Genomic DNA, 72,089 nt, shown 5'->3' with positions numbered 1-72,089 from the left:
CTGTTTTTATGGTTTGTTTGTTGTGCGTTACAACTTCTTTTATTGTTTGTTTTGTTGTTTGGAATTGCGCAAACGCTTATTTGGGATGTATTTAGTTGGTTCGGTTTTGTGCAGTGAGAACCTTGTTATGCTCATATACCTATGCCCATAGAACTGCTCTTTTTAGGCTAACAAAATATCCGGGCTGTTGTCATGAAGAGATATTATGTTGTACAAATATGAAGACACTTTTTGTACACATTTTCAATTTAATTAATATTGTAGTTAAATAACTACATTATTTTGTATTAAAATTTACATAATTTTTCTTTGTTTAATTGTTTTTAAATATAATTAATATAGGTAGTCGCACAAGTTTTTAAGATCTTATCGTATTGGAATAAGCCGTCGGATTAAGTTCATGCTTTGCACATTCTAATACTTCTGTCAAACTTAGATCCAAATCGTTATTGGGCACTATAGACAAGGCTTCAAATGGAAAAAATTAAGAACATAATGTTGTGTGTTTCAATTATATCGAACTTGAAATATAAAAATATTTTTATCAAATCTAGGTCAGGTGAAAATGCAAAGCTGCCAAAAAAAAAACTAAATTTGTCCTAAGCATCGTAAGGGTAATCCCAAACATCGAACAGATTTTCAAAAAAAAACCAAAGTCTAATAAAAATGTCGATATGTGCGACGATATTTATATTAGACTTTGGTTTGGGAAGAACAGAACTGACCCACTCCTTCTGGCCCTCTACAACCACAAATTAAATCTTCAAAAAAAAACACTTTTTATTAATACGAAATTTTTTTAACAATTTCTCATATTTTGTTTATTACAATATTATTTGGCTTGAAAATGGGCAATTCCGTAAAAATGTTCCAAGTTTACTAAAAAATTAACATAAATCTCATATAAATAGATTGTTGTTTTGTAAATTCAAGGAAAAAAATAAATAATAGTAATAATAGTAATAGTTAAATAAGTAATAGTGTAAAATATTGTCTGATTTTCTTAAAGCTTGGCACATCCCATTATTTCACAATGTTACTAAGAGATTGTTGTAGTCTCAATTGAAACCACCGATATTTATAATAGACTTCAAAAGCGAACATAGAAATATTGATACGCAAACGCTAAAATTTTTCCAAAACATAGTATATATCATATAAATTTAACGATGTATTCGAACTTTACTAAAGTTAAGTCCGAGCTCGTATCTCAACAAGTCCATTGTTATGTGTGCTGTGTGGCGTTTCATACCGTCTTGTTGAAATCACATCTAAAACTCTTGCGCTTCTCAAAAAAGTGGATACAATGCCACGGTAGTAGAAATACGGTACAATGAAGCAACCAGGTCATTACCAGAACTTTTTCTGAATCGAAAATTTTGGGTCTTCTGCTAGTTTTCAAAGTTCTGCTTCAATTCTTCCACTAGCATTTTGATCCTTCCGATTGCTGCGAACGGCTTCGAAAGGATAATTGATGGTCATCATTAACACTGGCCGATACAACTGCTATATTTTCATCAGTTCGCATCCTACGCCTGTTGGAGATTTAATGTCCACCAATAGAAATGTGGTGGGAAATTTAGTTGAAATAGCTCGACTTGCCGTTTCAGTGGGTCAATGAAATTGACCATATTAAGAAGAAGCGCGGGATGATCTTTCTTAAAAGAGCATGTATTTTAATAATAAAATTCAAATATTGACAAGCTTTGTTCGTTCATAAAATTCACGGTTAAATTATAAACCAAATGAAGATTTTTGATAGGGAAACAAAACACGAAACACAAGGTGCTGTTTAAATCAGTATTGCAAAAAGCTAATAGCTAAAAAATCAACCCTTATCTTTATACGGATAAGACCTATAAAAAAAAGATGTTTAAAGTTTCGAAGCTTGGCTGTATAATGTAATATTAAGAGACAAGTAAAAATCGCATAAAATGTTGTCAAAAAAAGTTCGAGTTGTACAAAAACCCTTAAATTTTGAAGATGTTCTAGCATTTTTCATGCTACCAGTTTGGATATATTCCAAACAAATTAAAAAAGATGTTTATAATTGGGGCTCAAATTTAATTTCTTAAAACTATGCCCAATACACACGTTCCGAATTATTACTTACAATTCTGAATAACAATTCGATTGTGTAACATCTTTAAACTCTTAAAAATACGCACGTGGTACTTTTTGAGATAATTTTACATCTTATATATAATAATTAATACATGGTCCGAACCGTCATCTGAAATTATTTTATTGTAAACTATAAAACTTTGGCACATGGTTACAGCATTTCTTTGTAACATAGAGAAAAAACTAGATTTTTTGACCCAAGAAAGAATAATTTTAAAAGTGGCAATAATCGGTCAAAATTTAGATAAAGCAACCATATATATCATTATCCGATTTTAGGTTTATTATCACCAAATGTTTAATATCAGTCCATTTTAGATATATTTTGGCCACAGAATTCAGCACATAAGCTACAATGTCGAATTTGGTGAAAATCGGCTCAGAAACTGGTATATCTCCCTTTATACGTTTCATCCAATTTGTTGTTTGAATTTCCAAATGCAAAATTTGTCGAAACTTATATAAAAATTCAGAAAATTTTGGTGCCACTCTATGTGAGATGAATGGAAAAAGATTATTTTTCCCAAATTGCGGGATAAAAAAATATTTAGTTCTATATTTTACCTCAAATTTTATACTGATCAATACCCTCCACCTTGGGGTAAAGGATATATTTTTATATAAAAGTATCTGAATTCAAGCGTGCTTCACTTTAAACTTCATATACCAGTAAGATCGTTTGCATAATACAGTTAAATTTGTCAAAAAAACCATAAAGTGAGTGAGGCCGTTATATGTGGCCATACCAAAACGGGAAACTCTATAAGCAATTTTATACTTCTAGGATTGTCATCTATCAAATCTTCCAAAATACCAAATTTGATACAATTATGTGGGTAAATGTGATTAGGACTATAAAAATATCGAATATCGGCGGGTTTGCTTATATGTGCGAAAACGTGAAAATAAATATTCAATGTTCTGCCACCAGGCTATGAACTGCAAATACCAATTTTTTTCAAAATACCGAATATCGGGAGGTACCGTTGTATGGGGTGTATGCCAAAACGCGGACCTATACCGTAAATATTTCGCCACACGAGCTAGAACCCATTATACTCAACAAATACCAATTTTTAGACAAATCCGTGAGAAAATATGGCAAAAATCACGGAATATCTGGAGGTGCCGTTATATGGGAGCCATACCAAAATGTGCACCTTTACATACAATTTTCCGCCTGTGAAACTAGAACCCATTATTACCTACATTTACCAATTTTTACTCAAATCCGTGGAAAAATGTGGCGAAAATCATTAAAATACTGAATATCGTGAGGTACCGTTATATAGCGGCTATACCAAAACGACTCATATATCTCATTTTCGATACCAACCATCCTAGACACAATACAAATTGTTCTGCCAAATTTTGAAGGTCTACGTGGACTGTATCGTGATTTCAACAAACAGACAGACGGTTATCGTTAAATAGACTAAGAATTTTATGCTGATTATGAATATATATATATACTTTATGGTGTCTATGATGAATGTTTAGGGATGTTACAAATGGAATGACTAAGTTAATATACCCTCCTTTCCAAGGTGCAGGGTATAATAATGTGGATACAGAATAGTGAAAAGCGTCATTGAATGTGGATTATGCGAAACTTCTGGTAATTTTTCGTAAGATTTTTTTCCACCCATCTGAGAAAGACATAAATTTGTAGGTAATTTGGACAGAAGTTTGTTTTGGACCGGCTGTATTTGGACAGTACCGGTATAGGGTAACCAATATTCCAATCTTCGAATTTGACATTCTTACTATCAAATGTTCAAGATTTAGTAGGGATAACGAGAAGAAAGCTGATATAGTTTTCAAAAATCCTTATTACTATAGCTTCGTTAAATTGTTACACATAAAATTTTCCTACCTCATTTTAAAATTAGCAATAGGAACGCTTATATATCAATTCCCAACTCATTGTTATTTGCCAACTAAACTCTCCCAAAAGCAAGCAACATAAAATCGAAAATTTACGATGGCACAGTGTTGAATATAATCTATAGTAAACATTGTCATTTCTATTCACAGCTGAACGGTGGCTCAATAATAATTTCAATTAAATAACACTTCATTTGATGTTATTTCTAATTAAATAAACCAAGCGATGAATGTGTGTACGTTTTCGGTTAAAATAACAATTTCGAAGAGAGTGAAATGAATGTTTCTGTGGGACATAACAAACAATCAGAATGAGTACATTTCGTGTTCTATGCCTGTGTTCCTACCATTCATCGGGGTAGACATAGATAGGCAAGATTTTTCTCTGGGAGATTTAATTTGAACTAAAGAGAATTTTCCTGTACTCAATTTTGAGGGTATGCCTTCAAATTTTTTTCACATACATTTAGCACACCAAACGAGAGCAAAAGATTCGAATGGAAGAGAGTTACAAATGTATACATATCTCTCAGAGTCCTTGCAACACACACCTCTTTTGTGCCGTTGGGCCACATTTCGCCTGAATGGCAGAATGCGACATAAAATGTAAAATGCGCCGTAAAAACGTAGATTTAAGTAAGTGGAAACGAGATCGTTAACTGTGCGCATAAAAATAAAAATCATCATTTAACCAGCAGTGATTGAAAAAACCGGAGCGGCGCACGAACAACGCAACTAGAAATCTCATGATGTTTTTCATGGACGACGTCTCTGCCGCCACAGTTGCAGTAGTCGTAATCGTCATTGAGGTATATTTTCTTTACAAAACAAACCCCTCTGGGTGGGTTCTGGTCGGTATTGTGTTGGACCGCTTGCCGAAATGATGGCCCTTTGAAAGTTGTAGATATTTGAATTTCTACGACAAAACAAACTTGGCCACAGAACTGAGTATTTCTATGTTCAGCTGATGTGTTGTTGCTTGAGGTCTGATGACAATGGTTTGAGTTGGATATTCATTTTGCTTGTGTGGAGGAACGTAATGTCTATTCATCCTCCTACAAACATTTATTGTAATGCGGAGTAAGTTGTTGCTACTTCAACGTTTTAAATGTTGAATTTCGACTCAATTGCCATTGTTTGTTTTGACTCAATCTGAACACAGCGCTCTTTCTGCTCTTGCTCGGTGGTGTCTCCAGTATCTTCTTTAGTATTCTTTTCATTTTCTTTTTATCGTTTTTATGCGGGTTTTTATGGTTTTTATAGCTTTTAGTGCGTGCCAAAAACTTTTTTAATTGAATCGTATGTTGTTCTTATTGCTTTCATTTTCTTACTATTTTAGAGGGGATTTTCTTTTCGGCTTTGAACGTCGAGGGTAAAGACACCGAATGCAGAGAATAATAATAATACCCTCAGTTCAATTGTATTGGATTTTTTTGTCCATACATGTATGTAGTTCGTATGTGGATAGTTGATATTGTTATTGTTATATGGTCGATTTAGTTTTAAAAATGGGATTTGTACGGCTGCTTGGTGTCGTGCTTGCTTTTGGCTTCATTGCCACCCACCGTCGGTAAATATTTTTCAGATTGAAATTCTTATTGCTTCATTTGTTTTTGTTTTCTTTATTGAAAAACAAAAACTTGTTTTTATTCTAATTGAATATTGGACACTATGGAAAAGTTATTTAGTATTAAATCAAATCGTTTGACACAATAGATAAACTAATGAGATAAGTACTCTGTTCGAAGAAATGGTTGAAGGTTTAGCATTTTTATAATCTTAAACATGTTTTTACTAACTAAGAATATAATTCATTCTAAATCGTATTTTATGGGTTTTTAATGTATGAAGTGTTATATTTACTAAGTTTTCAAATAGTAAAGCGATCAAAAAGGTGTGAATTAGTATTAGGTAGGTGGATACAATCTTTTTTGCACATAATTTTATATCTGCGAAAAATATACAGACTTAAGATAAAAATTAATATATTTGTTTTAAATAGAATATATAGGCTGGAATTTTTTCTATTTGTAGTTTATCCATATTGAATAAAGTACCACAATTTATTCTTTGGAACAATTATAATTATTTCATTGACTTTTGAATTATAAAAAAAGTATTTACAATTGCATGCGTAGCTTATATTGTAACTTAATTTTTGTTTTCCTAAAGCACATTCCTATAGGAAGGTCATTCTACGAAATAGAAATTTGATCTGACGGCACTTGAACAAAAAAAAAAATATATATATTTTTAAATAGAATTTCATAAAAATTTTTTACACTTAAAAATGTTCTATGAAATTATTAAAATTATTTCTTATTCTATTTAAAAAATATTCCAAGATTAGACACGTTTCTTTTTTAATTCGACCAGGCAATCAAAGATTTTGGCTTAAAAGCACCATGTATTGTAGATTCCTTGTATAGACAAATAGACAAAGATTTGTGGTGGATTTTATTTTACAGATGTTTGTCTTGATACAAACCACGATAATAACTAGGCAATATTCGGTGGTTGGAGTATTTAAGCCAAATTTTGTAACAGTTTTGTCGGATTTCTGTATTTGTAGCTCGTAATGGGCCATAGCTTTGGTTGCAGAACATTGTCCACATTTTCCTATAGCCCTTATTTTGATGGTCTTAATCACATTTTTCCACGAAATGGTATACAATTTGGGGTTTTCATGATCGCAATACGTGTTACTTGTTATTCCAATTTCGCTTTTAATTGCGCTAGATATTCGAACAATTTTGGACATTTCGAGAATAAAATAGAAAAAAAAAATAGATTAGATCTTTGCCATTGCTCAGGAAAATGTTTAAATTTATTGCATATGTTGGAATAGATGTGTTATTCCTGCTAAGATATTAAAATATGAACTTTGAGCCACTTTGTCTTGAAAATGTCCCTAATATATATCAGCATTGTATAGGGTTAACAAAACATGGACCCATATCGTAGACAAGCAAATCATATAGATGAGTCTAAATTTAGAGATACAGAGAGACGGTCGTAAAATATTAAAATGACCCACAAACAGAAAAAAAATCCTCATCACACAATTGAAGCCATTGGACATGCCTGAGAAAGGAGTTTAGGACAGGGATGAGTTGTAACATTTTGGATGACCATTGGATTATATTTAGCTGTAAAATGGACCACAACGACGAAGTGCGTAAATATTGGGCAAATGTCACTGGTCAAGATGCTAAGGGTAATATCTGTGCAGTGCTCCGTGGCATAATTTTAAAAGGGAAATCTTCCAAAATTGATTTGGACATAAGGGAGCTTCTAACATATTGTAGTGTTGTAGGGTATCACATAGTCGGCTCCGCTTACTTGTTTTAAATAAACTTCAACTTGAAATTTATCACAAACCAACCAACAAATGTAAATTGATTTATCAATAGCAAAATATTGACAGAATTTTTTTTTACAAATTTCTATGGCGGAAGTAGATTGTAAAATATTACGTTTAATATCAACAATATATTGTTCTTGCAAATTTATATCCCCTATTGCGGGAAAAAAGAGAAAAAAGGACAGATTGTACAATTTGCTGACTAAAATAAAATCGCAATGGCACCATTGAGTCTATGAACATGTCAGACCCATTATGTGACTCAATGTTGTTTATGATATTTACAAACATTTGATACAAGTTTTGTTTTTTTCGTGGAGAGACGACATTTTTTCGTATACAAAACAATTTATATTGCGTGGGTGTATTAAACAAGAAAAAAAGCTGAAGTCTGAAAATTATGTTGAGTTGAATGTTTTGTATATTACTTACATACACTATGTACAGTGTTTAGTTGTAACAAAATTTTGGTAAAAGGGAAGAGAAAAAAGCATGTATACAAAAATACAACAAACCCAATTTTTTATTTCTGTCTTTAATAAACTAAAATGAAAGAAAACAACAAAAAGATTTTAAGATTATTTTTAGAAATATAATCACCGAAAATATATTTTTTGATAGATGACGTATTTGTTTAGTGTATTTTAAGCACACCATTGGTTCAAATGAGCCATGAGAGAACGAATCAAGGCGAAATAACAGCTACCACCACAAAGAAATGCACGAAGCAAAAGGTTAAGAAATGTTATAAGTAAATTTATGACCACACCTTAAATCATCTTCACCACACACACAAAAATGTCAACTGAAATGAACACTCACAATCAGGAGAAACACAGGGGAAACACAATGATTATTCATAGGAATATACAGTATATACGTAAGTATGTATAAATATTCATGCCTTATCTCAGACATACTGACATACGTATATGCATGTATGTGATTTTGTTGGTATGTTCTTCGCATTATAAAGTAATTCCTATACCGGTCTTAAAATTCCATTTGAGTTTCTTTGTGTGTCAAGATTTAAATTTCAGATGATTTAAGATTTTACTTAAAACACACAACACAACGCAACGTTATCCGGCTTCCAACGGTTTGTCAGCTTTGTTTTGTGTTATTTTATTTTTTCTTCTACTACGGCTTGTGACGCTGACACAGCTTTTGATGGAAGATACTTTCATTTTATATAAAAAATAAGATGGGATACCGCCAACGAAAAATAGAGAATAATTCGGTGTTTTGTCACAATAAAGGCGTTTCAATAAATTACAATGGAGAGTTTTATTGATTTATATTCATTTGTGTTTTGGAACAAAAGCAAAATACAAATAAGCAAAACTCGAAATTTGTAAAGTGTGTTTATGTTATAATGTGTAAGACTTAAAGGTGTTGACATTTGAAGTAAATTTATCAATGAAAAACATAGATAAAAATCTTTAAGGTTTTACAGATATTATTATGGCAGCTTTTATCTTAAATATTACTATTGTATAGTATTATTGTATAACGACACATCTAAGTTTTAAATAATTTTATTTAATAATTTAATCCAAGGAAATTTTCAACCAACTCTGTACAAACACATCTCGAGATCTGCCTCTTTAAATATATTTTTATAGTTTATAACACTCCCAGTCGGCACTTCCCGATTTCATAATTTTAATACGCCAAATTATCCAGTTGTTCGCAGGAATTGAAGGTCAGCGATTTTTGTTTAATAACATAACCGTATTTTATTTGGGAACCCTATCAGACTACCCCCATTATTTTTGATAATGCCGTACACCTAATTATCAGTATTTTTAATACTTCAGCCGAAATTTAAAACAGTATATAATTTGAGGTCCTGTATAGGTGCTTTTTAATGAATAGATCTAGAAAAGGAAAATGTCTGCTTGTATAAAAGAGGAAAAAGTTTGTAGGTTTGATTGTTTGTTTGTAGTTTATGGACTGCTAAACAGATTTTCATGTACATTTCCAAATATACTACAGCTTTGCCTGAAAGTAAAATAGACTTAATAAAATTTTGAAATTCTACTTAGAACTGGAAGTATAGCATCAGAATCGAAGGTACCTCCAAAAAATTAAGATTCTGTATGCCAATATCTATTGATCGGTTACAGATAAAGTATTCCAATTTTTTAAATTATATTGAAATTCGTAAAGATTTGAATATAGCTTCCATATATATTTACGTTCGATGTTCTGTATTTGATGTACCAAACACAAACAAACAAATTATAATTTTGTCAAATTCTATTGAAATCGGTTCAGAGTTAGATATAGCTCCTATATACATTTTCGATTCGGATTTCGTACATTTACTTGCAACATCAAGAACAATGATTCAATGGGTACAGTACTTCTTTTATTCAAAGTATTAATTTTGGCTAAAATACAATTGCCCACAAAAAATCTTTGGAAGCTCTAGATTGCAAGATTTGAAAACAACTCAGTCCTCTTTCGAGAGGGATTAGTTTTATTAGTTGCAGATTTTGGACTAAAGCTGCATGTTATTCCTGGATGAATACCAGCAGATAAATTAAATGCATGTCTAAAATCATATTTTCTTTGGAGCAATGTCCGTACAATAAAACTAACGATTATCACTCGTGTACAACTTCAATGTAATTAAGTATGCAAATATTTTTCTAAACAACTCATGGATCTAGGAAATGGAAAAATACCAGCTGAAGAAAAAATATTGTATATATTTAAGCATTATGACAAATGCGTTTTTAAGTTCTTGATTTTTTATTTTTATTTTAAAAACGACAAAATATACATATAAAATCAGCTTCAGCTAGTTGGTCCATAAAAATGTCATACAAAGGGTTTGGATAAACTGTTGAACTAAAGATTGTTTAAGTGGTCAGATAATGGATTTATAAGTAGTAAAGAAAGAAGAAAAGCCGAGCGGGGCCGCTAAATGATACCCTACACCACTCTGCATGTTAAAGAGCTACTTGTAACAAACCCTACCCCCAAAGCAAAATTTCGTGAGAATCGGAAGATAATTAAGACATGTATATAATAACCTCAAAAAATAGTGTTGCAAAACTTTAGAAAATTTGCATATCAAAATTGAAAAAAAAAAACAAAAGTATTCACTTTTTTTAAGGCAGATCTTTACGCGATTTTCTTAGGTTTTACCCTTTTCTGGCAAGAGGCCATTGCAAATTGGTGAAAATTGTCAAAATCCGTCCAGCGGTTCTTGACTTATAAGCGGAATAACTAACATCAATTTCATTTGCATATATTTCGCTACGTATCCGATATCTTGGCTATCAGCATCACTGTAATGGTCAGAAGAGACCTTTTAAGGTATTTGTGATTTCATCGGGATTAAAAATATAAGCGGTTTAGCGGAAATGTTCGTATTTTTTTAATAAAAGCTATGGTCTATTTTATCCGCTAAATATTGTCCGATTGGTCTATAATTGTGCCCTGTAGAGCAACAGCAAAATCAAGATTTTTTTCTGTTTTTGTTTTTTTTTCTTCTATTCTGACATTAACCCCACCTGCAATTTTAAATTCGTGATGATCGGGCCATAATTACAACCTGTAACTTGATTAAAAATTAACATGGACAGACGAACGGACGGACGTACATAGCTAGATCGGCTCAGCTCGACGAGATAGGAGGATCCATTTATACTTTCCGGTATGGGAAATCAATATTTCGAGGTATTACATAATTTTTGGCCCAATCAAACTTATAATACCCCTAATGTAGGGTATAAATATACATTGAAGTTACAGAAAGCTATATTAAAATCTGAACCTATCTTAACAGAATTTGTCATATTATTTCTGGGGTATTTGATATCTTGTACCAAATATTATTGCAATGAAGGGCTTTGGGGAACTTAAATATCAAATCGGATGAAACTTATATGTGGGAGCTACAGCTATATGTAACCGTTTTTCACCAAATTTATCAAACTTCCTTCTAGGCTGAATTCGTTCGCATGTGCCAAACTCCATCTATTTGCGTTAATATAATAATGAGTGCTTTTTTATATGAAGACGCCTTGCCAAAACATTTACTTCCATGATTTTTTGGTGTTGAATATTTTTGCATCACTAAAATCAGACATTCCCTTAAAAATATTGGAAGGTTTCACTAATTAACTAATTAACCCTAATAATCATACCGTTAAAATTCGAATTAATGTTTGGAACCCTTCATGTTTATGGCCACTACGCAACAAAATTAAATCTCATTTGTACTAGAGACCCAAAAAATAATACGTGATTAGTACAATAATCATTGTTAGCAGACCGCATACTAAGTATGGAAGAGAAGTCAAAAGCAATCCTTTCACCACTATAATCCTTTCATAATTTCATTTCACATCAGTGTGAATGCCATAAAACACAATAATGTCATTTTGAGCGGAGTGACACAACTTGAATAGCGATGTGCAACTAAACTACAGAGTCTATTAAACGATCATTTCGAGAGTTACTTAACAAATACCAAAAAGCAAATGAATATGAAAGGATACGCCAAAAATTGCGGGTATTTAGTTCCTGAAAAAACATGCTGCAGTTCATGCTGACCGTGGAAAATGGTGGGCTAAAATAACTGAAAGCTGATTTTCTAGATATGTTTTTTTGTTGTAACGACGTACACTAATGGAACAACTGCACTGCAAAAATGAAAGGATTCAGTCATTGGCAACGCAGCATGCTCTACTAGGAGGTTCGTTTTTTTGCCTTTCGCTATTCTTTATTGTGAAGGAATGTTGAATCCTCTGTTGCAGCATAGCGTAGCAATTACGTGTCATACCATAAATTGTATCCTTTTAGGTACAACAGTGCCCAATGCCATACCAAGGGAGCGGATAAAAGGAGTAAATGTCAACGGGATACATAATACCAATGGTCATTGTGCACTAACTAACTAAACAAGCAAACGACTGACCAACCGAAAGACCAGGATGCCAACTGACCATATGCTGGATTGTCTACTTGAAGCCTTTAACGTTTCGCCTTTTTTAGTTGTATTTGTTAGTGGATTTTTGTTGTTAGAACACCATGTGTTGTCGTTTGAGAGAAAAAAAAAACTAACAGCGAAATGTTTTTTAGGGATACAAAAAACCAAAACTTTTTTGTGTGTCTGTTGTGTTCATGCCTTGTGTTCCTGCAAGTGGTGGTCAAGCTGCCAGAGAGTTGTTTGAAATGCCTCATCTATGTGTGTATATCCGTTCATAAACATTAATGTTGAGAAACAGCAGGATAGGTACACTTACCTAGAATAGAACAACTACAACAACATAACTACTTTAAAAAGTTGTTTGTTTTTTATTTATGACTTTTTTGCGTTGTCTGAAAAAATGAAAAAAAAAAAAAAACTGAAACTAACGAAAATGCACACCGAGTGACCTGTGTTTGTCGTTGTAGTTGTTGTCGAGTAAACCTTTGGCCAGGTCAGTTGTTCAACAAAACTGAAGCCACCTTTCTGTTGGGTTTTTTCACATCTAAACGGGATTTGTTAGCATGATACGCGAAAACAGTCGGTCAGTAGGTATTTAAGTAGGTTTCATAAACGAAATGCGAAACAGGCCTTTTTTATAGTTGCTCTTTATTTTGGTTTATACCATATATAGAGCAGTGGGTTTTGGAATTTGTGATTATACACTCCACCGCATGATGGAGGTATATTGACCTTGTCATTCCGTTTCGTAAGAGATCTCTTAAATTTTATTTTTATACCCTCCACCTTGCAAAGGAGGGTATATTAAATTTGTCATTCCGTTTGTAACACTTCTAAATATTCGTATCGAACCTATAATATATATATATATATATATATATATATATATATATATATATATATATATATATATATATATATATATATATATTCATGATCAATATAAGATTCTAAGTCGTACTATGTGCTTCAACGATCATCATATATCAAGGAGCTGAGTCGATCTATGTAATGCGCCATGTTATTTTGTTATCAAACTACATTTACGCAGTCAAGGTTATGAACGGTATAGAAGCCCATAACTTTTGGAGAAAATCGCGAAAAAAAATTTGGAGATGGAATGATCTGATTTTTCTTCGTTCTACAGTTCACAATCACAAACCAATTTACACAGAATTTTACATTGGTTTAGAGTTGAGAAGGGGGCAGAAGCATGCCGTTTTGCAGGGTCATCGAATAATATTTAGAACAAAAAAGTCCATTAAACCGCGACTATTTTGAATGCTGAAAATCGAAATCACGAATACCTGAAAAGACCACTTATGAACATTACATTTATGCTAATATCATTTATGCATATAGTCAAGAAATAGGAGGTATAGCAAAAGTGTGACTGGTTCTGTCTATTCGATCAAAAAACCACGATATCCTTCTGAATAAGTATATCATATTATTTTAAAAACGAAATATACCAAAAATATATATTTGCTAGAAAAATTGTTCTAGCGAAAGCAATTTTCGGCAAAATATTTGTTTCGGGTCTATGTGGATTGTGCGAACTGAGAAACGTAATAATGACAACAACCGACTTTTTAATAAGAAATTAAAACATAAAACCCTAACATCACCAAATTAGGGAACGACCTGTTTTTATTTAGAATTATTTTTTAAACAAATTTCTTCATTTTATTGTGAAGGGCTTTAGATGTACAAAAAAATTTGCCATACATTATCATGGTGGCTATAGCCTTGGCTTACTTGTTTTAAGTAGTTTGTCAGTATTTAATAGAGTAGAACCAAAATGTTTTAATTATTGTAGTTTTTTATCTTTAAAATGTCATTAAAAACAATTATTCAAAACTGGACTATTCAGAGAATATCCTAAAAATATTGTTGGGGTTATCCTTAAAATTAGTACAGACTCAAAACTATTTCTTTGAATTTCGATATAATGTTAGACCAACAAAATTTTTTTCCATTGTATAAATTTTGTTATTGTAAAATTTTTAGTATACGCAATTCAGACGCAATCTTTTAAAAATATATACATTGACTTAGATTAGAAAATAACCTTTCAGGAAAATCTTTAAAAACTGACATCAATCTGCGAACTGCTCATATTGGGAGATATTATTTTATTTAAGAGCTAATCCAGAGCCGAAGTTATTATTAACGTTTTGCGTTCAGATATGCCAATTCTGCCTCAAATGGAGAAAAATTACTTTTGCACTACTTCAATTCCTCTGCTGATATATGTGTTTTACTTATTACCTAATATTCTTGTGTATGCTACACAAGAATTCAACTTTCCTACAATGGTAAAATGTTTGAACGCCCGTATTACCCAAATACGCCAGGCCCACATTTTATAATCTACCAAATTGTAAAATTTCATACTTTTATACCCTCCACCATTCTACGGAGGGTATATTAACTTTGCCTTTCCTTTTGTAACTCCACGAAATATTGATAATAGACCCTACAAAGTATATATATTTTGGATCAGCGTAAAATTCTAAGACTAGCGATGTCCGCCTGTCTGTCTGTCTGTTGTTATCACGGTATCTTTCGAAGGAATTGGAATAGAAAGCTAAACTTTGCATACCTGCGTAGTTTACCAGTAGGCAGGTTAAGGTCGAAAATGAGCCATGTCGTTCCAAGATTTCGTATAGCCCCCTTATAACGGTACCTCCCGATAATCGGTGTTTTCATGATTTTGGGACATTATTTACCGAAATTATTTCAAATTTCGTATTTGAAGTTCGTAATGGGTATTACAGACTATGACAAAAAATGTCGTATCCAATTCCATGTCTTCGTATAGTCCCTACATAACGGTTTTCTTTTAAGTGGTAGTTTTCGTTTTTTTTTTTTTAATTTTGTTTCCATTTCCTTAAAAGTTCGGCCGGGCTGCTTTTTTACTTGATTAAATTTACTCGTTTATAATACTTTCTATTTTTTAGCATTTATTTTTATTATCAACACACAAAAAAGAAAATTATAAATTATGAAAATATCACAGTGTGACGTTAAATTCGACATACTCCGTCGACAGATTATCCTGGAATCTTCCAAATATAATATACCGCCTGAAAGTAAAATAGGCTTGGATCTGGAAATACAGTATTATAATGGTATATCCAAAAATTTTAATTTATATAATGGGACGAATTCATGTAGTTGATGCACCAAACACGATATGTATGCTCGATTTCTCTGAAATTTGAAATCAGTGTCGAAATGAAGTTTAAAAATATAATTGCCAAATCATATTGAAATCGGTTTAGATTTGGATATAGCTCCTATATAATTATTCCGTCGATTTCTTATATTTATTTGCAACTTTAAGATAAGAAATAAAATTCGTCAATGGATGAAGTACTCTAATTATTCATTATCATATGCACTATGATCGCGAAGAAATTGCAACGATTTCAAAGCTTCCATTTTGCGACCCTTGCCAGCCAAATAATAGGGACTTTCGGGCATAAAGGAGAATCACACTTCGAAGACACTGGGTACGGCGATGCAGCACCATTACAGAGCTCGATATGAGACCAAGGGGCCAATGGCATAGACATAGAGGATGCCAGCTAAAAAACTTTGGGAGCTCATACGATTTTTTTTGGAAGCTCTAGATCGTACTTTGCAAGATTTGAGAAGCAACTCAGCACTCTTTGGAGGAGCATGGATTTTTCCACAAACGTTGCCTGTTATTTTGGTCAACACCAGCAAATTAAATACATGCCTAAAATCATATTATATATGGAGCCATGTATTACAATTGATAATTAATATGCGTTTACAATTTCAATGTAACAAATCATCCAAACATTTTTTTAAACAACTGATAGATGTAGCAAATGGAAGATTACCAAGTGATGAAAGAACAAACAAAATATTGTATATTCTAAAGAATACTTTTTTTCAAATTCTTGTTTTTTTTTAGTTTTATTTAAAAACCAAAAAAATAATCGTATATAAAATTTTGAATGCATATTAAATCTACTATCTAGAAAATTGAGAGGAAAACTGTGAAAACTTAAAAAATGTTACCTTCAATAAAGCTACATGATGAGGTAACATTTATTATTATCCATTATCCACCCACAGAAAATCCAGATAAAAAATGACAGCCGGTTTGTTTCGAAAAGGTTGCTAGTTCAAATCGCTTATAGAAATTTGATAAAAGTATTATTGAAATACTTGGATCTGTGTGTTGAGTCAAAAGTAATCTGCATTCAATACCTAAATTAGGGTTGCTGGTTAGAGTAAAACATCCTTATAAATGTGCTTTCAAATATTACTGTTAAAAAAATTCTATTCTGATAAAGAATTTGAAGTATGAGATCGATAGGCATTAAGCCCAGAAATTAATATGCTTTTTAAAAGGTAAAATTGTGATAAACGAAAATTGTACATCACAACGTACTGCACTTACGCTCAAAGTTCAAGTTATGATTGAAGATTTTAACAAGAGGGAGAACGTTATATGTTGCTTGAAACTACTGTTTGGTATTACGCACTGTATGCTTGTTTTGCTTGTATTCGCATGAATACATAGGTTTGACTTCCATTAGAACATTTCTCATGTCTTAAACAACATTGTTTATGCAGCACAAATTTATAGCATAAGGCCAACCGCATAAACAGAAGCTGAGTGCAATCAAGTTTACAAAAATAATAAAAAAGAAATGTGAACATCGCACTGTCCAACGTTTGAATTTCAAATTAACTCTTTTTTCTTGTTTTCGTTGCTACTGCTGCTTCTAAAAAGCATTATTTCGCACGTATATCGCTTCGAAATAAAACATTTTACTTTATAAACTGTCTGTCAATATGGTTGCTTAAACTAACGACTACGTGCCTAATTAAATATCGTATATTGGCATAAATATGTCCATTTGCAATCATAAATAAGAATGTGTAAATTCTTGCGTTCAACGAAATTTATAGCGATATTGATTATAGTTGGCAACAAATTTTAAACGTTGCACTTTGCGTAATATGTGGCATATGTATGTTCGAGTGGACTATGGTTTCTAAGTTACATCGATAATTATTCTCCTAACATTAAACTTACAAAGACTTCAAAATGTATACATATTTTGCAATAAGTATTTTGTACAAAATAGTAATTGGAAAATAGACCACTATATTCAAAAACAAGTAAGCAAAGGCTATAGTCGTGCGGGGCCGACCATGTGATACCCTACAATTCTACAATATATTAGAAGCCTCCTTATGTCCAAATCCATTTTGGAAGATTTCGCTTTTGAAATTATATCACGGAGCACTGCCCAGATATTACCCCTAGCATTTTTACCAGGGACATTTGCCCAATATTTACGCACTCCGTCGTGCTGTTAGTTGTTGTGGTTTATATAAAATATAGAATATAATCCAATGGTCATCCAAAATGCAAGAATTCTTCGCTTCAATTTTGTGATCAGGAATTTTTTTCTGTTTTTGGTTCATTTGAACCCCTAAATATTTTGCGATCATCTCCAAAAGCAAGAAGCCGCTATGCATCTACAAATTTAGACCCATATATATGATTTTCTTGACTTCGATATTTGGCTATATTCATCAACGAAAACAGCATAAAAAAGCCAGTAGTTCGCCTTTTGTGTATTTGGGATATCGCTTGTAAGTAATGTTGGTATTTTTTGAACACACAAGTAGTGGTCCATTCTAACCGCTGTCCTTAACCCTAACTAAATGCCAGATTTAGAGTCCTTTGGTTTCTATTTGCGATCTTATAACGGCTGCAAAATCAGGAACATTTTTAGTGGTTGGTCCATTTCAACCCCTAAATATATTGCGGTCATCCTTGAAAACTATGGCTCTTCTGAGCCTAACCCTACCCTTGTGAAAAATTTCGTGAAGATCGGACGATAATTGCAATCTGTATATAATAACCCTAACCCGTGTTGTAAAGTGAAAAAAATTTACAAAATGTGCAATTAAATATTATAAGTCAAATTGAAAAAACCGCATGCGATAAAAAATATGAAAAAATAAAAAAAAATGTCACAAAATACTACAAAATCTATAATAACACCATTATTGGCACATTTCTATGCGATTTTTTTTTAGATTTTATCCTCTTATGTTAAGAGGGCATTCTGAAGTGACAAAATTTGTCAAAATCGGTTCAGCCATTCTTGAAATATATGCATTCTTGCTAACATCCCCTTCCATTGTATATTTACATTGTACATATTCCCGATATATATCAGATATATTTACTATCGGCATCAACGTAACGGTCAGAATTTGCCTCTTCATCTATTGTGATTTCGCCGGGATTAAAAATATTCGCGGTTTAATGAAAAATTTGACTTTTATTTAACACAAATGCTATGGTCTGTTTCACCCACTAAATATTACCCGATGACCATCACAATTCGAAGACCTCTGGCCAGCCCTAAGCTCTAGCCCCATGCTAACTTCCGCGTCGATTGGTCTATAAGTGCGACCTGTAGAGCAACTGCAAATCAGGAAAATTTTCACTATTTGGTCCATTTCAACCCCTAAATATTATGCGATCATCTCCAAAAGCAATAGGGTTCTATTCTGGCCCAGACCCCACCTCCATTCTAAATTTCGTGAAGATCGGGCCATAATTGCGACCTGTAGGTTGATTACAAATTGACATGGACAGACGGACTGACGGACGGACGGACATACATAGATAGATCGACCAGCTCGGCGAGCTAGGAAGATCAATATATACTTTCCTATGTGGGAAACCAATATTTCGAGGTGTTACATAATTGTTGGTCCAATCAAACTTATAATACCCCCAACACATAGTGTTGTTGGGTATAATGACAAAAAATATATATGACAAGATGTAATAAAGCAATTCACATTCACATTCAACAAACTAATCCGAATTAGTGCGAATTGTCACAATCAGTTCTGGCGTTATTTAGTTATAAACGTAGAAAATAACATCACTTTTTTAGATATGTAGATTCTCATTATTCATTTCATACATGATTTCATATATTGTGAAGTATAAATGGAATAATGGTTCATGACACTGTCGTAAGAAAAGAAGAGATTCTATTCAACATATGCATACTATGATGGTGGTGGGCGGTCTCTTAAACGTACCAAAAAAAGATGCTCAATAATATTCGAATTCAAAAATAATATTAATGTGGTCAAAAACCTTAGCCTCATATATCATATGCGCTTCTCTAGAATTGGCTGGTGGCAATTCAAAAGAATAACATTCCTCTGGGTTTATAAATAACCTACAATTTCGTTAATAATACCAATAAAAGTTTTCTATACATGTATATTTTTAAATATTTACATGCCTTACAAGGAATAATATTACTAAGGCATCTACCCTGCGCTTGTTTTGAAATGTGCCAAAAAACAATGCCAAAGTCAATTAAAAATGTAAAACATTTTTTATTGCTTTGTTTATTGCCCTTAAATTACTAATTTGATGATTGTGCGCTACGCCGTTTAATGACTTTAATATCACATCACATTGACATTAATTTAAAATTGTTATGAATTATGGGCTTTAAATAAATTAACAAATTTGTTTGTTAAGCTCGTTAATTATTTTTTAATATTTTGCCATTAAATTTATGTGGGGCGAAATGAAAGAGAATGAAATGAGACAAAAGAAAAACGCAAACCTCCAAACATTTTCACCGTCATAGATGTCCATGTGTTGTTTTCTAACATTGGCTATCTATGCAGCTGGACTTATTCAAGTGGTGGACTATAAGGTTCAGTGTGTCAAGTCTACCAAGTGGACACGAAAACTGGACCAACCATAGCGAACGCATGGCCATTAAATAACTTTCCCTTATATTCTGGAGGGTTTGCAGAATATGCAAATGAGCTTCCACTGTGTGCCTTCATACGGTATTTCTTTACATATTTTTTTTTTCATTTCGGATAACAAACGGCCAGTGGTAGTCAGTTTCAGTTTTTGTTCTCTTTCCTTCTTATCCTAAACTTTCTACACATCCACACGTCGGGGGGAGTATATCCAAAGGACGCCATATATTCACCTATATTTGAAAACTGGATTTACCAGCTGGGCACAAATTAAAAATGCAAAACGAATCAAAATCCAAAACAGGAATAAAGGGCAATGGCACAAATTATACCCTTATGTTCTGGCCTCACTTGCATATATGTATATATGTGAGTGCGTATATATGTAAATTTGAAATTTGCATAAATTCTTCTAAACCTACATTCAAATATGAATGTACATGTACAGATATTTATTGTTTTGACCAACTGGCCTTTGTACTAATGTTCTTTGTATAGATACAAGGTTAGCTAAATGGCAAAATGTAATAAGTTTATTATAATTGGATTTGTGTGCAAATTAATCTGCGATTCGTGGCAATGAGAGATTTAGATGCAATTGTCGAAATTTAAAAGTTTATATGTTTTGGAACTATGTTTTCATTGCATTAATGTTAGTCTTAAAAGAAATGAATGTTTTTCTTTTGGGATCTGCACGATGATAGCTAAATAAATCTTATCCCGTGGTACTTATATCTATATACATAAAATAAAGTTATGTTAGTTACTACGTCTATAACTCGAGAACAGCTTTCTTTTGCCATTTCACACCAATTCAGAAGGGCCTTTGGCGGAAAAGGATAAAATGTGAAAAAACGCATAAAAACATATTAATAAACCAGTAAGGAAAGGACAAAATTCGGGCAGGGCTGACTCTATGATACCCTACAACGCTATGCATATTTAGTAGAGCATGTGAGGGACTTTAGCACCAAATGGGACGAAACATATATATATGGGAGTTATAGATATATCTGAACCGATTTTCACCAAATTTAAAGTACAAGTCTTTAGGTTGTATTCCGTCGGAAGTGCCAAAATTCACTTCATTTTGGGCAGATATTAGCCATTTGGTGCACAAAAATCCTGAGATCGGATATGGGAACTATATCCAAATCTGAACCGATCTTGACAAAATTTGAAACATTTATTCCTGAGGTATATTTGATATCTGGTACCAAAGATTATTGTTGTGGAGTGCATATTACGCATGTGAGGGACCTAAAACCCCAAATCGGATGAAACACATGTATAGGAGCTATATCAGAACTGATTTTCACCAAATTTGAAGTAATTGCTTCTAGACTGAATTCGGTCGGAAGTGTCGGAATGTCACTTCATTTGAACTCATATTAACCATCTAGTGCACAATAAATCTTAAATCCTGTTTTGATCCGATCTCGATAAAATTTGACAGAGGTATTTGTGAGCTCCATTAATTATCAGGTACATAATACAATTCTTGTGGATGCATATTACTCATGTACGGGACCTAAAACCACAAATCTGATGAAACTTAAATATATGGGAGCTTTATCTGAATTTCTCCAAATTTACTGTATATACTTTTAGACTGAATTCAGTCGGATGTGCCAATATTCAAGTTAATTTGAGTGATACTGGGCATTTGGTGCACAATTAACCTGAAATCGGATGAAGATATATATGGGAGATATACCTAAACATGAACCGATTTTCACCAATTTCAGTAGGGTTCGTCCTTGGGCTAAACAAATATTGTTTGGAATATTTCATGTCAATTGGATAATAAATGCGACCTGGATTTTGTTCACAAAAATACATGGTAACTATCTATCTCGTCTATCTCGCTTCCTTCTTCATGTTGCAAATGTTCAGATATAGTTATAGCTCCCATATGTATGTTTCATCCGATTTTTGGTTTTAAGTCCTTCACGTACTTTATATGCACTGCAGAAGAATGATATTTGGTTTGCCAAATTTTATCGAAATCGTTTCAGATTAATGTATAGCTCCCATATATATATTTATCTGATATTAGGTTCATTGTGTATAAAATGGCTAATATCAGCCCAAATGGACTGAATTTAAATTTGGTGTAAATCGAATCAGATGTAGCTAAAGCTATATGTTGTTTTATACGATTTGGGGTGTAAAGCCCCTCACAAGCGTAATATGCATTCCACAACAATAATTTTTGGTACCTGATATCATATATAGCTCTGAAAAAAGTGTATTAAAATTTGTCAGGATCGGTTTAGATTGGGGTCTCGCTCCCACATATCCTCAACCGATTTCGGGTTAATTGTGCTCCAAATTGCTTTTGTCATCCCAAATGGACCGAATTTCGACATATTCTGCCGAATTCAGTCTAGAAGCAAGTACAGGGTGAGCTGAAAAAGCTGCAACCAACTTCAGACTGCTGTCATTTCTAAGCCACTCGTCCAACAGATGTTAAAATTAATCCAGTGACAGCTCATTATATTGTTTACAAGCGTACAAAAGCTTTTTGGTAAGAATTTTCCAGAGAAAAAGTTATTCGTGATGGAATTCAAGCGTGATAATGTGATTTCTATATATTTGGCTGGAAAACCACAAGTGGCCATCGTTAGATCACTCCAGCACTTAAATGTGAATAAATCTTTTGTGTCTCGTACCATCGCTCGTTACCGTGATACTGGTAGCGTAGCAGAAATGGTTCGAGAAGTAAAGAAGCGACTTGATCGAAACCCGTGTCGTCCATTGGACTATTGTGTCTGGAGTATTTTGGAAAGCAAGGTTGGCACTAAAAAATACCAAAGTGTCGATCACCTCAAGCAAGCGCTTCGCCGGGAATGCACCAAAATACCGCAGATCAACATTTGGGCAGCGTGTGACGGTTTCATTGGCCGTTTAAAGGCCATAATTCGTGTCAAAGGGGAACAAGTCGAACAAATTTAAACTTATTCTAAAATTTGATGCTATTTCCGACATTTTTTGCTTTCATTCAATAAAATTAACAAAAAAAAAAATCAAAAAATATGGCGTTTGACTTTGTTGCAGTTTTTTATCTCACCCTGTATATTGATATTCTTCTATATATAGTTATTTCTACTAATTCGGTGGGTACCAAATATACCGAAAATATGTAATAAAAAGGACACCTTAAAGAACGCAGGGTGGAACCTGTGTCTTTATTCATGATCTAGATATCCTTTTATAAATATAGCTCAAAATGTAGATAACACATCACTTGTTAGTCATTAACAAAGCTTATAAAAACCTTGGCTTTATAAAAATATTTAGATTCTTATGTCACTGAACTAATATAAATTTTCTTTGTATTGGAGGATTCCAATTTAGAATATGGTTCAATAATATTCATACAAATTTAATAGAATCAGTACAAAAAACTATTTCCATTATTTTATTTAAAATATCGCACAGTTATTGTCATCATATGAATTCAAAAAGTCATCTAAACATGTCGGTTTTCCGAGAGATATATACCCTCTGTATTTGACCACACATAAATATATTTCCTTTTCGGTGGCCATATCATAAAGATGGGACTGTTAAATTCCATCCTTATAAATGATATAATGTTTGTAGATATATTACAATTTGAGAACTTTAAAAAGGACTTGGGAGTAAACTCGCGTACTTTGTTGAGAAAGTACAAGAAAGAGTGGACCAACATATATTTGTGACTAAACTATTGTTCTTATGGAGAAGAGATTCTAAAACAGTGGCCAATATTCTAAATGTTCGCTCAAAGTCTGAGTAGGTCCAGAGTTCAAATACCAAATATAACAAGTTAAAAAGCAGTAAGTTCGGCCGGGCCGAACATTTAATACCCTCCACCATTTGCAAATGAATTTGAAAATTTTCCAAAAATAAAATCCTTAAAAAAATCTTTTAAAATTTTAAAAATACCGAATATAGCCGTTATATTGGGGTCTATACGACGTGGATATACATAGACATTGTTTGTCATAAGCCATTACCATATTCAAATTTGAAACTTGGAATAAACGGTGAATAATGTAGCTAAAATCATCAAAATATCGTATATAAGGAGGTGCCGTTAAATTGGAGCTGTGCGGAGACCTGGACAAGCATAGACAATTTTCTGTCACAGGCTGTAGCATCCATTACGAACTTCAAATACGATATATCAAACAATTTCGGTGAGTATTGTACCTAAAATCGTCAAATACCGAATATAAAGAGGTACCGTTATATAGGGGCTCTACGAAGACGTGGACCTGCACAGACAATTTTCTGTCTTAGGGTATAGTATCTATTTGGAACTTCAAGTACCAAATTTGAAACAATTCCGGTGAATAATGTCACTAAAATCATCAAAATACCGAATATCGGGAGGTACCGTTATATGGGGGCTATACGAAGACATGGACATGCACAGACAATTTTCTATCTTAGACTGTAGTATTCATTACGAACTTCAAATACCAATTTTGAAACAATTTCGGTTAATAATGTCGCTAAAATCATCAAAATACCGAATATAGGAAGGTACCGTTATATGGGGGCTACACGAAGACGTGGACCTGCACAGACAATTTTCTGTCTTAGGGTGTAGTATCCATTTTGAACTTTAAGTACCAAATTTTAAATTACTTCCGGGAAAAAGGTCGCTAAAATAATCAAAATGCCGAATATCGGGAGGTACCGTTATATGGGGGCTATACGAAGACATGGACTTGCACAGACACATTTTCTATCTTAGGATGTAGTATCCATTTGGAACTTCAAATACCAAATTTGAAACAATTCCGGTGAATAATGTCACTAAAATCATCAAAATACCGAATATCGGGAGGTACCGTTATGTGGAGGCTATATGAAAACGTGGCCCTACATGGCCCATTTACGAACTTAACCTGCCTACTGGAAAAATAAACATGTGTGCAAAATTTTAGCTATCTATCTCAATTCATTCGAAAGTTAGCGTGATTACAACAGACAGACGGACAGACAGACAGAGAGACAGACAGACAGACAGACGGACATCGCTAAATCGACTTAGAATTTTACGCTGATCAAGAATATATATACCTTGTTGGGTCTGACATGAGTATTTCGAGGAGTTACAAACGGAATGACAAAGTTAATATACCCTCCATAGTATCTTGGAGGGTATGCAAATTAGGGGGCACAGTTTTATACTGGTGGGACCATTTAGATAATTTTCTGCCAGAGGGGATGGCGTTACAAGACTTCCACACGACAGTTTGGACCTATGCGGAAAGTTCTTTGCAAAGATTTTAATGTTTTCTGTCCGCTGGTTGAAAAATATGACTACATAATAGTCGTGGACCTATGTATGATACAGGGTGAGATAAAAAAACTGCAACAAAGTAAGACGCCATATTTTTTTAACTTTATTGAATTTTTTTAACTCTATTGAATGAAAGCAAAAAATGTGTGAAATAGCATCAATTTTAATAACAGCAAATTTTTGAATAAGTTTATATTTGTTCGAATTGGTCACTCTTGGCACGAATTATGGCCTTCATAATTCGGCCAATGAAACCGTCACACGCGGCCCGAATATTGCTCTGCGGTATTTTGGACCATTTCCGGCGAAGCGCTTGCTTGAGGTGATCGACACTTTGGTATTTTTTAGTGCCAACCTTGCTTTCCAAAACACTCCATACACGATAGTCCAACGGATTGGTATCCGGAGATTTTGGTGGCCATTGTGAGCTGGAAATGAAGCGAGGAACCCCATTTTGTAACCATTCTTGGGCGGCGCGTGCTTAGTGCGATGGTGCTGAGTCCTGTTGGAATGTCCAGGTCTGCGGTCAAAATGTTTGCCTTTTATACACCCTCCAGAATAATTTCGCTATAATATTTGGCATTTATTCATTATCACGCTTGAATTCCATCACGAAAAACTTTTTTCTGGAAAATTCTCACCAAAATGCTTTTGTACGCTTGTAAACAATGTAATGAGCTGTCATTGGAATAATTTTAACAGCTGTCGGACGAGTGGCTTAGAAATGACAGCAGTCTGAAAAGTTGGTTGCTATTTTTTTCATCTCGCCCTGTATATTCAATACCAAAATGTAATACCATGAGTACGTTTCATTCAATTTTACACACCTACATCATTAAAAAGGTGTTTGAGTGAGTTACTGAGTTACTGGTATGAATTTTATTGGGCCACTTCTTTTCCAGATAATACATTTCTAAGACCAATTTATTACCTTCACTAAGACGTGGTTGAGTATTTTCTAACTCCGAAAAAAAAACTTTCCAAAGACTTATGTTTGTTCTTCTATTTTCATTAAATTATGTTCATTCAATCGTTTGAAATTTAAAAATATCCATCAACTTTATGTTTGAGCTTTTCAGCATAAACTCTTATCGCGCCTTATTGCATTAGCTATGGTTCATTTATATTCGTCATACATCACAACTGCAACATCAGGATGAACAACAAATATTATTTATGATGCCCGGAAATACATACATTTAGCATACAACTATGTGATTGTGTGAGTGCATGTGTGTGTGGCCATACATAACAAGTGTATGCACATGAAACATATCAACTGCATACAAATATGTACATGCATCCGTATATCAGGCGGATATTCCGTATGATATAGTGTACCATGTCCCGTATATAAACAACATACTCAGTACTGGTCATATTTTCATATGTTGTCAGGGTTCATGCGAAGGCGACATAAATATATTTGTTTCCCAACACATGCTATTGTTGTAATATGAAAACTGAAGTGTCCACCTACAAGTAATCAGAAATTATTTATTGAACTTTTGATATAAATTTTCCGTCGAGATAGTTAAGGGAATATATAGATAGGGGGATGTATATTTTACTCATATTGCGAGGAGAAAATTCTTCTTGATCGATTTTCGAGGAAGCACAAGAAGGAGTCGACCGACATATTCCATATTTACACAAGACATACTATTGAGTTTTGCCCAGTTCTATTAAATTGAGAACTAATTTCGAATTTTAATGAATTATTATTTATAATTCATGTGGGGAAGATATGAGAAGGTCTCTATCGAGATACCAATAAATACGAAAAAATACCTTCAGTTCATTTAAGTCATCAAAATGGAAAAAAACTTTGAATTTTTATGAGATCTATCTTGCGATAGATATTTTATTGACAGAAATATTAATATGTGGGGGTTTAAAGAAAGTCGAAGATTTCGCATTTTGTAGAGTTATTTTTATTAACAATTTTTACCGTTTCTGATACAAAAGTTTGTCCACTTGGTTGGGAGGTGGATCTTCGCGATTAATATAGTGTTGAAAATAACAATATATTTTGATCGCTTGTGCCGACAGATGTATACCTTCAACCAATTTGCGTTTATTTACAAATATTTTGACTTGCGTTATGATAGCACAAACTGTCGACCCTTTATTTTCCTATGTGACCCATGTACGATATAAATATCAAAACGTGCCTGTTTTTGAATATATTTACAACTTCCTTCACCTTATATGAGATTTGTGATAAATATTGGAAAATGTTGAAATGTGCGTAAGGATCCAGATATGGTGGACCGAAGTAATCAACTAATACTAATAGAAATATTAAAAACATTTCATAACAAATAAGTAAAGGCTATAGTCGTGCGGGGCCGACCATGTGATACCCTACAACACTACAATTTGTTCGAAGTCCGCTTATGTCCAGATCGATTTTGAAAGATTTCGTTTTTGAAATAATGTCAAAAATAATGCCTTCTGATGCGATTAGTTTTCAATTGCTATTTATAGAGCGACTACAAAATTAGAAAAATTTACATTTTTTAGTCCATTTGAACCCCTAAATGTAAATCTTAGGAACAATTACCCCCATGCAAAATTTCGTGAGGATCGGACAAAAATTGCGACATGCGTATAATACCCTCAAAAAGTAGTGAAAAGATTGAAAAACATTACAATTCAAAAATACGAAAAGAAAAAAAAAAAAAAAAAAAAAAAAAAAAAAATATATATATATATATATATATATATATATATATATATATATATATATATATATATATATATATATATATATATATATATATATATATATATATATATATTGTACCTATTTTGCTATATATCCGATTTCTTGACTATCAGCATCACTTTAATGGTCAGAAATCACCTTTTAATGTATTTGTGATTTGGCTGGGATTAAAAATATTCGAGGTTTAGTGGAAATTTTCATATTTCTTACATAAAAGTTAGGGTCTATTTTACCCGCTTAATAGTGTTGGTAGGCTTCTGCCAAGCCCTAAACTCTAACTTTACGTAAATTTCCGCGTCGTTTGGTGCACAACTGTGGCTTATAGAGCAACTACAAAATCACCCTAAATACTGTGCAATCATCTCCAAAAACAATATTGTTATATTCTGATCCTTACCCCACCTTCATTTTCGTGAGAATCGGGCCATAATTGCTACCTGTAGCTTGAATACAAATTAACATGGACAGACGGACGGATATACATACCTAGATCGACTCAGCTCGGATCCATATATACTTTCATATGTGGGAAACCATTATTTCGAGGCGTTTCATAATTTTTGGCCAAATCAGACTTATAATACCCCCAACACATAGTGTTGTAGGGTATTAAAAGTCAAATATTTATTTCAAATTTTGTGCGAATAATTTTTAATACAATATTAACCTTTGGGTGTGAGGTACAAGAGAAGTGGGCCGATAAATTCGATATTCACATCAGATCACTGCTTTGCAGAGGAGTTGCCAAGAGGAGAAAGACTTTAGAAGGTGTTGAATTATATATCCTCTTTTCAGACTCCACCTAAGTTCTGTAAAAATATAACACTGTATACAGGCGGGCATGGCAAGATCGAGTAAGCATTTTTGAATGCACCATCTGGTCTAGGCATAAGTCTGAGGCTGTAGACATTTATTTTTTACATATGGGTCCATTATTTGAAATTAACTTTATTCCTGGACTTTTCAGACATTTCCCAGCTCTTTTGCAATTATGTATTGCACAGAACAAACATGTTATATATAAGTCATGCATAGGACTGCTATGTTTTATTAGTGTCCTGATAACTGTTTCATGACTTTATTTTCACAACAAAAAATTTATATGCATTTTATTGTTAAATCACAGCACAGAGAAACGGAGGGCAGTGGCCAAAATACATTTGCGTGTGTCTGTGTGTAGGAACCAGACAAAAAAGTATAGAGAAAACGCTCTGTTTTAAATGTTTTATGGTCAACAACACTGAAGTGTTGTAAAATTGTGTTCACTAGATGTATGAATAAAGTGTTTCGCATATCCACATTTATATCCGCATATTTGTATGTACACAGACATTAGTGGTGCTATCATGTACTCTCAACATACTTGACACATTTTATAATTTATGTATGTGCAGCTATATACGGTTACATATTGAAGTTCTGCATACAATTTAGCTTACAAATGATAATGTTGGAAGTTAAACTGGCTGAGGGTTACGTTGGTGTGAAATGTGGCATAAATAATTAATTTAAAATTATTTCAAGAATCACGACTTTAATGCAACGCTTAGCTTTAAAATGTCGTACAAATTATTAAAATTTTGCGTGAATTATTGCAATTTTTTATTCGGTTGAGGTACAATTTTTCTACAATTTGTTGCTTGGTCCAAGGATTGACCCTATTCGTACTGGCAATAATTGGATAAATGTGTACCGACGAAGATGAATTGTACGACAAAATGTTGTGTTCAGCGTAAAAGGGTCAATGTAGTAATATCTGTAACAATATAATACATTTTTGTGACATAATACTGAGTTCAGCCAGATAAAGCTATACTGTATATCGATTTAGGTGATTAGAAATATCAATAACAAAAAACAAAATATGATATGTGTACGTTTTTTATACCCTCCACTATACTATGGAGAGTATATTAATTTTGTCATTCCGTTTGTAACTCCTCGAAATATTCATGTCAGACCCGACAAAGTATATATATTCTTGATCAGCGTAAAATTCTAAGACGATTTAGCCATGTCCGTCTGTCTGTTTGTGTGTCTGTCTGTCTGTCTCTCTGTCCGTCTGTCTGTCTGTCTGTTGTAATCACGCTATCTTTCGAACAAATTGAGAGAGAAGGCTAAAATTTTGCACACATGTATTTTTTCCCAGTAGGCAGGTTAAGTTCGTAAATGGGCCATGTAGGTCCAAGTTATCATATAGCCCCCATATAACGGTACCCCCGATATTCGGTATTTTGATGATTTTAGCGACATTATTCACCGGAATTATTTCAAATTTGGTATTTGAAGTTCGTAATGGATACTACATCCTAAATCAAAAAATGAGCCATGTAGGTCCACGTCTTCATATAGCCCCCATATAACGGTACCCCCCGATATTCGGTTTTTTGATGATTTTAGCGACATTGTTTACCGGAATCGTTTCAAATTTGGTATTTGAAGTTCGTAATGGATACTACATCCTAAATCAAAAAATGAGCCATGTAGGTCCACGTCTTCATATAGCCCCCATATAACGGTGCCCCCCGATATTCGGTTTTTTGATGATTTTAGCGACATTGTTTACCGGAATCGTTTCAAATTTGGTATTTGAAGTTCGTAATGGATACTACATCCTAAATCAAAAAATGAGCCATGTAGGTCCACGTCTTCATATAGCCCCCATATAACGGTACCCCCCGATATTCGGTTTTTTGATGATTTTAGCGACATTGTTTACCGGAATCGTTTCAAATTTGGTATTTGAAGTTCGTAATGGATACTACATCCTAAATCAAAAAATGAGCCATGTAGGTCCACGTCTTCATATAGCCCCCATATAACGGTACCCCCCGATATTCGGTATTTTGATGATTTTAGCGACATTGTTTACCGGAATCGTTTCAAATTTGGTATTTGAAGTTCGTAATAGATGCTTCATCAAAAGTCAAAGAATGAGCCATGTAGGTCCACGTCTTCATATAGCCCCCATATAACAGTACCCCCATATTCGGTATTTTGACTATTTTAGCTACATTATAAACAGATTTTTCTTCAAGTTTCGCATTTAAATACTGTAATAATTTATGACAAATTTGCCTATGCAGGCCCACGTCGTCGTATAAGCATTTGGTATTTTTAAGATTTTAACAGAATTTTTAACGGGTTTTATTTTTTGGAAATTGCCAAATTTGTACCAAATGGTGGAGGGTATTAAAAGTTCGGCCCGGCCGAACTTACAGCTTTTTTACTTGTTATTTTGAAGTTTTATTACTTTAAGAAAGGAAAATCTGATTTTTTACATTGATATTAGATGGACGTATAGTGAAACAGCATCCATGTTTCAGCAGGAACAAAAATCTTAATTATAAATGACCCTTTGAAAGAGTATATATTTCGATATGTCGAAATAGGTTTTCTATAATTAGTTATCTTTATTTGATTCTTTACTTATCCACATATTTTTATAACCATCGTCAGGAAAGTTATACTAATTTGGAAACGTTCAAAGTTTTCAGAGGATAAAAAATATCTCCAAGAAATTGAAGGACATTTCTTTATATTTGTAACAGATAATATTCAAGTGAAAAATTGTTCAATATTGGATCACTTCTGCTCAATATTCTTAATGATCTCGATTCTGATAAATTGCGAAATTATTTTTTCGATTTTCCCTCAACTTCGCACATAAAAACAGACTAATATCAGTCGGCTAATATCAGTCCAAATGACCTATATGCCACCGAATTCAGTCTAGTGGCAAGTAAATCAAATTTGGTGAGATCGGTTCAGATATAGCTGCCATATATATGTTTCATCCGATTTGGTGGTAAAGTGCCTCACATTCGTTATATGCGTTCGACAACAATGATATTTGTTACCAGATATCTCTAGAGCTCGTAAATACATTTGCCAAATTTTATCGAGATCGGCTAATATTGGCATATTGCTCCCATATATATCCATTATCCGATTTCAGGTTTATTGTGCAACAAATGGCTAATATCAACCCAAAAGGACTGAATTTTGGGAATTACGACTGAATTCAGTACTTCAAATTTGGTGTAAATCGGTTCAGATATAGCTATAACTCCCATATATACGTTTTATCCGGTTTGGGGTTTAAAGTACCTCACACGCGTAGTATGCATTCCACAACAATGATCTTCGGTACAAGATATCAGATACAGCTCTGAAATAAGTGTATCAAATTTTGTCAAGATCGGTTCAGATTTGGATATATCTTCAATCAATTTCGGGTTAATTGTGCACCAAATGGCACATATCAGTCGAAATGACCTGAATTACTGAGCATCCGACCGAATTCAGTCTAGAAGCATAAAATTTGGTGGAAATTAGTTCAGATATAGCTATAGCTGCCATATACATGTGTTTCATCCGATTTGGTGGTAAAGTCCCTCACATTCGTAATATGCGTTCGACAACGATGATATTTGGTACCAGATATCTCAAGAGCTCGGAAATACATTTGCCAAATTTTATCGAGATCGGCTAAGATTAACATATGGCTTCCATATATATCCCTAATCCGATTCCAGGTTTATTATGCTATTAATAGTTATAACATGACACTGCAGATTCTCTGTTATACAGTGTATACTAAAAATGGAGTATTTTTGATTGGACTTTATATATTTCTTCTTCTACAGTTTTTTGTTTGCTGCTTTATTTGTAATTTATGGCCTCGAAAACTGTTGAACAGATTTTCTTCAAAATTTCCAAGTATACTACAACATCGCCTGAAAGTAACATAGGCTACATAAATTTTTATACCCTCCACCATATTATGGAGGGTATATTAACCTTGTCATTCCGTTTGAAACTCCTCGAAATACTCATGTCAGACCCAAGAAAGTATATATATTCCTGATCAGCGTAAAATTCTAAGTCGATATAGCGATGCCCGTCTGTCTGTCTGTCTGTTGTAATCACGCTATCCTTCGAATGAATTGAGAGAGATGGCTAACATTTTGCACTCATGTTTATTTTTCCAGTAGGCAGGTTAACTTTGTAAATGGGCCATGTACGTCCACGTTTTCATATAGTCCCCATATAACGGTACCTCCCGATATTCGGTATTTTTAAGATTTTAGTGACATTATTCACCGAAATTGTTTCAAATTTGGTATTTGAAGTTCCAAATGGATACTACACCCTAAGATAGAAAATTGATTGTGCAAGTCCATGTCTTCGTATAGCCCCCATATAACGGTACCTCCCGATATTCGGTATTTTGATGATTTTAGCGAACTTTTTCCCGGAAGTAATTTAAAATTTGGTATTTGAAGTTCAAAATGGATATTGCACCCTAAGACAGAAAATTGTCTGTGCAGGTCCACGTCTTCGTATAGGCCCCATATAACGGTACCTCCCTATATTCGGTATTTTGATGATTTTAGCGACATTATTCACCGGAATTGTTCCAAAATTAGTATTTGAAATTGGTAATGAATACTACAGTCTAAGATAGAAAATTGTCTGTGCAAGTCCATGTCTTCGTATAGCCCCCATATAACGGTACCTCCCGATATTCGGTATTTTGACGATTTTAGCGACATTATTCACGGGAATTGTTTTAAAATTGGTATTTAAAGTTCGAAATGGATACTATATCCTAGGACAGAAAATTGTCTGTGCAGGTCCATGTCTTCGTATAGCCCCCATATAACGGTACCTCCCTATATTCGGTATGTTGACGATTTTAGCGACATTATTCACGGGAATTGTTTCAAAATTGGTATTTGAAGTTCGTAATGAATACTACAGTCTAAGATAGAAAATTGTCTGTGCAGGTCCACGTCTTCGTATAGACCCCATATATCAGTACCTCCCTATATTCGGTATTTTGACGATTTTAGGTGCAATGCCCACCGAAATTGTTTGAGATGTAGTATTTGAAGTTCGTAATGGATGCTACAGCCTGTGACAGAAAATTGTCTATGCTGATCCAGGTCTTCGCACAGCTCCAATTTAACGGCACCTCCATATATACGATATTTTGATGATTTTAGCTAAATTATTCTCCGTTTATTTCAAGTTTTGAATTTGAATATGGTAATGGCTTATGACAAACGATGTCTATTTATGTCCACGTCGTATATACCCCAATATAACGGCTATAATCGGTATTTTTAATATTTTAACAGAATTTTTTCAGGATTTTATTTTTTGAAAATTTCCAAATTCGTTGCAAATGGTGGAGGGTATTAAAAGTTCGACCCGGCCGAACTTACTGCTTTTTAACTTGTTGAAATTCTACTTGGAACTGGAGATAGAGCATCAGAATCGAAGGTACCTTAAAAAATTTAGAATTGATATGCACATGTCTATTGATCGATTACAGATACAGTCTCCAAATTTGGAATGGAAACGGGATTGGGAACAAAAATAAATATGCTAAATTATATTTATCGACTATTTTTTATTATACTGGATATAGCTTCCAGATTTCGTGTATTTGATGCACCGAACACGCTTTGTAAGCTAAATTTCAATGAAATTGTGTGGAATTGTGGAATTTGTCTAAAAAATTTATTTGCCAAATTATATTGAAATCGGTTTATATTTGAATATAGATCCCATATGCATTTTCGGCCAATTTCATGTATTTGATGCAAAAAACACGATATGTATTTCTAATTTTAATGAAATTGGGAATCTGTAACGGAATTTGAAACAAACATACATTTGCAAATTTTATTGAATTCTGTTCAGATTTGGATATAGCTCCCACATATATTTAAATGTAGTTTCTTGTACATTTGGTATTTCATATGACTATTAATAAATCCCAAGGACTACTCTTCGTGTACAGGGATAAAATTTAGCAAATTAAATTTTATTTTACATTTTTTTAAATTACGCGTACAATAAATAGGGTTTTTTTTAATTCTTTGTAATACATTCTATATAAATTTGTATATAAAATTTTGAATTTTAAAAAGACAAAGAGAAAGCGAAGTGCGGCGGGTTCAGCTAGTATATATGATGCTGCCAATCGATTTGAGAAATTTGCGGTTGTATAAGTTTTATAGTAATAAAAGAAAGAACATTCTCCCTTAAAAGCGGCAAAATTTAAAAAATAAAGACCTCTATTCTTTTTCAGGGTTGTCAAGATTTTTTTAAAATTTTCACCCTTTATTTTTTTTATTCCTTTATTCTAGAAACGCTTCATATAACCCGAAAGAGCATCCCTTGAAAAAGGTGAAACGAAATTTATAGCTTAATCAAAAAACCAAAAATTATGTGACAAAAATAAAATAAATGAGGGTAGAGGAACCCTTTCTAACGAAAACGTTGAATGGAGTTTACTTTGTGTATATCATATATATACCAAATTTCATGAAATATTGTATTACAAACATCAGCTTTTTCTTTTTATTAATATTTTTCATAAGAAATGCTACCTTTTTTGATAAAAAATTCGAAATGAAACAAAATATTTTGCATATAAATATATTCTATTTGGGGGAGAAAGGGTGTCAAAAGCATCCTTTATTCTTTAGAGCAATTGCTGAGTACAATAATCTCAACAGTTATTTCGTCTAACAATAAAAAATATGTTGTTTGTGATTCGACAAAATAATCAAAAAATCTTTTATAATTCTAAAGTATTGCTGGTATTATTTATAGCATGGCTTTATTTATTTACATATTGGGTATGAGTTTTTTGGAGGTTGCCATTGTCTTTTTGTACTTTTTATCCTATGCATTTTAAATGGGTATCATTCCGTAGTGGTGGTGGTAGTGCCTTAACAAATTTACATCAATGGATGTGGTATATTAATGCTATAATTCAAGAGATTTACTGCTGTCAACATAATCATTCCATAGAGTAAAATTAGTTTTCTCTCATGCCAAGGGATGTGCTATGTGAATCCAATACTGTGGCACAGTGTTTTGATAAAATTTTATAAATGATTTTAAATGATAAAATTTTATGAATCTTAATAATTAACAGTTTTAAATTAAAATACAAAATATTATGTCAAACTCGAAACTCTTTTTCAAATAATGTGGGCTGCATCGTGATTTCAACAGACAGACGGACTGTCATACGAACATCGTTAAAATGTAGTGTACTCGCATTAAATAGCTTTGATAAAATTTGTGCTAGTATTTATATATGTAAATTACATAAAAAATCCAGATGGGACCTTGCAAAATTATTTATATGATCCAGATATTGTATGTAAACTTGCATGGAGTCCTACGATAATGTGGTAGTAAAAAAACAATTATTTTGCGGGGACCTCAAATATATAAAAATGACTGTTACTCCTATAATCGGAAAGTTGAGAGAAATTCCTATTTTTCGGAAAATATTATGCCAATATTTAGTTATTTTACAATTTTTAATTTACATTAAAATCGAATTTGTTGCCAATAATAATTTTTACCAATTTCTTGCTAATAGGTATGTTTTCAAGTTTGCGTGTATTCTGAGATCTATAATAAAATGTTATGATGAACAATTTTATAAAATATTTTGATCTGATACGATCACAGCCTTATGAGGTTTTAGGACATATTTAAAGAAAATTACCTCGAAGACCAAAGAAACTATATAAATTTTTTAATAAATGTTTCCTTCTTATTCTTCAATTTTTATATCATTCTATAGATATATACCAGTACATATATTTTTTTTTTTACATTTGTATTTAAGTTATAACTGGAAACAAATCTATAAAAATCGTTTGTTTCAAAATTACTTTTTATACCCTACACCACTAGGTTTTCAGGGTATTATGTCTTTTTGCATTTGTTTGTAACAGGCAAAAGGAAACGAGTTAGACCCATAGTTCCTTTTGATGATCTGCATAGAATCACATTCTGAGTCGATTTATACATGTCCGTCCGTCCGTCCGTCTGTCCATGTATATTTGTAAACAAAGTACAGTTCGCATTTATTGCCCTATCCAGATGAAATCTTGCACAAATCATTTGTTTGGCCCAAGGACGAACCTTACTGAAATTGGAGATAATCGGTCAAAATTTAGATATAGCTCCCATATATATCTTCGTCCGATTTGCTTTTATTGTACACCAAACGTGTAATATCAGTCCGAATAGTATGGAATTTTGCACGTACGATCAGAATGGACCTGAAAATAAGTATGCCAAATTTGATCGAAATCGGTTCAGATATAGCTATAGCTCCTATATATATTGTTCATCCGATTTGTTATTTTTGTCCTCTGCAGCCGTAATATACACTCTGCAAAAACAATATTTGGGGAAATATATCAAATACAGCTCAGAAATATCATTTCCAAACTTTTTCGAGATCGGTTCAGATTTGGATATAGCTCCCATATATAACTTCGTCCGATTTTCCTTTTATTGTGCACCAAACGTCCAATATTTGTCTAAATGGGATGGAATTTGGCACATACGACCGAATTGAGTCTAGAAGCTAGTGTGTCAAATTTGGTTCAGATATAGCTATAGCTTCCACATATATTGTTCATCCGATTTCTTAGATTTGTTTCCCACAACCATAATATGCACTCCGTAACAACGATATTCAACGAAAAATATATCAAATACAGCTCAAAAATATCTTTTCCAAATTATATCGAGATCGGTTCCGATTTGGATATAGCTTCCATATATACCTTTATCCGATTTCAAATTAATTGTGCTCCAAATGGGTTATCCAAGTCCGAATTTAAAAGATACAAATGCTTCGGCATATTTAGTCCTTTGAACTTTAAATTAAAATTATAATTATAATTAGTATCATAGCGTGTATGATTGAATTCTCCCATAAAAACTTTTAATTGTCATGCGGAGCTCTACTAAATTAGCAAAGTGGTGTAGAGTATCATAAAGTCGGCCCCGCCCGACTTTAAGACTTTCTTTACTGGTTTAATTTAGGTGTAGTGTTGGAAAAAAACTGCATTTTCAAGAGTTTTTTCTGAAATGAACTGATAGCTCAAAACACGAGAAAACAAACGCTATAGTTATTTCAGTAGTTTAGTTTCAGTCGTATTCAAAAAACAAACAAAAAACATATCTGGTTACAACTCTGGTCTTAAGGTTACAATTTAAATTATGCCCCGAAAAATAGAATTATTAAAACGGGCTATGAAAAACTTACAATCTAAATAAATAATAAAATGAAACTAAATATGTACCTTACGCATAAAATTACTTAACCTAACTCAAATGAGCCAGGCTACTTCATACCCTCAACGATGCTATTGCTTATGAACTGGTTTCTGTCTAAGAATGCCAGCCTAGTCTCTCATCATAAAGACGTCTATCCCATATATTTGCTCCATATCGCAGTTCGACTTACAGGAATAGGGTTCATAGGAGTTATCTGCCTTACGGAAGAGGCGGAGGCCCAGAAAATAGAAGAGTATTTTTATTTCCCACAACCTTAGCCTTTTCATCTGGTAAAACGGGGAAGGAGTAGACAACGATAGGTTTTATCACCTGTCGTTGCCCCTTATCCTTAATATAGACCTAGACAGAATGTAGTCTACATGACGCATACGGCCGAACTATCTTATCCGAGACAGGAACCTGCTCCTAGCCTGTCTTCAGAACCGGTTGAAACCTCCTAAAATTAGGTTATACTATGTCCCACCAACCAATGAAGACCGTAGCACAACATTTCCCTACATTCAACGTCCCTACATTCGAACGAATTACCGAAGCAGGCATTCAAGGTACGCGCTAGTGGCCGACCTACCGAGGAGACCGGAAAAGGCTAAAAGGACATCATCGGCATAGGCTAGGAGGAGGCCGTCAGAGGGAACCTTGAGGAACCACTGCTAAAACCGGGCGGCGACTAGAGAGTCGTTCAACCACTTTAATATTGGAAGATAGATCCCTAATAAATCTAGGAACCATTATACCGGATTGACTGTCAAATTCATATGATTAGAATTTATATAAAATTCCATCGTGCCAGACAGAGTCAAAAGCACTGCAGACTTGAAAGCCTTGTCGGTTGAATAGAAATTCTGCTATATTTACACATTTCGTCCAGTATATATTATCCAGTATCCATCCGAAATGGTAGCCTTCCATACTATCTTAAACTCAACCCCCAACATATAGTACAAAAAATTAGAAAAAAAAAATTTTTTGGTCCGTTGCACCCTCAAAATATTTTGTGATCATCTCCAACAACAATTGACCGCTTTTTTGTGAGGATCGAATCATAATTGCAATATGTAGCGTGATTATAAATTAACATTAATAGATGACGGACACATCTATACTCGGCTCGCGATATGGAAGATCAATATATAACATCGTGGGTCTAGGAACAATCAAAATCAAACTTATAATACTCTTAACATATAGTTAGAGCTATAATGGTAAAATGCTCAAAAAGTGTCGACAGGACTGAACTTTAAATACCCTCTACCAGTTATAAATGAAAGTATCTGGATTCAATATTCGAGCAAGTTCCATTTTAAACAACAAATGCCCATGAAATCGGTTGGAGAATGCAGTTAAATTCTTCAAAATACCACAAAGTGGGCGCTACACCAAAACGTGTTGTTATTTTTTCAAAAGTTCCAAACACCAATCTTAAAACAATATTTATTGTTTACAGACCTTGCCGATTTAATCTAGGGTTCGATCAGAAATTTTCTTCTTAATATCAATTTCCGAACACTGTGCCCTGAACATTGCGGCATATAAACGCAAGAACGACAAAAAATATAAGTTATTGCAGCTGTATGGAAGGGGAAATGTCAGTCGTGGTGGTGGTAGAGTGTATGTCGAATATACCATTGATACCGAGTGCAAACCTCTGACAATATGTATATGTGTGTGTACGCGCAATAAGCGCTAGAGAATTGTCTTAATGCTCATTCCCAGCAATGGGGTGGAAATTCTTGTCATTCTTTGTTGTTCTTTTGTTTTGTTTGTTTAGAGAATGGCTGCTCCTGCTGATGCTATCCTTTGACCTTTTTGTGTCACCACTTGGAGTGTGTGTGAAATAAATAAATACATATCCTAAATGTGACTAAGAGACGGACATACACACTAACACACACACGATGAATAAGACGCGTGCATGTGTTCGATATCTGTGGCTGCACTCGTCTTCATCCCTTCTCTGTGTGTCGGCTTAATTTAGAAAAAAATGGCAGAAGTCGTAACTCATTTTTATGTACATATTTATCTATTCCCATTTGTTTTTCTTTCCTTCTTTATTTCTTTCAATTTCGTGATATTGTTATCCGGTGCTTTCGTTGTTGTTGTCATTCCATATAGATTTCTCTAATATTTGTTTAGCTGCTGTGTGGCAGGCTGCTGTATTGTGAACTTGTTCAGCGTATAATATTTCACCAGAAGTTGACTTCTAGGGGTTGCTGCATTTCGTTCTTAAAGGGCTTACTGAAGCCTAACATAATTTATCATCGAAACGACCCAAGACGACTGCTGTAAAAAATTACCTCCTCCTTTTGTTGTTTTTTAATCGAGTTTATTGTTCGAATTCTTTGTCTAATAAAGATGCTTATGTCTCAATGGCCTCTAGCAAGCAATCGCTCCTGGGGTTATATACTCTAATATATGAGCCACATAAGATATTACCTAAAATTTACAGTATTGAGAGAATACCAAACAAATGACAAAAACACATTGGGTTTTCTCGAGAACTCCTCTTTGTCTTTGAAGCTAGATCATCTGACGCCATCGTTGGAAAATTCGCTTATGGTGGTCTTTCTTTTCAACAAATGTATGTATAAATGTCTATTCCTCCCTTGGGGATAACTACAAAAAAGAAAGAAACAAATTTATATTTCACCAAATGTTGTAATGACCAAATGTTGTTTTTCACATTAGCGTGAAATTAAATTGTAACCTGGATCATTATAAGATTCGCCAATGATAATGATGACTATATTTGTTCATTCCCTGCTTTGAATCTGCAGCATAAATGTGTACAACACAATATATGCCAGCTAGTTCGCCTGTATTGTATAGACGCTTATAGAAACTTGTTTCAATTTGTTCTAACCATTTTCAAATAAATGTCTACGATTGTTTGATGATGCTCACTTCAAATGGCTTGTTGTATGCAACATTCAAATTGGTTTTGCCGAGTGGCGTAACGAATGTTTCAACAGGCCTATCAAATTAAAATGTTAAAAGAAGTTGAATTTTATGTAGTTGAGTTGTCTATTAAATTTTATAGACGCCATTTTGAAAAAAAATAGTTTGACTGGTAAGGTTTTAAGTTGTAAAATAGTGAAATTAAATTATTTGTTGAATTCTTATAATTTGTAATGAATGTTTTTTTTTGTGCTCTCCTTAGTCGTAGAAAGCTACCATAAATTTCAATAAAAAAGCTGAGCTTTACTATTTTCTTCTATATCTATAAAAGAGGAGAATGTTTGTATGTTTAATTGTTTGTTTGTAAAAAAAAACTGCTAAGCAAATATTCTTGAAAATGTCCATATATACTACAAAATGTATGAAAGTAACATAGGCTATATAAGTTTTTCGAAATTCTACTTAGAATTGGAGATATTGCACAAGCATCGGAGGTACCTCCAGAAATCATATCTATTGATCGGTTAAAGATATCTATTGATCGGTTAAAGATAAAGTTTCCAAATTTAGAATGTGTGACGGAATTTGGAACAAAAATAAAACCAACCAAACACGATATGTATGTACGATTCCATCAACATTTGGAATGTGTGACGGGATTTGATCATAAAATAAATTTGCCAAATTATATTGAAATCGGTTCTGATTTGGATATAGCTCCCATGTACATTTTCGACCGATTTCAAATATTTGATGCACTTAAAACGCTATGTATGACCGATTTCAATAAAATTCGGAATAAGTGACGAAATTTGGTACAAAAATAAATTCACCAAATTAAATTAAAATTGGTGCAGATTTGGATATAGCTCTCATATATATTTTAAAGCCGATTTCACGCAATGTATCTTCAGTATTAATGACATTTTGAATGTGTAAAGGAAACCGGTACGAAAATAAATTAGCTAAATTAAACTGAAATCAGAAGAGATTTGAATTTAGCTCATATAAATATTTTCGACCGATTTCGTTTATATGATATGTATGTTCGATTTCAATGAAGGAGTAGCGAAGCGGACTGATTTCAGATGGTCTATGCATATAAAAGAAAGTTATCTTAGCAACTAGGCTTATAAATGTTAATAAATCACACCATTTCGGAATGGTCTGTTGACAGAAAAGGATAAAACCTAAATAATCGCTTAAAAATAACTATTAAAAATATATTTTTTTGATGCATATACTTTTTTTGTAATTTTTTATGTTGCGTGCAATTTCTAAATGGTTTTTTTTTTATTTTGATGAAATATTTTAGAGTATCTAAATGGGGCGCAGTACGAAGGCAATGTGACTTTTATCCTAAATAGCTACTAAATTTGAAATTTAGAAATCTAGCAACTGAACCTACAGTTTGTATAAAAATTCTTAGTCACACCAGATGAATGAAGCGACTGAGACATTCAAAGATACTAAAATGGCCGATACATCTTTATGGGGTTTATATCGAAACATGTACCTACTAATTGTATATCCCAAAATGAAATACAGTGGAATATCGGTTATCAAGAGTTACTGCTGCATAGGGAATGAAGCAACTATTGGGATTTTATTGAAGATTTTATGACAAAACCATTAATATCCTCGAAATACTTTGAAAGACTTTAAAATACCCGAAATCGGAAATGTATATGGGCGTTGGTACATCAATTATAACAGCAGTATAATATAATTCCAAAACTTCTAGGGCGCTAAAGTACAATTGAATTAATTTTTATAAACCTATTTTATTCCCTTCGGGAGGTAGATTTGTATATCTATTTAATATTTCGGTGATTATAGTATTTCGGTGTTGCAATGCACACGAAACCGAAACGTAGTGAAAAAATATCTAGATTTCTTAACGACAACAGATTAGTTATTTAAAACCTGAATGACTCATCACGAGTAAATATGGATATATAGATGCATTTGAGATGTAGTTTTGAGAATCTCGTTCTGTCATAAATTTTAAATACTGGAATTTTATTTGTTTTAGTCCATAGGTACCTTATTTATATAAACCAGTCGTATAGGGATACCTCCTGATATTTGGTATTGCAAAAAAATCTGTAAATTGGCAATTTTGCGTTCTCATTGAGTACAAATTCGATCAACGAAAATGTTTTAATATCGATTCTCATTTTAACATAAGTTTTTATAGCTGTAATAAACGATTTTAATGTCCTGACCACATCTTCCAGTTTTAATTCGATATGTTAATTGATAAAACACATTCTCGTAGATGCTTGTTGGGAACTACACCTAAGGGCATTTGCAACTATCTATTTGCAGGTATTTCCCAAACTTCAGGGATTAAATGTCCCTTACAACCATTTACGGACTAAGGAATCTGATGATAAAGCATAGTTTTTAACAGATCAGCAACTATCATTGATCTTTCTTCTCGGAACGGTTTTGTCATTCTAGAGCATCCAGGGGCTGTCCCCTCGAAAGGCTTGCACATTCGTATGTCTAAAATGAATCCAAAAATCAAGTCAACGTATTGGAAATTACTGAAAGAGCCATCAGTTACCTTGCCTTTTGTCTGGGATATTCTCCACAGAAGTTATTTTAAAATAACTCGTATGAGAGAAAAATGTAACTAGACATTTTCGAAAAACTAAGTAAAGGGTTTTATGAAATGAGTTATTTTGTTTTTCTTCAGTTATAGCATTTTTGTTACATTCTAACTTTTAAAGGCATGCATTTTTTCACCGGAGCTTTGTTGCCCCAATTTGGTCTTCGCAGAAAAATATCTTTCAGTTCATTGCAACGGGCCAACCTGTCTTATTAACACTTTCTTATATTTGTTGAAATTAATCGAGTGTACCAATGCATTTCTCTTATTTTTATACATGTATATGCACTAAGCTAATTTTTTTGGGGGCTACACCAAAACATGGCCCTACATTGATGATATTCACTAATATAATTATTGTTTGTATAGCAAATAGCCATCTTCTAATAGAAACTATATAAAATAACAAGTAAAAAACATTAAGTTTCGCCAGGCAGAATATTTAATACCCTTCATCACTGGGTAAGGGAAACTTATTTACTTATTTGTATTATTCTATTATGAATTTGTACCAAATTATATTGCTATATATTGCATGATATGACTTCCAGAAGGATTGTGTTTCAAAATATAAAACGGAACAATAGATTGGGTTTAATATGCCAAAACCCATTTAATTTCGGATGATAATTCCTATTTGGTGCACAATAGCCGTGATCTCGATCTCGATTTGCAGAAGTGTTTCTGAGCTGTATCAAATATCATTGTTGTAGAGTGCACCAAATTGGATGAAACATATAAATGGGTGCTATAGCTATATCTGAACCGATCTCCATGAAATTTGGCAAATGTATTTCTGAGCACTATTTGATATATTTTCCCAAATATTGTTGTTATTGAGTTCATATTACGGTACAAAAATAACAAACTGTATTGGTTTCATAGTGATATCAGTCTTAAAAAAATCTCAATTTCTAGATTTTTTTAATTCCAATTTACATACAATACGTACAAGGACTTCCTAAAAAAATAATTTCACATAATTTTCTACGAACCAAAAATGCCTTTAAACAATGCAGCTGATCAGGACTTAACATAAATTGTTTGGCATAAAATTAAATACAAAACAATTTGAATTAAATTCTCATCAAATAAATTGAAATGGAAAGCATGATGTAGCAGCTAGGATCCAACGGTGGAAGGCGGTAACATTTGTTTTTTATAACCCAACAACTGGCTGTAGCATCTTAAGACATTGTCAGAATGTTTCCCTTGAGCATTGTTTTCTATAAATTTAATTAAGTTGTTATTCAAAGTCGATGTTGTTGTTGTTCTATGCAAACTACAAAAAACATATCAACGCTAGGCAGCGAACTTCATGTGAACAAAATCTATTCAGCCATCTAAGAATTCATTCAATATTACAGTGGTATATCCCCATGTTTGATATTATCAGTTTGTCTGCCTGCCTGCTCATACATCTAGTCGTTTGTTTTCTCCTATTCCATGTGTATGGCGTCTTTTGACAAAAAGAAGAAAAAACGTATGAATGCCTCTCATATGAATTCATGCTCGTTTTTACTGACGTTCACATCCGTATCTAAGTAAATTCACCATAGACAACTTCTTGGCATATGTCTTAATAATTAAATTCTTGTTTCTTTTTTGTTGTTGTTTTTTTAGTATGAATGGTGTTGATTCGTTTGCTTGTTTTCTATTTTTTCGATGATTATAAATTTCATTTAAATGAACATGGAAACATTTTTAAGATGCTTGCATACAAAACGTAAAATTGCTCATCCAATGTGATTTTTTTTATTTGTAGCAGACGTTTTTTAACGAGGTTCGTATAGAAAGGAATGGAATAATTCTATCTGAATATTCATTCAGCGGCACGACCTTTAGACAATAAAAGCTGATAGTCAGCTTAAAGGGAGGACATGTTTTAAAATGCATATTGGATCATAATTAAACTATATTCAATAAAAAAAATAATATGAGAGTTATTTTCGGCCAGAAAACGGAGTCAAAAAACTTCTATATGCCGTACATTAAAGTTAAGACTCATACAAATCCCAAACCTAATTCTAGGTCACCACTAACCATCGTTACCAGTTAAAATTTAAAGCCGCATGGTAGGCTTCTATCGTATTTTACTAAGTTTGACAGAGGCATTTGTGTCTGAACCGATATTCATCAAAGTCCGTCCTATTTGAGCTGATATTACATTTTTTAGGCACAATAAACATGAAATCGGATGAAGATATATATGGGAGCCATTTCCAAATCTGAACCGATCTGTATCTGATAGTCGGCACAAAATATCGTTGTTGTGGAGAGTGTTTTACGGGTGTGAAGGAATAAAATACAAAATCGGCTGAAACATAACTGCAGGGTGAGATAAAAACTGGAACAAAGTGACACGCCATATTTTTTTACATTTTTACCTTACAACAATATGTGTTGTTGTTGTGTTATAAGTTTGATTGGGCCAATAATTATGTAACACCTCGAAATTTTGGTTTTCCACAAAGGAAAGTATATATGGATTTTCCTATCTCGCCGAGCTGAGCTATGCATGTCCGTCCGTCTGTCCATGTTAATTTGTAATCACTCTACAGGTCGCAATTATGGTCCGATCTTCACGAAATTTAGAATGGAAGTGGGGCTAGAGCCAGAATAGAACCCTATTGCTTTTATTATCGCATAATATTAAGGGATTGAAATGGACCAAAAAATGAAAAATTTTCTGATTTTGAAGTTGCTCTACAGGACGCCATTATAGGCCAATCGGGGCTAGTTATTATTTAGCCTTCCAATTTTGATGGTCATCGGGTAATATTTTTAGTTGGTGAAATAGTACATAACATTTGTGTTAAATAAAAGTCAAATTTCCCATTCAGCCGCAAGTATTTTTAATCCTGGCGAAATCACAAATAGACGAACAGGTCAATTCTGACCGTTACGTAGACGCCGATAGTAAATATATTGGATATATATAGCGAAATATATACAATGTATATACAAAGGAAGGGGGCTGTTAGCTAGAATGCTTATATCTCAAGAATGGTTGGACCGATTTTGACAAATTTTGTAGTATTTTGTGACATTTTTTTTTTTTTTTTTAATTTTTCATATTTTCTATCGCATGCAATTTTTTCAATTTGGCTTTATATTGAAGTGTACATTTTGTAACATATTTTCACCTTACAACAAAGGTTGGGGTTATTATATACACATTGCAATTCTCGTCCGATCCTTACGAAATTTTTGATAAGGGTAGGGTTAGGTTCAGAGGGGCTAGGCCTATTGTTTTCAAAGATGTCCGCAATATATTTAGGGTTGAAATGAACCAAAAACAGAAAAAAAGTTTCTGATCACACAATTGAAGCCAATTGACACCCCTGAGAAGAGGGTTAAGGACAGGGAAGAATTCTAGCATTTTGGATGACCACTGCATTATATTTATCTGTGAAATGGGCCACAACAACTAACAGCACGACGGAGTGCGTAAATATTGTTCAAATGTCCCGTGACATAATTTCAAAAGCGAAATCTTCAAAATAGATTTGGACATAAGGCGGCTTCTAACATATTGTAGTGTTGTAGGTCGGCTTCGCACGACAATTGATTTTGCTTACTTGTTTTTTAAATTTTATCGAATGAAAGCAAAAAATGTCGGAAAAAACATTAAATTTTAGAGTAAGTTTAGATTTGTTCGAATTGGTCGCCTTTGGCACGAATTATGGCCTTCAAACGGCCAATGAAACCGTCACACGCTGCCCGAATGTTGGTCTGCGGTATTTTGGCCAATTCCCGGCGAAGCACTTGCTTGAGGTGATCGACACTTTGGTATTTTTTAGTGTCAACCTTGCTTTGCAAAATACTCCAGACACAATAGTCCAACGGATTGGTATCCGGAGATTTTGGTGGCCATTGTGCGCTGGAAATGAAGCAAGAACCTCATTTTGTAACCATTCTTGGGTGTCGCGTGCTGAGTGTGATTGTGCTGAGTCCTGTTGGAATGTCCAAGGTCTGCGGCCAAAATGTTTGCATGCCCAAGGCTTTAATACACCCTCCAGAATATTTTCGCGATAATATTCAGCATTTATTCTGATGCCACGGTGGATGAATATGTGCGGTGAGCGACCATCGGCAATTGTGGCGGCCCACACCATCACCATGGCCAGCGCTTGAGTTCTGGTGGCCAACCGAACGTGCACATTTTCAGCTAACTTCTTTGGCAAGTGAACACGATCATTTTGTTTGTATCAAACTGCTGGACAACGAATGTCTTCTCATCGTAATCATCATAAGTATTTTTTTCACATCTCAATACTTTTATTAGTATTAAATAAAGTGTGAAACTCCACACTTTCCCGCAACACCCCCACGCATGTCCAAACATCTCAAAAATTATACAAAAATATCATAAATTAAATGGGGATAGTAATCGATATAGTCCAAAACCTGGAATGTCGCAATATTTATATCAGACTCAGGTTAATGCAAAATACTGGCCCATACCACCCCTATAAGATTTTGAATAATCATAACGCATGTTAAAATATATTTTAATAAAAGGAAATAGATTAAGCTCATAAATAGGGCGAGAAAACATGAACATAAATCGGTAAAAGGGAGTGCCTCCTCATGACTCAGATAGATCCCTTACATGAGGCTAAGAAGATCTCATTTTTACTCATTTCGTCGTATTTATTGCAATTAAACATGGGCTTAGAAACAGACCCAGATTAACAGAAAATGAATACAGTACAAGATAAATCGAAGAATAGGTGAGGTTAGTAAATTATGACTCTAAGTAATATCCTTAGATCGCAAGACATCGGAGATAAAAACAAAAAACACTGGAAATTATATTAATTTTGGATTGTAGAAAAATTAAACATGCATGCATAAAATAAACATATACACACATTTTCGATCAAAAACAGTATGTATTCCCATCAGTCGATACAATTTTTAATTCTACCCTCGGTTGGGCAACATTTTTTGAGTTTCTGGTTCAGTTCAGCCGAATTTTTTCCAACAAAAAACAAGAAGTGTTATCAGCTGCACATACCTAGAGTTTATATACGAAAATTTTATACAACATACCCACACATGCACATACATATTTGTTTGTAATATGGTATGGGAACTACTGGCTGCTATGCCACAATAATATTTTCATTTAACAAGAATATGGTTTGTGATCTCTTTGTTTTGTTATATTTTTTACTTTTTTTCGTTTGTGAGCATTTTCATGTTTATTTTCGTTATTCAATTTCGTCATTTGCTTTGAATTTTTTTATAAACCTCTTGACTTTTTGGGATGTTTTCTTTAGTTGTTTTTTTTTTTTCTTCTTTGTTATGTTTTGTTTTGTCTTCTTTTATATATTTTCCACTTCATTGTATATTGACGAGAGCACTGTGCCATAGTTTGTTGAAGGTTATTGACATGGGCCATCGTTTAGTGGCGTTTTAAATTACTTGTCTCGTCATTAAATGTTGGAAGTTCAATTCATTTGATGATTATAATGGGTCGTTCTTTCAGAGCTATCGCTTCAATGTGTTTTATGTGAGTTTTTTATTGATCTTAATTGTTGAGTTTATGTGCAATTCGTATGCATGTAATTAGTTGTTTTACGTATTTTTACATGGGCCACTTAACACGGTGGCCAATGAAGTTTTAGTTCATTTCTTTGTTAAACTATTTGTAGAGATCAAATTTTTTTTAAATATAAGAATAAAATAAGCTACTCCATTTTTTTAATTATACTTTATCCATGAAGTATTTAATAAATTATTAATTTAGATTTCTGAATATATTAATTAAACCTTTATTATTAATTAACCCTTTACCCACAGATGGTCCATCTTTTAGGCTTTCGACTGTCGAAAAGTTGAAAACGACGAAAGCGTCTTATACCTGTATAAAACGTAGTTTCAACAGATTTCAGTTTTAAAACGCTTTAAAGTATGCTTAAAATGCTAGTAGGAACTTTTAATTGTTACGGGTGACGCTATTAAATATTTATAGTGGTTTTATCTTTCCTTACTGTTTAATATATTTTAAATTACAAAATTGGGTACTGACAGCAACAGTCAAGTTTGTAATTTAGAGGATATCCGGCACTTCACTAATCTCAATCCCAATTTCCAACAAAATGGGCTGCAATCGTATTTTTATGCTATTTTTCGATTTTATGATTTTCTGCCAATGGACTATTCCGAATTGGCGCAAATTTTCACAATCAGTGAAGCACTTCTTTAGTTAAAAGTATAGTAACCAACTCGATGATATAACATGCAAATCTTCGCGTTTTTATCACAATTTTCCGAATTTTTCACTAAGAACTTCCAATTACTGCATTCAAAAATTCATTTTGAAACAACCTTCAATTTTCTCGACTATTCTGGAGGTTTTTCTAAAACTCTCTTTCGCATAAACCTTCTCACTGCAATTACAAATAACAGAAAGAAAATTTGAGTCAAATCGGCCAAGCCGTTCTCCATTGATTGTTTACTATAAGCATTTTGATGAGAATTTTCCAAAAAAAAGTTATTCGCGATGGAATTCAAGCGTGATAGTGTGATTTCTTTATATTTGGCTGGAAAACAAAAAGTGGCTAGCGTTAGACCACTCCAGCATTTAAATGTGAATAAATATATTGTGTCTCGTACCATCACTCGTTACCGTGAAAACATCTGCAAAAATAGTTCTAAAAATAAAGAAGTGACTTGATCGAAACCCGAAAAATGGCTCGTGCTGAACATATCGCAATATTTCATTCGCAAATACTCAAAAATGAGCTCGGGGTAAAGCCATTGAAATTCCAAAAAGTGCTAGAACTTACACCGCAACAGCAGCTAAAGAGTTGCTTCGCTTGGCCGAAAGTGGTGAATTTCCGAATTTGGTTTTCTCTGATGAGAAAACATTCGTTGTCCAGCAGTTTGTAAACAAACAAAATGATCGTGTTTACTTGCCAAAGAGGTCAGCTGAAAATGTGCACCTTCGATTGGCCTCAAGAACTCAATCGCCGGCCATGGTGATGGCGTGGCCCGCCATAACAGCCGATGGTCGCTCTCCGCTCGTATTAATCGATCGTGGCGTCAGAACACATGCCGAATATTATCGCGAAAATATTTCGGAGGGTGTATTAAAGCCTTGGGCTCGCATACATTTTGGCCACACACCTTGGACCTACAGGACTCACCACCATCGCACTCATTACGCGCCACCCAAAAATGAGGTTCTTCGCTTCATTTCCAGCATGTAATGGCCAACAAACTCTCCGGATGCCAATCCGTTGGACTATTGTGTTTAGAGTATTTTGGAATGCAAGCAACTAAAAAATACCAAAGTGTCGATCACCTCAAGCAAGCGCTTCGCCGGGAATGGGCCAAAATACCGCAGAACGACATTCGGGCAGCGTGTGACGGTGTCATTGGCCGTTTGAAGGCCATAATTCGTGTCAAAGGCGACCAATTCTAACAAATCTAAACATATTCTAAAATTTGATACTATTTCCTCCATATTTTGCTTTCATTCAATAAAATTTAAATAATATGTAAACATTATGACGTTTGACTTTTTTGCATTTTTTTTATCTCACCCTGTATACAGTATCATACTTTTTAAAGGTAGGTTGGCTCCGTTTCATTAATTCATTGGCTCCTACTTGGGCAAACCACAGCTTTACACATTTAGTACATGTTGGTGGGGGAGAGCTGCCAGCTCTTTCCTATTGAAGTCGGAAGTATAATGCATTAAAGTCCTTCCTCTCCCGTTCTGCAACGTTTTTGTTCCATCTTAGTTGACTGTCCAAAATTGAGCCTAGGTATTTGGCTTCTGGTGAAATTAATTAAAATGGCTTGCGATTACGTGTAAACAGTGCAAACTCTGTCTTTGTTGAGTCGATGACGTTACTGCTTGCCCATCACGTGCTCACTGCATAAGCTCAGAGTGGACAGGAATTTCCCCGTAATTGACAGCACAACATCGTCAACATAAGCAACATCTTTCGTGCCTCTTCTTTCGAAGTCCACTAGAAGCCTATCGCCTACTTGATTTTGTTTCTATTAATTTTTCTATCTGGGAGATTGTCATCACCCTCTGATCTGAGTGGTATGGAGTTTTCTCGGTAGTTATGATTATTAAAAACTTTAGCAAAAGGTAGCAAAGATAGACACATCTTTATACTAGATCTAATGGTATCTTTTTGGGATATGCGAATCTTGTAGAATCTTAATGACATATGACATATTTTATGAACCTGATTGACATATAAAATTTTTAATTTTATAGGGAAGTACGAAAAGAAACTTACCGATATTGCCCATTTCTGAAATCGATAAAAATACTACCATGTTCCATGTATGGACCAAATTGGGTACTCCCTTCGAAAATTCTTTTGGGCACAGACAGACATTATTACCGTATCAAATAATGAATAATCTCTTTATCTATTCGTCTATATTTACAGCTGAATTTGCCAGCACACGGATCGTTTTAGTTCTTCAAAGATCATGGTTATGACTAAAACTATGATCTTTGAAAAACCGTGTCATTGATTATCATAAAATAAATGTTTAATTGAGTTAGTTTGTTAGCTGTGCGTTTTTCATATCGGATGTAATTCTTGTTTATTTCTGCAGCTCTCTGCATATTTTATCTATATAGTGATACTTCGTCGGTAGGCTTTTTAATAAGGAAAACAAAAAATTTTATTTTTATAAATATAGAATTTATAAGTCCTCATTGCAATATATTTTGGATATCAAAGGTACAAATGTTTGCATGAATATATTCACAAAATTATTGCGAAACTTCATTCAGACTTATGTTCAAAATATACGATTGAATTCGCTTCCTACGGCCCGATTTTGGCAGCGAACAAGAATAAAATTCCAAACATCCCGTATAGGTATAGAAAATATTGGGTTTCTTTTAACTGGAATTTGATGAATCTTCGATCTCTATTGAGTTTTTATTCTACGTGAATAGTAGTGGCGTGCCCTATACCGGTCTACAGCACCGACATGGAAGAAAACAACAAAGGCACCATGTTCACAAAACAACAAAATACACTCAGTTAAAATGTATACACCCCATGGTGTGTATGTGTGTCTGTATATTAAAAGCATAATGGTGGTGGTTGATGGAGATGGTGATGATGACGTTCATCATCATGATTAAATGTTGGCTGGCGACGTACTTCATTCTTATTAAACACCCCACCACTCTTTTCATCTTTTAGTCTACATTTTTGTATGCCTGAGTTTGTGTGTGTGTATTGTGTATATTTGAGCCCAGATATACTCATTTTTGGATTCCGCTTTGCTTCATCCGTTCAATTCATTTCTCGCTTTTTGGCTGTTATTGTTGTGGCACCGTAGCCTCCGCCACAACGCCATCATTACGAGTTTAACATTAAAACAGCGCAGACGTTAAAAATATCCAAAAACACAACCAAGTCAACCAGTTATACAGCCGTTCGTCTGTCTGTCTGTTCGTCTGTTTTAGTTTTATGGCATACACAAAACTGCGCCTAGAATTTGGAATTTTTATTTATCCGCATAAAGTTCAGAGCAAAAGTTAACTGGACGGGAACACAAGTATAATTCTTTAACTTGTAACTTTAGTTTCTGCAAAAAGTGTTTTTTTAACAAATTTAGAGAAGAAACAACATTTCAATAACTTTTGTGAAATAGTTCTTGCAACAAGAAATCACACGTGTCAACACGTCACGTGATAACCTTTCGTCGCTTGGAAGAATCAGCCATTACAATGTCAATTTTATTAAACTCCTATTTCTGATTATGTCACCAATTCGGGCGTAGCGTAAAAGGCAATAACGTCACTCACTCACATTCGATTTGTCGCATGTGTATTTAAATAAAATCGCAATTCTGTGCAAGAACTTCCACCGAAATCATTTAGATGGCACTCCATGCAATATCCGCCGGAAACTAAGAATGCTACCAAGTCGTTATGTTGACATGGTTGGTGTCTTGACTATGTGTTGCATAACATTGTGTTGTGCGACAATTATGTTATGTTTATGCTACATACAACATTTGCTGTTATAAAACATATTTGTTGTATGGTAGAAAGAGTAAATGTTATGTAAACAGAAAATGCTAAGTCATTCTTATAGGTTTCCAATTAGAATAAAAATTACACATGTACCTCTTTAAACACGGGGAACTGCAAATGCTAGTGTAAATTATTCTTGTAAAAACTCTTTATTTTTTTAGTAATGATTGAAGAAATAAGTATGCCCAGAAACAATATAACAATTATAGTTGGCTAGGAAAAATCTCTTCAATCTCGTGAAAATAATGATGAGCTGTAATTTCAAAACTCAAGCATTTTATCGGTAAAAGTTTAAACAAATTGGTAAAGAATATCATACCATACATTACTACACTTTAAGGTGAATTCTCTTTAGATGTAAAACTCTTTAAACCAATCCTTTTGAAATTCGAGATGCAAAAGTGGATTCGTTTGCAAATGATTTTTGATTTAAAAGCCTTGCCCTTATTTTTCACTGCTCTGTGATAAAAGCAATGCATTTAGTTTTTTAAATTTATAAAAATTGTATTGCTAATATTGCGAACAAATAGATCAATAACACATAATATTTTCTTATTTTAAACTTATTCTTATGACTATAGAGGTTGTATACCATCTCCAATAAACTCCAACGAAATAACGGTTTTAGACTTAAGGTCTATTTAGACGAAAAACGTTTTAGATCTTTTGTAATCGATTTTGCCATGACGTTCATGTCTGTCTGTGCGAGTGATAGCTCTCTAGGAAGTATCCGATATGGTTCACACATGCGACATCGTAATATTTCACCCAACTTAGATAAATTTCGGAAATAGGTAATATGTGTCAACTATTTCTGATAACTTCCCACAACATTTCAAATACATAAATCTCATACCTGCGCACTTGGCAAATTGCAATATTTAGATTGTAATTAGGTTAGGTGCGAAATTAGACAAGGAGTGGATCAATCCTTCTGGTACCTCAACCGTTGCTCACCCCAATATTTAGCTAAAATGAATTTAAATAGCAAGATAAAACAAGTAAACAAGGGCTAAAGTCGTGCGGGGCCGACCATGTCATACCCTACAACACTACAATATGTTAAAAGCCCCTTCATATCCAAATCTATTTTAGAAGATTTCGCTTTTGAAGTTAGGTCACGGAGCACTGCCCAGATATTACCCTTAGTATTTTGAACAGAGACATTTGCCCAATATTTAAGCACTCTAAATATAATCCAATAGTCATCCAATATGCTAGAATTCTTCCCTGTCCTTAACTCTCTTCTTAAATTGTGTGATCAGAAATTTTTTTCTGTTTTTGGTCCATTTTAAGCCCTAAATATATTGCGGACATCTTTGAAAACAATAAACCTAGCCCTTTTGAGCTTAACGCTACTCTTATGAAAATTTTCGTGAGGATCGGACGATAATTACAATCTGTATATAATAACCCCAACCTGTGTTGTAAGGTGACTAAGTATTACAAAATATACATTTCAATATTAAGTTAAATTGAAAAAATCGCTTGCGATAAAAATAAAAAATGGGCATTCTGAATAGACAAAATTTGGCATTCATTGAGATATAAGCATTCTAGCTAACATCCCACTCCTTTGTATATACATATTGTATATATTTCGCTATATATATCCGATATATTTACTATCGGCATCTACATTGTAATGACCTGTTCGTCAATTTGTGATTTTGCAGCTATTAAAAATATTCGCGGTTTAATGGAAAATTTGACTTTTATGTAACACAAATTTTATGGTCTTTTTCACCAACTAAATATTCCCCGATGACAATCAAAATTGGAAGACTTCTGCTCAGCCCTAAGCTTTAGCCGCATGCTAACTTCCGCGTCGATTGTTCTATAATTGCGATAATTAGAGTAACTGCAAAATCAGGAAACAATTTAGTATTTTGGTCCATTCACACCCCTAAATATTATGCGATCATCTCTCAAAACAATAGGCTACTATTCTGGCTCTAGCCAGGTCGACTCAGCTCGGCGAGATAGGAAGATCCATAAATACTTTCCTATGTGGAAAACCAATATTTCGAGGTGTTACATAATTTTTGGCCCAATCAAACTTATAATACCCCAACACATAGTGTTGTATGATATAAAGATATCAGTCAGTTTTCCCAACAGATGTATACCCTCTGCTTATGTTCGCTTATTCACCTATGATTTCACTTGACTTATGATTATTACAACTGTTTATCTTACATGATGGAAGTTCCCAAAGAGTGGGCCAATATGTTCTCTTTTGTATCGGACTTATATCTTATCTTCATCTATATATATAAAAATCATTTGTTGTTTGTTGGTAACGGAATCAGTTGAAAACGGCTGGACCGATTTGCATAATTTTTTGTACAAACGTTCGTCATACCCCGAGTTAGATTTTTAAAGAAAAAAATATTGACCCCTCCTACTTTTATCCCACTATCTTGATTTATCTAAAATCTTTATATATGCTAGATAATGAAGATATCGGTTTGAAAATTATTACACGAGATACTGTTGACTTTCCCTCCAAACTTAGGAATTTATTTGGGCGCTAGGGAACTGACCACGCATATTTCTAATCTATCTATATATATAAGGAAGTTGTGTTAGTTACTACGCTTATAACTCAAGAACCGCTGATCTGATTTTAACGATTTACACAAATTCGGAATTATCTTTTGGCAGAAAAGGATAAAAACCAAAAAAATCGCGTAAAAATGTGAAATTTTAAAATTTTCATTTTGGTTTTTGAAGTGTACAATAGTAATGTTTTATTTTGCATGATTTTTTTCCATTTAGACTTACTATTTCGAAATGTACATTTGTAGTGTTTTTTTTTTTTTCGAATTCTAATATGATGTGTAGTCTTTTTGGATAGTAGAAAGCGACGAAAATTATGGAGTGGCGGAACTGAATAGATGATGTCAAAATAATTTAACGTGGTCAAACCAAAATTGCTAAAAAATCAAAAAATATTGCACCGCAAAAACTTTAAAATAGGGAAAAACTGAGAACATTTTTTCAATGGAATAAAATTTCAAAATAATAGTAAGGACCAAACTTCGTAAGGACCTTTAAATATTGGCTGTAAAAAACCAGCGAACAAGTTGAAGATTTTTTTCAGATTGTTTATTAGTTACTATGCTTATAACTCAAAAACGTTTTGACGGATTTTCACAATTCATACAATTTCGGAATGGAATCTTGCAAAAAAAAATTGCGTTAAATATGCCAATTAAAATATAAAAGAAGAAATCCTTTTGGCGTGAAATTTTTTCAATTTAAAAACTATATAGAAGTTTACATTTTTTATTGTTTTGAATTTTGAATGAATAATATCAAAAATGAAATAGTACGCAATAAGATGTTAAATGGCGATCTTTCATGTCTGAAATTGGCATTTAGCTTTCAACTCCAGGATCTACATCGTGCTTCAGCTGGAAGATGCGAACACATTTAAATAAGCAAAAATAACCGACAAAACGTTATGGGGCTCATTTCAACACGTGGACCTACCTATTTCTATCACATGACAATAATCCGTCCAATGAGAACTCAATATGCAAATTTATTGGGACTGAAATCAGTGAAATACCGAATATACAGGGAAAAGGGTGTCTATTCTTTCAGAAATTCTTCCTAAACTTTCACGATACCTTAAATCACTTTTGCAGTTCATGATATGGGCCATAACGCCCGGATAAGGAAACAACTCGATTTCCAATATATCTTACATTTTAACCATATTTTCATAATAATTTCGGCAAATGTTGGTAATTTTGGAAGAAACCATCCATGCAAAAACTGATCACGTTTTGTATACCCATCATATGATTTAAGGAACCGGACATTTGTTTAATCGTCTTTGAATTATTCTATGATAAAAGGGGGGTCTCCAACGCGCAATTTCAATGACAAATAATTCATATTACTTTAAAAACAAGTAAAAAATTAATTTCGGCCGGGCAGAATTATTACTATCATCCATCTAAGGGTAAAGGAAACATTTTTATATAAAAGTATCTAAATTCAAGCGTGTTTCACTTTAAACTTCATATACCAGTAAGACTGTTTGAATAATGCAGCTAACTTATCAAAAAACCATAAAGTGAATGAGGCCGTTATATGGGGCCATACCAAAACGGGAACTTCTGTGGACAATTTTATACTTCAAGGATTGTCATCTATCAAACCTTCTAAAATACCAAATTTGAAACAATTATACGCGTAAATGTGTGGATTATCAACATACCCAATATAGGTAGGTATCGTTATATGTGTTAGACAAATCCGAGGAGAAATGTGGCGAAAATCATCAAAATACCGAATTTCGAGAGATACCGTTATATGGGGACTATACCAAAACGTGAACCGATAGATCATTTTCAATACCAACCATCCTATACACAATACACATTTTTCGGCTCAATTTTGACGCTATACGTCAAATAATGTGGGCTGTATCGTAATTTAAACAAACAGACATACAGACGGACAAATCGACTTAGAGTTTTATGCTGATTATGAATATATATGCATATTTAATGGGGTCTATGACGAACATTTAGTGATGTTACAAATGGAATGAAAAGTTAATATACTTTCCTTTCCAAGGTGGCTGATATAATAGCATTAAAGACTAAAATTACGGGCCGGCAACGCGGACCGGGCCAGCTAGTCTGATATAAATATTACAATGTGCCAAATTTGGGATATATACTTTATATGGGGTATGAGAAAATTTTGTGCGTGAAGAACCAGAAATGTCCGTGAAGTACCAGATTAAGTGCACCAAAGTATTCCACTTTATATAATACTTAAAAAATATTGGGATGTACAAAATTTAAAGAAAATAGAAAATTGTTTCAATGAATGCAAATATCAAGATTTTAAGTTTTGTGGGGGAAGTACCAGAAGGAATAGGCTGATGAATTTCATTTTCATCTCAGATCTCTTGTTCATAGATATTTTATATATACCAATTTTGAAAAGAATCGCTGACTTATTCGCAAATTAAGAGAAATATAAATATTGAAGATTGTGTCTCTTTGTAGGGGAGGTACCATAAGTTTTAATATCTAAAAATTATGATCTGTAAGTTTGAAGACAATCTGACTCTTATTTCATATTTTATAGGAACTAAAATTATTCCAAATGTTCGCCCTTTGTGGTGAGGTAATTTGATGGAGTGGGCCAATATTGTCCACTTTTCAAATAAATTGAAACTTTTCAAATCCCACATTATTATTAAGCTCAGCAATAAAAATATATTTTGCCAATAAATTCTAAAGCTAAGTTAATCAGCAATTCCATCAAATTTATCTTTACCTACTAACAGTTTAAATCAATTTCAATTTTCAAGTAAAAACCTATTCATTAAATAACTGCAATCAGCAGCATAAAACGGAAAAACTAAAATTTTCCCTGGAGTGTTAGTTAAAAAAAAAATAAATAAATTCTACACCTCATTTCAATTGGGATAATAATCTCAATTGCCACGTAACGGTAACAAAACAATTGAACTCGTCATAAAAATGAACATTTTGCGAATTAACAAAATAGAAATCGACAAAAGTCAAATAAAGGAAACAACCAGTTGCGCTTCACAAAGCTCCAAAAAAAAAAAAAACCGCCATCAAATCGTACAAATCCCCATGGTAAGAAGCAATGTATAAACACACACACACCTATATACATACACTCCTTGGATGGGGAAACATTCACATGAAGTTGCAATGAAAACATGCAACACATAATGAAAGCAATACAACAAAAACAAGAACCTTCTCCAATCTAAGGAGACTCCTGCTCCTGCAGTCACAGTGTGTCATGTTGAAAGTATGTAGGTATGTTTGTGCCGTAGTTGATGGTTAAACGAGTTGCATAGTTTTTGGATTCACAAAAACTTCAGTCCATACTACGTAGCATATCGTATTTAATAAGAGAGTTTAAGAAAGTCCAACGTCATCGTCATCCCAACCATCCGCACCATGATTGCAGGAATCATCGGCATTGAAATCAGAACTATTGAACAGTGGGTATGAAAAATATTGATGAAACTTTCGAACGATTGAACGATTTCGTTGTGTTTTTAGTAAAGCACTAAAGGAAGGATCAAGGTCAACCATTGTTTGTAGTTTAAATTTGTGACAACATAAATATGAAACAATATCTAAATCTGAACAGAGTTTCAGGGCGAAATAGACTTTTGTAACAGAATAAATTTTAACCATTTCATATGTGCAACAAACCATGATTTAGCTTAATCTAGGAGATATGACTAAATGAAGAAAAGAGTCGAATCTTAAAAATAAATCATTTATGTTGGAGCGTCCTTATGTTGGAGGAACCAAAATGTCCATAAAAAATCAACAAAATATCTTGAAACATCAACAATTCATAGTACCTTGGATATACGGTTATGATTTCATTCATGTGGTCATATTTTCTGACCCTGAATTATAACCGAAATGGAGAGCGCAGAGCAGATATACTAAAAAACAGCATACTATTGAGTGAAAGTGTTTTTGGAATGGTTTCAAATTCGGCATTTAGAGTTCACATTTTCCTATAGCCACTATACAACGGTAATCCGGATGTTCGGTCTTTTATCTATATAAACTTAATTTTCTAACGGATTTGTTTAAAATTCTGCATTAATCTCCATCCTATAGCACTCATAAAATAGTATATCTAGGTACGTAGAATTTTATTGATAATAGACACATAATACAGTTATTGAAATGGGTGAATTTAGTTCAATAAATTCTATACTAATTTGGTTCGGAACTCAGAGACCACCCAAATTTTCGCGACAATTGTCCTATATTAAGTTATTTTGTCGTGCTAAGGGAAATTTAGAACAATATATGAATATTTATATTCCTGAATACATTTTTCTATATCTCAGATATCTAACTACGAAATGACTTCGCCGGAAAATTATATTTATGATTGAATGGAAATGTTGGAATTTTATACGCAAACGTTAATGTCCATTTCACCCGTTAAATATTATCCGATATCGATGCCCTTTCTAAACTCTCACCCGATGCAAAATTCCGCGTCGATTGGTCTGTATTTGTGACCAGTAGAATGATTACGAAATCTCATCCCCTAAATTTTTCACAACAGTTCATATAAAACTGACTTTATATAACATTTCGACAGGATCGGTCCATAATTGCGACCTGTAGTTTGATTACCAATTAACATGGTTAGACTCACGTACACACATGGCTAGATCGACTCGGGTCTAGGAAAAAAATTCTAGGTTAAAAAAAATGTTGACCCAAAAAAATGTTTAATGCCCTCAACACAAAAAGTTGTATGGAATGAAAATGTGTCGTAAAAATAAATATGGGGGATTACTGGATGAAATAAAGGAAAGTAGTTTTAAGGAATTTAAACTATTTGTTTAAAATTATCGTTATTAATACATATCCATGCGGATTTAATTTTTTAGCTGAAAATTTACTAGCTAAATGATAGTATTCGTAATATCGTAATTTTTATAAATTAAATAGACTGACAATCGACACAGCATTTGGCTATATATCCCCTATATTATTAGATACGGCAAAAATGTCGATAACTCTCGAATGGAGTATATCATCTGTTACAAACTTATCACATCCTAACATTCTTATCAAACATAGATCAAGTTCCAAGAAGGGTAAAATCGGTCCCTGTCTGGTATCCCCATAAACGGTAAAAGCTGACAAGATTATTAAAATTGAAAATCCTTCCAGTGAACGAAGGAATTATCCGATTTCGTTAAAACTTGAAATATCGTAATATTTTTATCAAGAGCTAAGCTAGTTGCGAAAATGGTCTATATCGGTGCACACCTCAGGCACCTCCCCCACATAGGGTCAATATTTCGATAATCACAATGCTTATTAAATGTTAAAGAAGATTCCGATTATATATATAAAAGTCCGATTATATATCAAAATATATATAAAATGCCAGTTCTATATATATAATGAAAAATGGGTAAAAATTTTGAAAACCATAACCACCATAAAATGCATCGGATTCTTTTCCAACACATCCCTTTGTTTCAAAGTTTGGAATAATCAAGATTTTTATAAAGGTGAAAAGAAAGTCCGACTGCCTTCAAATTACGCATTTTCCAATATTTTTACTATCTTAATATATAGAAATAGGATGGATCGGACTACGCCTTCTGGTACCTACCTCACAAAAAGTCAAAATTTTATCAAAATCCTCATAAAATTCAAAATATTTTTACCAACATCATGTGTGGAGTGAATATGGGGTAGATACCTTCTGGTACTTATCATAAAATTAGTAAATATTCGCCAATTCTACTCAAAAAACGCACATTACAATATTTGTACTAATATTGGGTTTAGGGTAAAGGCGTGATATGTAGGTTCAATATGTAAGGTTCGTCCGAAAAAGTATACATAAAAAAATGCTCAAATGCTGATGGTATAGATCTTTTGGCAAACAAAACATGTGTTTTTTCTATTTATTAAAAAATAAGTCATCCCGATAAACACTGTTCACCAACAACAATATCCTATAGTGCTCCCAACATTCTTTTTTATTTCTGTAACCTTAAAAGGTCCAAAATTCTCACCTTAATAGAAACGACATAAAATAACAGAAACAAAAACACTATCGAGGTAAGTTTGGGATGAAGCCTTATATGGGACAAGAAAAAATAAAACTTGAACAGTAACAACGCCAACATTTATTTTGTGTTCAATTAAATGACTCCGAAGTGAAAAGGATGCAACCAATGAGGAAATGATGGCGAACAAAAAGAGAATAAGTTTTAGGTTTGTTAACCCATCAACTTAAAGCGCCAAAGTCAGGAAAAAAATTGCAACAGGCAAACACATCTTATTAACAACGGCAAGTGCAGGGAACAAAAACACAAACGTCTTCAGAAACTCCCTTTCTAACCAGTCATCCATCCATCCAATCACCCGGACCAACCGAGAACCAGCAACACCAGGCGACATCAGGCATTCAAACATCCACTCAATACACAACAGCGACAACAACAAAATCAGAACTCGTAATCATCAGCACCACACCAACTTGAAGTACAATGAGGTACAACAAACATCTACCAATGATTCTAAATTCTCCTATTACGTGGCAACGTGTTTCTACCATAGACACAGCATTGCATCAGCAAACCAGCAGCCACCGGCTGGAAAAGCAGCTAGCAGCACACTGAGGGAAAAATCGTTGAGGGAAGCCAAGCTAAATCGACACTTTTGGTTGCAATAACTGCGACATTTACGATTATTTTACGGCCACTAAAATCAAAAGTGTAATTTACTGAATTGTATCGGTGTAGAATCAGATGCTGCTGCCGTCACCCGTTACCCGTCACCACCAACACTAAGCAACAGCCTTACGTCTGGTACAGAGCACAGAGTTCATAATGATTTCGTATTGTTGTTGCTGCTGTTGTTGCTATATTATAACCTGAGGGATACACGGTGGTATTCTTTCATCGGACGACGACACAGACAGACACACCACGCATCGACATTGATTGGGGAGTAATTGTAAAGAATGCTGTCTGCCAAAAAAGAAAACCAGAAAAAAAGCTACAAGTCCAACAAAAGAAGGCAAAACCAGTTGCTTCTTGAAAGTTGGTTAACATTTTGAACATTTGGGAAAGGAGAGTACAGGCTTTGACACGCCATGTTGAAGTTACCGGTATGAGTGCAGGGCGATCATGCTACACGAATCTTGAAATATGTATATACTTATGTACTGTACTCGCCCATATAAATATGCATGTACATGTGGACGAGACTATGACCAACTTTACATTTTGCTCTTACCCCGAATGGTTCACAAAACTGAAATCATGCACTTGTTACTTCTTACCTTGAACGGTATAATTATTTAAGAGTTCATTGAATTTCGGTAATTTTATGAAAACAGTGTTTTAATTTAGGACATACATTTTTGATTACTGGAAATTATTATGATATAAACTCTTAGATGAACATACATTTTATATTAAAAAATAACTCAATTTTCAGAATTAAATAAAAACTACTCTTGGATATGCTATCACCCTGACTGATGTCCTTAATGAAGACGTGAAAATTATGTTGTAGATAGAAAAGACGCACTAAAATTTAATTTATTGGTGAAAATATTCAAAACGGAGCAAATAAATGTATATTTTTTTATTGTCTTTAAAAAACAAAGGCAATTGGGACGACTCAGCTCGGTTATCTAGGATAATACGCCTATCATCTAGCATTCCCTAGCACCTGTGAATATTATTATCTTCTTATATTTATTTATAACATTTTTAAGGACTCGCGTACTTCTGTGGTCATTTTATGTTGACATTTTTTCCAATCTCGACAGTGACTGTATTTATTGTCCTTGAGGTGATCGACACTTTGGTATTTTTTTGTGTCCACTTTGCTTTCCAAAATACTCCAGACACATTAGTTTTTGTTTGCGTGCCCAAGGCTTTAATACACCATGCACAATATTTTCGCGATAATATTCGACACAAGATGCGAAGGTGCACATTTTCAGCTGACTTCTTTGGCTAGCTACCAGTATCACGGTAACGGGCGATGGTACGAGACACAAAAGATTTATTCACATTTAAATGCTGGAGTAGCCACTAGTGGTTTTCCAGCCAAATATAAGGAAATCATACTATAACGCTTGAATTCCATCACGAATAACTTTTTTTCCGGAAAATTGTCACCAAAATGCTTTTGTTCGCTTGTAAACAATATAATGGGCTGTCAATGGAATAATTTTAACAGCTGTCGGACGAGTGGCTTAGAAATGACAGCAGTCTGAATTTAATTGAAGTTTTGTGAACTTACCCTGTAAATTTTAATAGGAGAGTTAGATAATCTTGATGGAGTCGAATACTGAATAGTGAGACAAAGAAAAATATGTTAAATTGCACGATCTATGTGGTCAATTCTGATCTTCAAAACGCGATACAATACGGCGGGAAATGGCTGAAGCAACAATTGAATTGTTTCTCTGGCTGTATGGCAAGTGGCGCCGTCTTATTGAAACCAAGGGCCCCCAACATTCATTTCTTCAATTCTAGACTAGAAAGAACTGATTATCATTTCACGATACCGAACACCATTGACTGCTTATGCTTAACCTGCCTCATTTTCATTAAAATGATTATTCCAGCCCAAAACACACACCACCCAGTGATACATTGAGGATGCAATTACTTCTCGTGATTCATTCGAGAATTTTCCTCATTCCACATCTGAAGATTTGAAAGGGGCATCGTCACTGACGATGATTTTATTGGCAAAATCAGCAATTTCATGTTATCTCTCCAATACCCAATAAACGAACTGATTCAATCGTGTAGCGCTCCATTTGTACTAACCTCGTACCCTCTACAATCAATGACCCTTCGAATGGCGCCAAATTTAAAAATTGCGCTCTAGTTGGGACACCCTTTATAAAAATAAGAAGCACCAGCCTCATTTTTAATAATAAGTTCCAACTCTGAATTTTCTGTAACTTACTTTCCAAATATAAATTCTTTGAATACATGTTCCAATTTGTGATTTGTGTATTGACAATGAACTTTTATACCCTACAACACTATGTGTTAGGGGTATTATAAGTTTGATTGGGCTAAAAATTATGCAACACCTCGAAATATTAGTTTCCCACATAGGAAAGTATATGTGGATCTTCCTATCTCACCGAGATGAGTCGAACTTGCTATGTCCGTTCGTCCGTCTGTCAATGTTAATTTGTAATCACGCTACAGGTCGCAATTTTGTTCCTCACGACATTTTGCATGGAGGTGGGGTTATGGTCAGAATAGATCCTATCGCTTTTGGAGATGATTGCATAATGTTTAGGGGCTGAAATGGGCCAAAATCTGATTTTCCTGTTGTTCTACAGATCGCAATTATAGATCAATCGACGCGGCAGATAACATGGCGCTGGAGCTTATGGCTGGTCAGAAGGCTTCCCATTTAGATGGTCATTGGGTAATATTTAGAGAGTGAAATAGACCAATACATTTGTGTTAAATAAAAGTCAAATTTTCCATTAATACGCGAATATTTTTAGTCCCGGCGAAGTCACAAATAGACGAAAAGGACAATTCTGACTTTTACATAGATACCGATAGTAAATATATCGGATATATTTAGCGAAACATATACAATGTGTATATACAATGAACATAGAATGCTTATATCTCAAGAATTGCTGGACCGATTTTGACAATTTTTGTCAATTCAGAATGCCATCTTGGCATAAAAGAATAAAATCTAAAAAAAAAATAAAAAATAAAAAATGCCAATAATGATGTTAATATAGATTGTGATATTTTTTATCGCATGCAATTGTTTCAATATGAATTATAATATTGAAGGGAATATTTGGGCAGTGCTCTATGACATAAAAGCGAAGTCTTCCAAAATGGATTTGGACATAAAGGGGCTTCTACCATATTGTAGTGTTGTATGGTATGGTCGGCCCGCACGTCTATAGTCTTTGCTTAATTGTTTGAATATACATAATGAAAATGAGATATGGTGCATTTTGGAGAAAAATTAAGCATATGGTTGCACGAATATACATCCTTATTTCTACCAGTGTTTCTTCTATATTTACTTAAATTTTGTTTGCCTGAATTTTGCGGTGCTATTATTTTATTGCTCTTCTGTTTTCTCGGTAGAAAAGACTATATAGTTCAATTTGACGCTATTGTTCAAACTTTTTTTTTGACTAGAATGAAGGTTCCGCTATGAAACATGCCCATATCTACTACACAATTAAAGTAAATGTTGTGGCTAATTGATCCTCTTTTCGAATTCTCGTCATAGATCTGGAATCAATATTTTCAAAAATTGTTCTATAATATTTCTGTATCTCCGATATTTAGCTATATTCGTCAATGAAATCTGCATCAATGTAAAGGTCAGAGGGGCATCTTTCATGTATTTGTAACTTCGGTAATTTTGGTATTTTTTTACACAATTGTGGTACATTTCACCAGCTAAATATCCTAAAATAGGCAGCGATGTCTAAACTCTAACCTCAAAAAAAAAAAAATATGTATATAGGCCCTTAGTTGAAAATAACTGAAAAATTGAAAAAATTTGATGGAAGAAAAATATGACAAAAAATAAAAAATATTACAAAAAATATACACATTTTTATTAGTATCTTTTGATGTGATTTTTTTAGATTTTATTCTTTTCTGCCACAAGACCATTCTGAATTAGTGAGAATTGTCAAGCCGTTCTTGAGTTATAAGTGCTGTAACTATTTTTTTTTTCTTTGATATATGAAATTGTATATATTTTGCTGTATCGCTGATATCGCAGCATTAATGTAATGGTCAAAAGTGACCTTTTCGTATATTTGCAATTTCATTCACTCTTAATAAGCCCCTATATAGTTTGTGATCATCTCCAAAAACAATAGGCTTCAATTTAAAAGACACGCATGTAACATCCTGGTACAGGACCAATATTTCGAGATGTATATAATTTTTGGCCCAATCAAACTTACACAACAACTTGGGCAAAAACAATCCCTTCTCACAATTTACAAATAATTAAAAATTAACGTAAACACAGTGCACCGTCTTACGATGCCATTGTCTGATGTTACTGGGCTGTAATACTAGTTTAATAAACATCGCCACCATACCAATCAATTTTAAAACATGAACATCAATTTAAATGAGCTTCGTTTTTATAACCTGTTTATTTCATTCGGAACTGTGCGTTTTTTTCGTGATTGATTTCTTGCCTTCAATTTAAGAATATTCACTTTTGTGAAAATAAAATTATGTATGTTTTGGGATTGCACATAATGGGATGGGGATTTTAAAATAATATAGGTTTAATGTACATTTCTGAGGCCATTGTGGAATGTTCGGAAACAAGTTTTGCACATTTTGCTTAAAGTTATAAAACAGGATAAGAAAAGCGTTTTTTTTTTTCTTAAATCATTGCGATAAATTAGAGTCTGTAATCAGCAATTTAAAAAGATTTTTTCTCGAGGACTTTTTAAGAGCTTTTGGTTCTGGTATGGTTTATGTTAATATATGGAATAGAGTTTGAATCCCGAATGGAGTACCTGTTGTGGTCCCAATTTTGTAGATCTCAAAATGTTTGTCAAACTTAAAGAAGAGTAATATAAAATGAGTAATTTAAAGATTAGTAATATTGGATAGCTCCTTCATCCTTTGATACCGCCACAAATGGTGGTCCAATCTTCGTATATAAATGTTGATATAACTCCGATGTCTGATTATATAATTCAGCGAAATCAACATCTATGTAAAAATCAGAGTTCCCTTTTTATGTATTTGTGATTTCAGCATAAAAATATTCGGCATTGATAGAAAATTTTGATACTTTTCACAAAGTTGGGTTCAAAAGAACATAGACAGACGGACGGTCACATATAGTTAGATTACCTAAGCTCGGAGAGTTATGGAGACCAATATTCTATATTGTAGTTCTGGGAATAATACAGGGTTAGACAAGTAAGCAAAGGCTACAGTCGAGCGGGGCCGACTGTTGAATACCCTACAACACTATAATAAACGATACAGATTATATAGGCCAGATACTCGAAAGAATTCCACAAGATTTTGTGACAAATAATAAAAGAAAATCATCAGGTTTCGTTCTAAATTTTGAATAATAGAAACTTGAACTAATTTGCTCATTTCCAATTTATGGGTAGATGTTGCACGTAAATGGTCTTCCTAGATCTGGAACCAATATTTCCCAAAGACCTATAATCTCTCAGAAGTGGCAAAAGATTAACATTTATTATTGGTTTTTGACTGAAACGCATCTGTATGAGATACAGACATTTGACTATATTCTTCAACGAAATCATCGTTAACGAAATAGTCAAAAGTGCGTCTTTCCTGCATTTGTGAATTCTCCAAAAAGACACTGGAATGGATATTTTCGTATTTTGTCTACAAAAGTTGGCAAACTATTTCACACATTTAATATTTTTGGATGACCATCCAAAACTATTTGGCTTTTGCAATGTCCGGTAACCTCCATTCAAATGCGATCGGGCGATAATTACGACTTGCTGACAATTTTGCAGTTTTTGGTCCATTTCAACCCCTAAATATATGGCGATCATCTCCAAAAAGAGTAGGCTTCTATTCTGACCCTCATCTTATCCCCATGCAAATTTTCGTAAGGAACGGGCCATAAATGCGATCTGTATATGATATCCTGATATCCTAACTACTTAGTTTTCTTAGCTGTAGAAATATTACCAAATGTTTAATTCAAAATGAAAATATGCCAAAAATATGACAAAATTGAAAAAATATGAGAAAATATTACAAAATCAATATTTTCATCTTTAGAGAGATATTTTTATGCGATTTTTTAGACGTTTTTTGTTTCCTGCCAAGAGGCCATTCTGAATTAATGAGAACTGTCGAAATCAGTTCAGCCGTTCTCGACATATAAGAGATCTTTCAAGCATATCTTCTTTGATAGACATATATATCGCACATATTTTGCTATATATCCGATTTGATGGATGTTAACATCAATGTAAAGATCAGAAGTAACCTTGTCATGGCCTTGTGATTTCGCCGGGATTTAAAATATTCGCGGTTTAATGAAAAATTTCGAATTTTTTAAACACAAAATATATGGTCTATTTTACCCGCTAAATATTATCCGATGACCACCCAAATTGGTAGGCTTCTTCCCCGCCCTAAAATCTAGCTACATGCGCAATTCCGCGTCGATTGGTCTATAATTGCGACCTGTAGAGCAACTGCAAAATCAGGAATTTTTTCAGTTTTTGGTCCATTTCAACCCCTAAATATTATGCGATAATCTCCAAAAGAAATAGGGTTCTATTCTGACCTTAACCCCACCTACATTCTAAATTTCGTGAAGATCGGGCCATAATTGCGACCTGTAGAGTGATTACAAATTAACATGGACAGACGGACAGACGGACAGACGGACAGACGGACGGACGGACATACATAGCTAGATCGACTCAGCTCGGCGAGCTAGGAAGATCCATATATACTTTCCTATATGGGAAACCAATATTTCGAGGTGTTACATAAATTCTGGCCCAATCAAACTTATAATACCCCCAACACATAGTGTTGTAGGGTATAATAAAAAATGCAACAAGGTCAAACGACATAATTTTTAATTTTTTTTAAATTTTATTGAATGAAAGCAAATAATGTCGGAAATAGCATCAAATTTTAGAATAAGTTTAGATTTGTTCAAATTGGTCACCTTTGGTACAAATTATGGACTTCAAACGGCAAATGAAACCGTCACTCGCTGTCTGAATGTTGCTTTGCGGTATTTTGGCCCATTCCCGGCGAAGAGCTTGCTTGAGGTGATCGACACTTTGGTATTTTTAGTGCCAACCTTGCTTTCCGAAATACTCCAGACACAATAGTCCAAAGGATTGGTATCTGGAGATTTTGGTAGCCATTGTGCTCTGGAAATGAAACGAGGAACCTCATTTTGTAACCATTCAACAGTGCGATGGTGCTGAGTCCTAATGGAATGTCCAAGATCTGCGGCCAAAATGTTTACATGCCCAAGACTTTAATACACCCTACAAAATATTTTTGCGATAATATTCGGCATTTATTCTGATGCCACGGTCGATTAATACGAGCGGAGAGCGACCATCGGTTGTTATGGCGGCCCATACCATCACCATGGCCGGCGCTTGAGTTCTGGTGGCCAACCGAAGGTGCACATTTTCAGCTGACCTTTTGGCAAGTAAACACGATCATTTTGTTTATTTACAAATTGCTGTACAATGAATGTTTTCTCAACGAAAAAAAACCAAATTCGACAGTTCACCACTTTCGGCCAAGCGAAGCTACTCTTTAGCTCTTTTGAGTCTATTTTCTTTCTGTTGCGGTTTAAGTTCTTGCACTTTTTGGAATTTCAATGGTTTTACCTCGAGCTCATTTTTCAATATTTGCCGAATGGAATGTTGCGATATGTTCAGCTCACGAGCCATTTTTCGGCCACTGCGGGTTTCGATCAAGTCGCTCATTACTTTTTGAACCATTTCTGCTGATGTTGCGGTTTGCTTCCGTCCACTTCCTTGACGTCGGGCTACGCTACTAGTATCACGGTAACGAGCGATGGTAAGAGACACAAAAGATTTTTCCACATTTAAATACTGGGGTGCTCTAACGATATCCACTTGTGGTTTTTCAGCCACAATAACTTTTTTTTGGAAATTCTTCTTACTTCGGAGTGGCTTAGAAATGACAACAGTCTGAATTATATTGTGTTTTTTTCATCTCACCCTGTATTTCCAGGTGTTTTCAATTTTTTGGGCCAATCAAACCCCAAAGTGTAGTGTCGCAGGGAATAAATATATGTGATAAATTTAAGTTTTATATCTTAAATAAGTATTCTCTATAAGTTTATACCAGGAACAATAGTATTGGTGTTCCTATGTATTCTTTTAACCTGTTAAACAAACAGATATAACGTTTGTTTCAACGGTTTCAATAAGAACTAACCATACCAGTAGCCAATTATCTCTAGTATGTAATTTATTGCAACCACATGATTTATTCAAGACTAAATGCAATATGAAGCCATATTCAGTGGTTTACGCTATATTAAGAGGACTGACTGGCTGTATATATCCTTCTTACTTCAATTGTTAACATTTACCCATGCATGCATCAAAGATTCTATTATTTCAGCAAATGCTGAGCTGTTACGTGTACGAAGGAGTCGCCGTAACACATATGTTACATTTTTCTTGTTACAAAAATCTTACCCAGGCACCCCTAATGCACATTCTCCCATGTTTTATCAAGCAGGCGGATGCAGCACTTACTTACCGCATATGCTGACAAATCCCAAAAACGACAAAAGTACACAGCTACGAGACACATACATACATATTTATTTAATGTGAACGCAACAAAATGGAATCCATCTTCAAAAATAGCAGCGGTACTAACACTCGAACTGATCAATTACATGAGAAAAAGAAACGACCAACAAATTCAAATGTCACATGTTTCGAGTGCTCACTGCGTAATGTACGTATTTAATGTGTAAATTTAACATGGACTTAGTATCCCATCCATACACTGTTTCCTGAACTATGAATGGGCGACTTCGATCAGCCTCCCTCTCCAGAATGAAAAAAGGAGAAGTCGTCACAGAAATATAGATGATGCCCCTCCAACCAAA

Source organism: Musca domestica, unplaced genomic scaffold (genome assembly GCF_030504385.1).
Source record: "Musca domestica strain aabys unplaced genomic scaffold, Musca_domestica.polishedcontigs.V.1.1 4, whole genome shotgun sequence".
Taxonomy (NCBI): Eukaryota; Metazoa; Arthropoda; class Insecta; order Diptera; family Muscidae; genus Musca; species Musca domestica.
The sequence above is the reverse complement of the archived record's forward strand: the minus strand, read 5'-3'. Positions refer to the sequence as shown.